Source organism: Perissodus microlepis, chromosome 6 (assembly GCF_051167445.1).
Source record: "Perissodus microlepis isolate ML-2025 ecotype Zambia chromosome 6, ASM5116744v1, whole genome shotgun sequence".
Taxonomy (NCBI): Eukaryota; Metazoa; Chordata; class Actinopteri; order Cichliformes; family Cichlidae; genus Perissodus; species Perissodus microlepis.
This window is the reverse complement of record NC_140466.1, coordinates 41549042-41621130: the sequence shown is the minus strand read 5'-3', so window position 1 is coordinate 41621130 and position 72089 is coordinate 41549042. Positions and strand designations below refer to the sequence as shown.

Below are 72089 nucleotides of genomic sequence, written 5' to 3'. Positions count from 1 at the left end.
AAAAAAATTAGTCTAGGGCCCTGATCTATCTATCTATATATATATATGTACAAATGTGTGTGTGTGTGTGTTTCTTTTACAATGTTTAAGTATGTAATGAGAATAAAATTATAAAATGTATGTTTTTTGCTTGATTGATATGTATGTTTTAGACATCAAATAAAGATTTTTTTTCAGCTGTTACATGTGAATGTGTTTGCTTAGATTGAAATATATTAAGGGTAAAATATATATATATATATTTTTGAATAATTTTAAATAGTTTTAATTTGTATTTTGAAATACAGTGGAACCCCGACTTACGAAATTAATTCGTTCCCTAGGGTCTTTCGTAAATCGAAAATTTTAGTAAGTTGAAGCACCCATCGCGCTTTTTGACTGAGGTGATGCTGAACGATAGGCTATAGGCTAATTGCTAACTAGAACAACAATACGTCGTTCAAGTGGAACAGCGTAGCGCAAGTACGGAAGCCAAGGGGTTGTGACATGATTCGGAAGGCATTGTGGGCATTGTAGGCTCAGCCAATCAGAGCCAGCGGATTTCGTTACTCGGGCATTTTGCTGTAACACGTGCAAAAATATTGCCGTTCAGTGCCTTCGTAACTTGAATTTTTCGTGAAACGGGGTATTCGTAAGTTGGGGTTCCACTGTATATTTTGAAATATATTTCAAAATATATTTCAAAATATACAAAAAAAAGCCAAAAAATACATGTGCTAAAATACATTTCAAAATATATTATAAATATATTTTAAAATGTATATATGGTTTTTCAATTTTGTTGTCCGGTGGAAAATCGGGAGAAATTCGGAAGAATGGATTTTCGGGAGGGCCACTGAAATTCGGGATTCTCCCGGAAAAATCAGGAGAGTTGGCATGTATGGCTTAGCATAGCCTGTAAAGTTATTATAACGGACACATGTTATGAGTGAACTTGACTTTACGTGACTGACAGCTTTGTTTGAAAAATACTTTCTTATATCCAGGTTCTTCCTTTTTTGCTGCCATCCTCCTCTCCTCTTTGCAGGTCCTCGCAGCGCAGGATTGTAAGTATACTTTTATTTATTCACTCCACATAAAATGTAATAAATAAATCATATAATACAAAAACTGTCAGGGTCCTGGGTCTGAGCAACCAAGGATCCCTGAACAGTTATGGACTTGTTATTGTGATATGTATTTGTAAGTCTATGCTTCTGTTCGGTGTTCCACTTATTGTATGTGTAGGCGTGTGTAGGTATGTGTGCGTATATATGTGTGTGTGGATGCCAAGAACCTGCAGGCCTGATGGGCGTGGTCCTGCTAGAGGATTGGCCACGCCTGAAGCCACACACACACCTGCTGCAGATAAGGCTCGTCGGGGGAGCTATTTAGGAGACCGATGGAGCTCCCACTGACGCGAGATCATTGCGTGAGACTTCACGTCAGTCTTAGCTCAGTTAAAGTCTGTGAGTGTATGCCTACTGGAATACAGTGTCTTGACGGCTGGCTCTGTTATTTTCCCCTCAAGAGGAGCGTGAAACATCGGAGAGCAGCAGGCACGGGGTGTGTGTGGACACACGAGACTGGAGAACACAGAGCACGGACTTTTTGAGAAGACACGACACGGGAGTCACGGGAGAGCATGGGGATTTACTGTTATTGTTTCATTCACTATAAATAAATGCACTGCTTAGACACAGAGTACCGCGACTGGGTCCTCCTTTCCCCACATCCCCACGGTTTGCCCTGCCAAAACGGTGACAGAATGATCCCGCCAAGCATGGATCCAGCGGTCTCTGAGGAGAGGCTCAGGAGGGAGGTAATGGACAACATTTATAAACTGTGTGACTTATGGTGGGAGAAGCCCAGGAAAGGGTTTCGTCGCGCAGTAGAAAGTCGGCTGCAGGAGACGTTTTTTAAGTTCCCCTGGCTGGTGGACTCCCTCAACCCAGTTGTTCTGGACTTTCTGCTTTCTATCCTCCGCCTCCACTCTCCTACTCAGGCTGCTCACTGGCCCGGACAGCCGGTGGATTCACAGCCTGACGTGCCGGCCCGACGTCTACACGGAAATGACGTTCGCGCTGCCGGCGCTCCTCACCGCAGCTGGATTCCTGGACATCTCAAGAGTCGGCTGTGGTGAGTAATAAGGACAATTTTTTGTTTTCCTCACCATTTTTGTCTGTGTCCGCAGAGGGTGATGACGTCGCTGACGCTGCTTTTAGCCAGCCGTTAGCGCAGGCAGCGTTACCTCAGTCGGAGGTCTCTACACCCCTCGCTGCTCCAACATCTGCAGCTGTGGCGCCTCTGTCGTCTAATCTGCCTGTAGCCACGGCTCAGCCATCTTTTTCGCCACCCGGACCTGCTCAGCCCGAGCCGCTGCCGGAGGAGCTCGGCGAGCCGGAGCTCAGCGAGCAGGAGGAGCCTGCGCCGCCTCCGGAAGAGGGACCGGCGTCGCCAGCTGGGGAGCTCGGCGAGCCGGGGGAGCCCGCGCCGGAGCTCGACGAACCGGAGGAGCTCAGCGAGCCTGTGGAGCTACGCCACCGCCACTGGACCCGGGGCAAGCCGCTGGAGGAGCAGCGCCGCCGCCACCGGACCTGGGGCGAGCCGCCGGCGGTACAGCGCCGCTGCCACCGGACCCAGGGCAGGTCGCCATGATGATAATTACGGTGAAGTCAGTTACGACGAAGCTGTAGGCGATTGCCACGAAGGTGACGGCGGTGACGATTACCACGAAGATGGTAGCGACAAAGACAACAACGATGACTACGATGGAGAAGAAGAAGAAGAAGAGGACGAGCAATCGTCGTGGTCGACTTATCCCAAACTCCGCGAGGAGGCCCCACCGAAGAGGCTCTAGCTGCGGTCGGAGACGCCTCGTTCATGGCGTACTTTCCACCCAAGACAGAGGACGCCGTGGTCGCGATGACCAACCTGGAAGTGTCCAGGCACTGGACTGCCATCGACGGTTGGAAGCCCATGGACCGCGCCGAGTTCCTAGCCTACGTAGGGCTTCTGATACTCGCCGGTGTGTACAGGTCGCGAAGCGAGGCCTGCGAGAGCCTGTGGGACGCAGAGAGCGGCAGGTCCGTGTTCAGAGCCACGATGGCGCTCAAGACCTTCCGGGCCTACTCGAGCGCCCTGCAGTTCGACGACCGAGAGACCAGAGAAGCCAGGCGTCACGACGACCGCGGTAGATACGACAAGCTCGCCCCGGTCAGAGCGGTGTGGGACGAGTGGTGTGGGCGCTTGCCTCTCATGTACCGACCGGGACCCAAGGTCACCGTGGACGAGAGACTGGTGCCATTTAGAGGTTTGTGTGATGATGATGATGATGGGACGTATAGGATGGATCGGTTTTCCTCAATGTATTTTTTTTGTACTTTTAGTATTTTTGGGGGGCTTTTATTTGGTTTTTCTCCCTGCGTGCTTGTGAAACTGAGTTCTGAACTCTTTCTCTCTCTTGGTGTATGTGTGTCCAACTGTCTGTCTCTGTGTGATGACTGTGATGATAATGGAAACTCGATTTTCCTCAATTCCTCAATGTATTTTTTTGTACTTTTTGTATTTTTGTGGGGGGCGGCTTTTATTTGTTTTTTTGTTCTCCCTGTGTGTTTGTGAAATTCGGACACCTTCTGAACTCTCTCTCGGTTTCTTATCGTCTCACCTACAGGAAGGTGTCCATTCAGGCAATACATGCCAAGCAAACCGGCCAGGTACGGGATCAAGATATGGGTCACGTGCGACACCCGGTCCAGCTATGCATGAAAAATTGAGGTGTACACCGGCAAGCCCAACAAGCTTGGTCCTCCCAAAAAGAACCTGGCCGCTCGAGTGGTCATGGATCCGGACGCAACATCACCTGCGACAACTTCTTCACGTTGCATGAGCTCGTGCTCACCACCTCTCCCTATTACGTCGGGCCCTCCGGGTCGCCACTGGAGCCGAGCCTCAACCCTGACGGCGGTGGCCCCGTGAAACCCTCAATGGTGCTGCATTACAATCACACCAGGGGAGGTGTTGACAACCTAGACAAGGTCGTGGGGACCTACAGCTGCAGAAGAAAGACTTCTAGGTGGTTTTCCACAACATGGTGGACGTGGCGGCCTACAACGTGTTGGTCCTCTGGAGGGAGATCCACCCGGACTGGATGTCGGGCAAACTCAACAAACGAAGGCTGTTTCTCGAGCGTCTGGGCAAAGCGCTCATTCTCCTGACGATGAGGAACGCGAGGAGGAAGGCGAGAAGGAGAAGCTGTCTCCGCTCCCGATTCCCGGCGCAACAAGCTCCTGTTTGCAGCTCCCTTTCTTCATGTGTTCAGTACTGTGTCCCTGTGTCATTTCATCATTTATGGACATCTATGGTTTGATTTCTTTGCATGTGTGGTTGGGATTCTTACAGACATCTGGTGAGAATTTTGTGTCAACAGAAATATATTTAATATATTTAAATAAATAAATATATTTATTTAGAAAATGTGTTATTTTTTATCTTCTGCATATACCATGCAAAATTATTATTGAAGTGTTAGCTAACATTTCATCTTTAAACTTTTGAAATCTCATGCTTTTATTTTGGCACACACACTTCATTGCTTAATAGAATCAAGATACCTTGCACACATTTTCTTTAGCTTAGCAGATGTTTCCACAGGATAATGCTTTATGTAACAAAATAAGATGAATATCTATATATGAACAACTCTGTCATTATGATTACTGATTTGAACAGTAGAAAAGGGTTACATCCAGAAGAAAAACTGAATTATCATCTGTTGTTTAAAATGTTGTGCAGGCTTGGCTGCAGCTGCAGGTGGCGCTGTGACTCCAGGAAGCAGACTCTGAGGAAGCCTCCAGGTTCTGAAGTAACTCTGAGAGGAAGGGGCCTCTAGAATGTAGTCAACAAAAGCAGATGTTTCCATGTGAAAGTTTGTTAAAGCACAGAGTTTAAAATGCAGACACGTGTATTTCAACTTAGGTTTAGAAAAAGATCTGGGTTTGAGTTCAAATGTAACAGCTGCTAAAAAATTTATATGAGTCATATATACATACACACACACACACACACACATATATATATATATATATATGTGTGTGTGTGTGTGTGTGTGTGTGTGTGTGTATGACTCATATAAATCATATAAATCCCCACTCGCCCCTGTGGGCGGTCAATTGAGAAGGGTCTGGCTGCAGCCACTGGGGAGCGCCATATTGGGACCTCCACACTAACCGGAAACACGCGACCTCCACAGTAACCGGAAACACATGACCTCCACAGCAGGCAGAAATACGTTCCTGCATGGATCATCGGCTGTGGAAACCTTGCAAGTGGACCGTAAAGGTTGGGACAGAGTCTTTCATGTCTAAATTTGCCATTAATAATTATATAATTCTAGGAATCATCTAGTTTGCTAACACTTTGTTAGCGTTACAACAACGGTCAGACCCCCGAGGTATCTAAACTTTAGTAAGGTATGGGTGCACTTTTGACACCTCTGGTTAGCATTTAGTGGTCAGTTTCAAACGTATTTGATTTTTGCTTGTTATGAACAAATTCACTTCTCCACTTTTCACAATCTGTAACGTCAATGCACATTGTTCCATTTACTGCATATTGCACTTTGTTCATGTCTCTCATTCCACCTGCAAAAACATTTTAAAGGTCGTCACAGAGTTTTATATATGTATAAATACTAATATTCTCTATCCCATTCTGTTTTATTGCCCAGATGTTAGTTAGCCTTTGTTCAATTGTCTTTTATATGTCAATATATACGTATGTCACAAATAAGTGTCTTGTAAATTATGTTTTTGTAAAGAATTTTCTCCCAAATCTCTTACATGCTAACTGTAACGTGTTATTTCTGCTAAAACCTGAACTTAAATGTGTATATGGTGTTTATCTGTTTATCTCCAAGCCAGAATCGCAGGAATGCACGTGTTGGCTGTTTCACTGCCCTCTGTGCCCCACTTTCAGCCCTACTGTCAGGGCAAAGATTGAGGAGCATATAAATGGACACATTAAAAATGCTTTGCCTTTCAAAGGTATGTTGGTACCTCATAGTTAAAGTTATAAATATGCACTTCTTTTCAGCACCTCTGCAGTCTCTTTGTTGACTTAAATGTTGCTTTTCACATTGTACAGTTCAGTTCATTCATCAGCAAGAGAAAAAAGTGTTTTCATTAAATATTTTTTCCTGTTCACCACATTTCCTGACAGCTCTTGTGATCCACACCATTTTGCTTTCATTATTGAGGATGGCTCGGATATTTTTGTCAATATGTACAATCTGATTGTTAGATAAATTGATTGCATTCTGTGCAACTACATTTAAATTACATGTTGTTGTTTTTTTCTTTTTTTTCTCTCTTACAGACAAAATGATATGCCGGTGCACTTTCACTGCCCTGTCTGCAACATGACAGTCATACAGCGTGGGGATATGGCAAGGCAATTATTGTCATGTCAGCATTCAGGACTGCTCCCCACTGAACTCTCCGTGGAGCCCCATCTCCCTCTCCATGTCTTGTCTCCAGCATCTAAACCATTTTCTGAATCTTGGGTAGAACATTCATGTGCTCTACCCTCTGTGCTAAATGAAACTGTGGCTTGTGGAAAGTCCATGAAAATGAAACGCCCTCACTGTGGTCTTACTCTTCTTACAAAAAAAACCTTCAAGGCTCACATGATGAGGAGGCATTCAAACAGGTCAATAGATGTTTGCCTGGCCTGTCATCTGCAGTGTTTTTGTGTAGAGGGACTTCTTCCTCTTTGTTTTTCAGTTTGCAGAGGACATGGAGCTCTTTTTAAATGTGCTGACGAGCAGAGACTACGGGTCAATGTGATGTTTGACATTTAATGGACAGATGAAGGCACTGGCTGTTTGTTTGTGGTTTTTATGTGTTGTTTGTTTTTCAGTGTACAGAATTCCAGTTAAACTTATTATAAAATGTTGTTCACTTGTTTCCATACTTATAGTAAAAAATTTAAGTGTAAATGTCACATCATTGTTTATACTTCAGAGTAAAAAGCTTATTGTTGATATTAACATTAATGTATTACCCTGTAATCAATAATATTTTTATACATTTTACGCGTTAACCCTCTGATCTGTATCCTGGCCATTTGGGGCCACTTCACTTCTTTTTTTGGGGGGAGGTTTTTTTTTTTGTTTTTTTTTGACTGCTACACTGCAGTGGACCAAAAGAATGACACAGGTTTGATCTTAAGGATCTAATAGTTGTGTGTGTTTGTGCATGACATTGCAACGCAAACATGTATTTGCAAGATAGACTGGAATAAATTATGATGCATCAAATATTACACAGGCTGCAGTGAATTGTTGTTGATACAGGTTATTGAGCTTTGAGTTTCCCAGTCAAACTTAGCTTTGACACACATGCTAACACTCTTACTCTTGTACATAATAAGACACCATAGCCAAAATATTAGCTCTCAAAAAAAATTCAAAGCTGCAGCTGCAGCACACACAGCAACAAACACTGTTAGTAAATGTGTCCTGGAGTTTCTGCAGGTGCAAAAAGTGCTGCTGCTGTAAGTAAGACTAACAGCTTCCAGATCACTTATATTTCTGGAAAGATGGCAAGAAGGGAATTACTGCTCATTTCTACAATCTCCCATGAAAACCACTTCATAGTAGTAGGAGTCCATTAAAACCTACAAATGAAGAGTGATCCTGGAAGAAATAGGGCGCACACTAGTGACCTCAACAATTGCAAGAGCGCCTTGTCCGCGATGCTTATATGAAAAAAGAATATGAAGATAGAAACAGTAATAAAGTCCCCATTAGGACTTTATTACTGTTTTATCTGAAAAGCTACTGGTAATATATAACCTAACTGGGATTTAAAGTGTAAAAAACAGAATGTAGATAAAATTTTGGTTTTGATGAAAAGGACTGGTGCTAATTTAAAGTGTCGGTTTAAAGTCGGTAAAAGTAGATAAATGTTTTAATAAATATACATTTTACAGCATTTTGTGAACATACACAAAAGTCTTCATTTTTGGCAACGGACAAGCTGAGAGAGAGTTTTATATTTTTTGCTGTCCTTGAACAAAAATAATAGTGCATGATAATCAATGTTGATGTTAATCAATTAGATGCCCCAGACTCTACTATTAATAATACAGCGGTCCCTCTAAAATAACGTTCTAAAAATAACGCGCGGTAGGTGAAATCTGCGATGTAGTAAACTTTATTTTTTACAATTATTGTAGCTGTTTTAAGACTGTAAAACCCCTCACTACATGCTTTATACACTTTCCTCAGACAAACACGAACATTTTCACACTTTTTTCTTTTGTTTAAACACTCTTAAAGTTCAAACCTTCGTAGAAACATAAGTCCGTTATGAAATGAAACCGTGCAAAACATTGCCGCAAAACAAACGGCATTGTTGTGTTTGTCGGGGAGAAAACTTACAAACATACAGTGCAGCACTTCAGTTACACTGCTAGCGATTGTAGATTTATATAAATTTGACAAACTAAACTCATTATGTACTGTACAACAGCGGTCTCCAACCTTTTTTGCACCACGGACCAGTTTAATGTCAGAAAATATTTTCACGGACCAGCCTTCAAGATGTCGCGGTTAATACAACAAAATAAAATGATACAGACAAAGACAAAAACTGTGGTATTTTGTAAATATAATAATAAATGTGAATTCACTGTGTGATTGTGTAACTTTATTAGCAGCGTCCTCCTGAAATGCACCAACAACATTGAGAGTAACATCCTCCTCTCTGCTTCTTGATGCTCTCTGGTCGCTATGGTAACGCGTAAATAGTTCTTTCAAAATAAGACACACGGCTACAAAACGGGAAAAGACCCAGGGAACCTGACTTAATGATTAAAAACCCTGAAAACCATATACTTCACACCCGAGCCTCAACTCTCGCGGCCCGGTACCAAACGGGCCCGGGTGTTGGGGACCGCTGCCGTGCAGAATACACGGCACTAGATTGATTGACAATGGTCTACAGCAATCAGAACGCACAAAACAATTTGCTGTTAAAAAAAGAAAAGGGTGTTTGAAGGATTAAAAATGTAAAAAGTAATGATTATTTTATATTTATGAAAAAACGTTATGCAGAAAAAGTAGCAAAGAAACAAAAACATAACACATAGACACTTTTGGCCACGAAAAAGTTGGAGGGATGGGGATTTTTTTTAATAAACCCAGATTGTTAAAAAAACACGTAAAATCAAATTTATTTATCAGCAGCATCAATAGTAACAAAAATACAATTTAGTTTTTGCTGTCAAAGTCGATTTAACTGAAGTTATGTGTTTCCGGTTAGTGTGGAGGTCGCAATATAGTGCTCCCCAGTGGCTGCAGCCAGATGCTCTTGGGTCAATCCTTCAAGCTTGGGTCCTCTACCAGAGGCCTGGGAGCTTGAGGGTCCTGCGCAGTATCTTAGCTGTTCCTAGGACTGCGCTCTTCTGGACAGAGATCTCCGATGTTGTTCCCGGGATCTGCTGGAGCCACTCGCTTAGCTTGGGAATCACCGCACCTAGTGTTCCGATTACCACGGGGACCACCGTCACCTTCACCCTCCACATCCTCTCGAGCTCTTCTCTGAGCCCTTGGTATTTCTCCAGCTTCTCGTGTTCCTTCTTCCTGATATTGCTGTCATTCGGAACCGCTACATCGATCACTACGGCCGTCTTCTTCTGTTTGTCTACCACCACTATGTCCGGTTGGTTAGCCACCACCATTTTGTCCGTCTGTATCTGGAAGTCCCACAGGATCTTAGCTCGGTCATTCTCCACCACCCTTGGGGGCATCTCCCATTTTGACCTCGGGACTTCCAGGTTATACTCGGCACAGATGTTCCTGTACACTATGCCGGCCACTTGGTTATGGCGTTCCATGTATGCCTTGCCTGCTAGCATCTTGCACCCTGCTGTTATGTGCTGGATTGTCTCTGGAGCATCTTTACACAGCCTGCACCTGGGGTCTTGCCTGGTGTGATAGACCCCAGCCTCTATGGATCTTGTACTCAGAGCTTGTTCTTGTGCTACCATGATTAGTGCCTCTGTGCTGTCTTTCAGTCAAGCTTTGTCCAGCCACTGGTAGGATTTCTGGATGTCAGCCACCTCCTCTATCTGCCGGTGGTACATACCGTGCAGGGGCCTGTCCTTCCATGATGGTTCCTTGTCTCCCTCCTCTTTCTTGGGTTTCTGCTGCCTGAGGTATTCACTGAGCACTCGGTCAGTTGGGGCCATCTTCCCAATGTATTCTTGGATGTTCGTTGTCTCATCCTGGACTGTGGTGCTGACACTCACCAGTCCCCGGCCCCCTTCCTTCCGCTTAGCGTACAGCCTCAGGGTGCTGAACTTGGGGTGAAACCCTCCATGCATGGTAAGGCGCTTTCTTGTCTTTATGTCAGTGGCTTCTATCTCCTCCTCCTTTCATCTTAGCCGCTATGATGCCTTACAGGAGCTTCCACGTAGTGCTGAGGCAGGTTATTGGTCGGTAGTTGGAGGGGACCGGTCCCTTCTGGGGGTCCTTGAGGATCAGGACTGTCCGGCCTTTGGTTAGCCATTCTGGGTGTCTCTCGTCAACTAGCAGCTGGTTCATTTGTGCTGCCAGGCGCTCGTGGAGTGCAGTCAGCTTCTTCAGCCAGTAGGCGTGAACCATGTCAGGGCCTGGTGCTGTCCAACTCTTCATACTGGAGACCCTTTCTTGGATATCTGCCACTGCGATGGTTACTGGACCCTGTTCGAGGAGGTCGCTGTGGTCTGCCCTCAGATCCACTAGCCACTGAGCATTGCCGTTATGGGTTGCGTCCTTCTCCCATATGCTCTTCCAGTATTGTTCCGTCTCCAGCCTTGGTGGTGCTGTTCTCTTATTGTTCCCTTGCCACTGAGAGTACACCTTTGCTGGTTCTGTGGAGAACAGCTGGTTTATTCTCCTGCCTTCTATCTCTCTGGTGTACCTCCTCAAGCGGCTGGCCAAGGCTGTGAGTCTTTGCTTGGCAGTTTCCAAGGCCTCAGGTATGGACAGTTTCCTGTACTTCTTAGGCACCTTCCTCATCGCGCCTTTCTGCAACTCCGATAGTTGGCTAACCTCCCTCTGTGCTACCTTGATCTTAGCCTCTAGCCTCCTTCTCCATGGAGGGTACTGCCCCTTGTTGCTGTTCAACTTGTAGCCAAGCATTTCACTGATCACTGCTGCCGTATTGTAGATCAGCTTGTTAGTGTCGGTAATCGTGGCTGTAGGTATCGTCTGTAGTGCTGCATTAACATCATCTAGCAGACCTTCTGAGGGTACTTCACGTAATCTTGGTAACCGACTACGGGGGATCCAGGTTTCGAGCTTGGCCATGATCCTATCTTTCAGGTCAGTTCCTCTCGCACTCAACGATCTATCGCACTTGGGGCTTGGTACCCAATCTCGGGTGGGGGTGATGATATCTACCCCCTGACCTGGCGTCCTGGCTCCCCCTTACCATAGCATTTATGTTGTACCTCGTCAATCTCTAGCTGTGAGAGCAGTCCATTCTTTCGAATGTTGGAACACTGAGCTACTAGTTGTTTCGCCGTCATTGTGGATATTGGGTATCAAAGAATCCATAGGTCCCTCATCCTATTCATGTAACCCCTTCCGCCGGGGTTACTTGCATAGTAGCATTCCAACAACGCCTTGTTTTTGTCTCTTGCCCACCGATGCCTTCTTGTTCCAGTAGCCCACTTCTCGTCAGGGTGCCCTGGTTCCTCAACACCTGACGCGGACCTTGTTGATCCAAGCGACGTCCGAGCCGGCATGCCTTCACATTTATCTGTTTCGCTCATGTCTGCGGTAGGCTCGCTTACCATAGGGGGTCTAGCCTTAGGACCCTTACTGGATACAGACGCCCCAGGTGGGAATCGAACTTGCGATCCTCTGCTCCAAAGGTGTGTAGTCTTATATATATATATCTATATATATATAGATATATATATATGGCAGGTTATTAGTGTCGGTAATCGTGGCTGTATAACCTGCCTCAGTACTACATGGAAGCTCCTGTCAGGCATCATATCGGCTAAGATGAACAGGCACATGGGTCAATACATGAGTGGGGCACAGAAAGGGATTGGCAAGAATACCAGAGGTGCAAAACACCAGCTACTGGTAGACAGAACAGTCAGCTGAGACTGCAAGACCAGACTGACCAACCTGTGCACTGCCTGGATTGATTACAAGAAGGCCTATGACTCAATGCCCCACAGCTGGATCCTGGAATGCTTAGAATTGTACAAAATCAACAGGACCCTAAGAGCCTTCATCAGGAACTCAATGGGGATGTGGCGTACAACACTAGAGGCCAACTCCAAGCCCATAGCACAAGTCACCATCAAGTGCGGGATCTACCAAGGAGATGCTCTGTCCCCACTGCTGTTCTGCATAGGCCTGAACCCCCTCAGTGAGATCATTAACAAGACTGGCTACGGATACCGACTACGGAACAGAGCAGTTGTCAGCCACCTCCTGTACATGGATGACATCAAGCTGTATGCGAAGAGTGAACGAGACATCGATTCACTGATCCACACTACCAGGCTATACAGCAATGACATTGGAATGTCGTTCGGACTGGAGAAGTGTAGTCGAATGGTAACGAAGAGAGGGAAGGTAGTCAGAACTGAGGGGATTGAACTACCAGAAGGCAACATTGCAGACATAGAGGACAGTTACAAGTACCTGGGGATCCCGCAGGCGAATGGGAACCATGAAGAGGCCGCTAGAAAGGCTGCAACCACCAAGTACCTGCAGAGGGTCAGGCAAGTCCTGAGGAGTCAGCTGAACGGTAAGAACAAGATCCGGGCCATCAACACCTACGCCCTGCCCGTGATCAGGTACCCTGCTGGGGTAATAGGCTGGCCAAAGGAGGAGATAGAAGCCACTGACATAAAGACAAGAAAGCTCCTTACCATGCATGGAGGGTTTCACCCCAAGTCCAGCACCCTGAGGCTGTACGCTAAGCGGAAGGAAGGGGGCCGGGGACTGGTGAGTGTCAGCACCACAGTCCAGGATGAGACAACGAACATCCAAGAATACATTGGGAAGATGGCCCCAACTGACCGAGTGCTCAGTGAATACCTCAGGCAGCAGAAACCCAAGAAAGAGGAGGGAGACAAGGAACCATCATGGAAGGACAGGGCCCTGCACGGTATGTACCACCGACAGATAGAGGAGGTGGCTGACATCCAGAAATCCTACCAGTGGCTGGACAAAGCTTGACTGAAAGACAGCACAGAGGCACTAATCATGGCAGCACAAGAACAAGCTCTGAGTACAAGATCCATAGAGGCTGGGGTCTATCACACCAGGCAAGACCCCAGGTGCAGGCTGTGTAAAGATGCTCCAGAGACAATCCAGCACATAACAGCAGGGTGCAAGATGCTAGCAGGCAAGGCATACATGGAACGCCATAACCAAGTGGCCGGCATAGTGTACAGGAACATCTGTGCCGAGTATAACCTGGAAGTCCCGAGGTAAGAATGGGAGATGCCCCCAAGGGTGGTGGAGAATGACCGAGCTAAGATCCTGTGGGACTTCCAGATACAGACGGACAAAATGGTGGTGGCTAACCAACCGGACATAGTGGTGGTAGACAAACAGAAGAAGACGGCCGTAGTGATCGATGTAGCGGTTCCGAATGACAGCAATATCAGGAAGAAGGAACACGAGAAGCTGGAGAAATACCAAGGGCTCAGAGAAGAGCTCGAGAGGATGTGGAGGGTGAAGGTGACGGTGGTCCCCGTGGTAATCGGAGCACTAGGTGCGGTGACTCCCAAGCTAAGCGAGTGGCTCCAGCAGATCCCGGGAACAACATCGGAGATCTCTGTCCAGAAGAGCGCAGTCCTAGGAACAGCTAAGATACTGCGCAGGACCCTCAAGCTCCCAGACCTCTGGTAGAGGACCCGAGCTTGAAGGATAAACCGCCCGCAGGGGCGAGATGGGTGTTTTTTTTTTTTTATGGAGCATATATGTGTGTGGTTGTGTGAGCTGAACTGCCATCCACAGTGCATAGTTTGCTCTGGGAACTATTTCAATTGTACAGTATACTCACAATTCACAACAACTCACAACTGTCCTAACCTAGTCATCTTAAGTAAGCTTTGTTTTGTCTGAGGCAACGAGGATGCAGAATTTTTTTTAAGCTCTGGGAACTAATTACATTTTATAGTGAACTCTCTTATTCTTCATTACCTGAATTAGGGCCGGACGATATGACCCAAAATACATGTCTCGATATTCTTTAGCTGGATGGCGATATACGATATATATCTCGATATTGTTTTTAAACCCATAAAGTAAGAACAAAAAGAATTCCTAGTCAAATCTGTGTCCCAGATGTCACACAGGCACTTTTATTAACATACAGCGCAGATGTACATGAAAAATTACTCAAAAATAAATTATCAGCATTTATTAAATAATAATGCTCCATAAATAAAATAAAACAATGTTGTTTTTGTGCATAACAAAAAGCTCACAACTGTGCAGTCAAAATGTAAACTAACAAACGCTGAGCATAATAACAAAGACAGATTTCACAGCTGCTCTGGTGCCAAGTTCTACTGCATGACTGACAGCCTGGAGTTTGAAATCCTCTTTGTAAAGACACAGTTACATTTGTGCTCCTCATACACACACAGTACAGTAATATTACGTTGAAGCACAGTACGTATTACTCCGCAAGGCTCCTGACTACGGCAGCCGCAATGCTCCAACAATCCATCAAACGGTGCGGCTTCGTAGCTTACCGTACTAAAACATGTTATGACAGATTGCTGAGCGCCGTGTACCACATATATTCATATGTTCATACATACATAAGGTGCACTGTCGATTTGAGAAAATGAAACGATTTTAAGTGCACCTTACAGTCCGAAAAATATGGTACGTGGGGTTTTTTTAAGGTGGGTTGTTTCGGGGCAGGAGCCTGGGAGACTTCACGGTCTGGGATACATCACACAGTTTCACACAGTCTTCATTCTGCGCTGTTGGTGAAAATACTAGTAGTGCTCGAACTTTTAGTCGGGACACTTACCCGACATTCTCTACAGAATACATAATCCTCTGCTCATCTGACACTTTAAATCCAAAACATCTCTAAATAATAGCAATAATAATAATGATAATAGTAATCTCTTTGATAGCTGCTGTGTCCATCTTGTCGTTGCCTGCAGGTGAAGCGATGGGGGAGGGTGAGTTGTGATCAGTGAAGGAGAGAGGCGAGGCAGAGTAACGCAGCGTAGAGACAAAAGTGGACGAAAGAGAGGCAAACTAGCGGCTCCACAATTATAACGTAACATAGACTATATCGATATAAACGATATTGTTACATCTTACATCTTGTATAAAAGTATATTGATATTTTTAAAAACTCGATATCACCCAGTCTTAACCTGAAAACTGATAATTTTAATAATTAACTATTTAAAATTTTTAATGTAATTTCATTTAAATATGTTTTTGTAACCAAAAAACCCAAAACAAATAAAAACAGCAAACCAAAAAACAGTGTATAATGTGTCATCACCAGTGTTGGTCAAGTTACTTGAAAAAAGTAATCCGTTACTCTACTAATTACTTATTTGAAAAAGCAATTAGTTACTTAATTACTTTTAAAAAACATGAAACAACCTGAATACGTAATAAAGCAATAGACCTTTGAGCCCAATTCTATTTTTTCTGCATAATCCATCATATAAAATTGAATCAAATTTATAAGCCTCTTTAATCTATTGTCACCTATTTAGCAGGAGTGGGGTGGGTGGAGGTTTGGCCGGTGCCACAGTGGTGTTTGTGTGAAAGGACCCAAAATGCAGGCACTTGCTGTGATGCGAGAGAGCTTTATTGTAGATGGTAAAAATAACAAAGGCGAGGACAGAACTAAACATAAACCTAAACTGGGAAAACTAGTAACAAACAAAACCCAAAACCATAACTCACAGAACAACACGCAGGAAAAAACATGAGCAAGTTACACAGGGGATGAGCAGCGACGAATGAGGAGCAGAGTGACACAGATATTCAGCAAGTTACACAGACGATGCAACAAGGAACACAGGCAGGCACACACTATAAATACACACAAGGTAACGAGGGAATGACACACCAGAGGGGAACACAGCTGAACCTAATTAGACAAGACATGGAAGTAAAAAAGAATACACTAACATCAGACAGGACCTTCAAAGTAAAACAGGAACACAGGGACCACATAACGAAACCTAAAGCTGGAACTCAAATACTGGTAAGTAGTGGTGCAACGGATCAAGGTTGATCCGAACCGATCCCACTCCACGGTTCGGCACGCACGTGATCCGAAGATTCAAAAAAGAAGGAAAAAAAGTATGTGTATGGTGCGCGTGGTGGGTCTGTCAAGCGATAGTTATGGCCAGCGCTAGCGGTCCAGGTGGAGGAGCAGAGGAGTTTGCGGCATTTAAGCAGCCCTTTGCTGCCCAATCGACCGGGCTAAAGCTATTACAGAAGCTACTGGGGTGTTTAGCTGCAGACGGGATGCCGTATTCTGTTGTGCAAAACAAGGGGTTTAAACTGTGATGAACGTGCTTGAGCCACGCTATGATATCCCGTTGCACGTCCACTTCACGGTACACGATCGTACCATGTATGAGCCTGTATGAGCAGGAAAAGTTTAAAGTTATGGCTGAACTTTCCCACGCATCTTTTGTTGCCATACTACAAACGGGTGGAAGCTACGTGACCACTCATTATATCACAGCGGAGTGGTAGATACAAAGCCCTGTACTGCCCTATATTGCAACTTAATGTGTTTTTATATAATTGCGTGGAATGAGTCTTGAGTTGAATGTTTTTAATTGGTAAAAATACTTAAAAAGTTAATAAGTAAATGTTAAAATTTTGTCTTTTTTTCTTTTTTGCTGATCCGAAAATTTATCCGATCTGTGACTTAAAACCGTGATCCGATCCGAACTGTGAGATTTTTGATCTGTTGCACCACTACTGGTAAGGGTAAGGGGCTAGACACAGTGAGAGAGAAACCAAAACCTGACAACAGCGGTCATGTCAGTGGGAGGATCCAGGGGTTTCTCTGTGAATGTCACATTCCTGTGGCAGTGTGCGCAGTGCTCGCTCAGATTTGAAGTTTAATTTTTCACTCTAGAAAGAAGTTTTCTTCCCACGTAGAGTGTACAGCAGACGCTAATGTTTTTGTCACTTTTTATGGAATCAAACTCAAACTAATGTGAGTACTTCCAAAGTTTAAATGCTGCATGGTCGTACTCTCTCCATCACTCCATGTTATCCATTGTTGATCTACACACGTCTGTTGCTGCCACGGACGTCGCACGCTCATACATCATTGTCGTGAGAAACTCTCACAAACAAAATTACGATTTACTAACACAGCGTGCTTACAGGAAAGTAACAGTAATCTAATGGCTTTTTTGCAATCGTAATCCCTTACTTTACTAGTTACTAGAAAAAAGCAGTCGAATTACGTGTTACTGGCTATCTCTGGTGATCACTGAGATGAGGTGGGTTGTGGGCAACTGTTTTCAGTCTACATGCTAAGCTAACATTTACTTAAACACAAAGAAGCAAGTTTTCCCTTTCGATGCCCTCTTATGACTAGGGATGGGTATCGCTTAGGTTTTATCCGATACCGGTGCCAAACCGGTACTTTTGAAACGGTGCCGGTGCTCAAACCGGTGCTTAAAGAATGGAGAACACAAACTTTGTCCAAAAACCTCTCATGTTCAGCTGTTTTTTTGTAAAAAGATAACAATGTTAGCCTTTTCTGCAGCTATGGGGCATATATGGTATCACTCTTGGCTGGAAGCAGTGCTTAAACAATGGAAAAAAAAAAAAAACTTTGTCCAAAAACGTCTCATGTTTAGCTGTTTTCCACTTTTTCTTTGATCATTTTAGCCTTTTTGGCCAGGGTGAAGGGAGTATCTGCCATCAAACAAGAAGACAGCCGCATGTAGCTATGATGATGTTTGCTAGTTCACCTTACATGCATTAATGTAATAACGTGGTTAGCCTACTCAACGTAAATTACACACGAACAACATTAAGCTACTCACGCAGAGAAGAACGGCTGCTGCTGCCATCATCACCCGTCATCATTTCTGCTACACTGGCAGGGCTAGGGGCCAGGACTCTCCTCTTCGGGTTTTTGGGGGATGTTGCTAACTCCGGGTCTGACCACACCCGCAGTAGATGTGCTCGGTGTGAGGTCTCGCAGCAAGCTATCAAATACGGCGCATTTCTCGGCTTTAAAAAAAAAACGCTATGCGTCGCCAGGTGTTTCATCGGATTTGAGGTGTTACCTCCTTTGCACAGTATCACAGTATCACCTTAAAGCACTTGTTGCAGGCTGCTGAGTTTGCATCTTTTGCTGTGAAGTACAGCCAGACTTTTGACCGCTTTGCCTTGGGCGTTTTTAATCTGTAGCTCTGCTCTAAAAGAACGTACGTACCTGGGCCCGCCTACTACGCTTGCAAAGGTAAAATGATTGGCTAGAATCCAAAGTGTATGACATCTCAGGGGGAAAAAAAGCACCGAAATGTGCACTGCTTTTCGGTCTGGTTACTACCGTTTATGTCAGAACCGGTGCCATCACGGCACCGGATACCGGTACCCATCCCTACTTATGACTGATGTTAGTGACTGGACACATGTTTATTTTCAGTGACCATCGCATCATTAAAGCAGCACGTATAGAATCCCCAGTCAATGTAAAATGTGACTTTGTCCAAAATAAGGATTTTTCTGCCTGACGTTATTGACCTGACTCCACAGTGCATCCCACAGGCTAACATCAGACAGATGCCATAGCGTACATTTCCAATGCTATGGGATCTAATGATACCCAACATTATCTATACATGAAGCCAAATGGCACACTGATTAGGTAAACTGCAGGAATGTCTTAAAGGCAAAGACCTGGATACCCACCTCATTCTGATCAAATTCAGATCAAACTAAGGTTACTGTACTGAGCCTAAAAACTTAGCAGTATGCTTGTCTAACCAGATGCTTACTCTCGATAGCATTACCTTCAGTAACACTGTGAGGAACAGTCATCTTTGACCAGGATATGTCCTTCAGTGCACATATTAAAAAAATATGTAGGACTGCTTTCTTCCATTTGCGCAATATCAAATCAAAAATTTGAAATATCCTGTTTCAGAGTGACGCTGAAAAACTGGTTCATGGATTTATTACTTCTAGGCTGGACTACTGTAATTCATTATTATCAGGATGTCCTAAAAACTCCTTGAAAAATACTGCAGTGAGAGTACTGACAGGGAGAGAGAGCATTACTTGTGCTTCCTAAGGTTGTTTAAACGTAGAATGGTGCTAGCTTTCAGGCCCCCAGTTTGGAGGCACCACCTCCCAGTTTTGGGAGATACAAACACTGTTTTTTTAAGAATAGGCTTCAAACTTTCCTTTTTGACGAAGGACATAGGCAGGGCTGAATCAGCTGAATCCTCCCTTAGCTACAACAGGGTTAGTTGTAGCTAACCCTACTCGCCTTTTTTACTCACTATGTGTTTATACACCACTCTGCATTTTATCATTATTATCATTATTTTATTATTATCAATTATTGTTAATCTCTTCCACACCGTGTCTTTGTTCTGTCTTACTCCAACCAGCTGCTCCTCGTTCTGCAGGAGGTTCCTTGCTTTTAAAAGGGAGGTTTTCCTTCTTACTGTTGCCTAAGCACCTGCTCATCAGTGGACATCTGATCATTGTTATTTGTACAGATATTTGTGTAAAAATGTAGGGAGTAAATATAAAAAGAAGTTGCAAGAAAAAGAAATACTCAAGTAATGTACAGATACCTGAAAATTCTACTTAAAGGAATGAGGTACTTCATTAGTTCCCACCTCTCATGTCAGCATAAATAAGAAATATATGTTTTTAGTAGAAACATGTTCTTTGAATTCTGTGTGTTTTACTGTTGTAAAAATATTAAAATGGCAACATAGTCCCAAACAATACTCACCCAAGCCTTCTATTTGGTAACCTCAAATAAAATGTGCAATTCTGATGTCTGCTTTTATTTTCATACTCATTTTTCTCAACATAAACCCTTTACTGACAGTTGGGTTACTGAGTTAGGGTGAGACATTGTAAATAGCTGTCTATCATTGTGGAGAGGCCACTGTACAGGGAGTGCAGAATTATTAGGCAAATGAGTATTTTGTCCACATCATCCTCTTCATGCATGTTGTCTTACTCCAAGCTGTATAGGCTCGAAAGCCTACTACCAATTAAGCATATTAGGTGATGTGCATCGCTGTAATGAGAAGGGGTGTGGTCTAATGACATCAACACCCTATATCAGGTGTGTATAATTATTAGGCAACGTCCTTTCCTTTGGCAAAATGGGTCAAAAGAAGGACTTGACGGGCTCAGAAAAGTCAAAAATAGCGAGATATCTTGCAGAGGGATGCAGCAGTCTCAAAATTGCAAAGCTTCTGAAGCGTGATCATCGAACAATCAAGCGTTTCATTCAAAATAGTCAACAGGGTCGCAAGAAGCGTGTGGAAAAACCAAGGCGCAAAATAACTGCCCATGAACTGACAAAAGTCAAGCGTGCAGCTGCCAAGATGCCACTTGCCACCAGTTTGGCCATATTTCAGAGCTGCAACATCACTGGAGTGCCCAAAAGCACAAGGTGTGCAATACTCAGAGACATGGCCAAGGTAAGAAAGGCTGAAAGACGACCACCACTGAACAAGACACACAAGCTGAAACGTCAAGACTGGGCCAAGAAATATCTCAAGACTGATTTTTCTAAGGTTGTATGGACTGATGAAATGAGAGTGAGTCTTGATGGGCCAGATGGATGGGCCTGTGGCTGGATTGGTAAAGGGCAGAGAGCTCCAGTCCGACTCAGACGCCAGCAAGGTGGAGGTGGAGTACTGGTTTGGGCTGGTATCATCAAAGATGAGCTTGTGGGGCCTTTTCTGGTTGAGGATGGAGTCAAGCTCAACTCCCAGTCCTACTGCCAGTTTCTGGAAGACACCTTCTTCAAGCAGTGGTACAGGAAGAAGTCTGCATCCTTCAAGAAAAACGTGATTTTCATGCAGGACAATGCTCCATCACACGCGTCCAAGTACTCCACAGCGTGGCTGGCAAGAAAGGGTATAAAAGAAGAAAAACTAATGACATGGCCTCCTTGTTCACCTGATCTGAACCCCATTGAGAACCTGTGGTCCATCATCAAATGTGAGATTTACAGGGAGGGAAAACAGTACACCTCTCTGTACTCTATCATATCAAAAATCCTTGAAAGAGTAGTTGTCAAACAGCTAACAGATCATCTGCAGAGGAATGGTTTATTTGAAGAGTTTCAGTCAGGTTTCAGAGCTCATCACAGCACAGAAACAGCTTTAGTGAAGGTTACAAATGATCTTCTTATGGCCTCTGACAGTGGACTCATCTCTGTGCTTGTCCTGCTAGACCTCAGTGCAACGTTCGATACTGTTGACCATAATATCCTATTAGAGCGATTAGAACATGCTGTAGGTATTACAGGTACTGCACTGCAGTGGTTTGTATCATATCTGTCTAATAGACTCCAGTTTGTACATGTAAATGGAGAGTCCTCTTCACACACTGAGGTTAATTATGGAGTTCCACAGGGTTCAGTGCTAGGACCAATTCTGTTTACATTATACATGCTTCCCTTAGGCAGCATCATTAGAAGACATAGCATACATTTTCACTGCTATGCAGATGACACCCAGCTCTATCTGTCCATGAAGCCAGATAACACACACCAATGAGTTAAACTGCAGGAATGTCTTAAAGACATAAAGACCTGGATGGCTGCTAACTTTCTGCTTCTTAATTCAGATCAAACTGAGGTTATTGTACTCGGCCCTGAAAATCTTAGAAATATGGTATCTAACCAGATTCTTACTCTGGATGGCATTACCTTGGCCTCCAGTAACACTGTGAGGAACCTTGGAGTCATTTTTGACCAGGACATGTCCTTCAGTGCAGATATTAAACAAATATGTAAGACTGCTTTCTTCCATTTGTGCAACATCTCTAAAGTTAGAAATATCCTGTCTCAGAGTGACGCTGAAAAACTAGTTCATGCATTTATTACTTCCAGGCTGGCCAGGATGTCCAAAAAACTCGCTGAAAAGCCTTCAGTTAATCCAAAATGCTGCAGCAAGAGTCCTGACAGGGACTAGAAAGAGAGAGCAGATTTCTCCTGTTTTGGCTTCCCTTCACTGGCTTCCTGTTAAATCCAGAATTCAAAATCCTGCTCCTCACATACAAGGTCTTAAATAATCAGGCCCCATCTTATCTTAATGACCTTGTAGTACCATATCACCCTATTAGAGCACTTCGCTCTCACACTGTAGGCCTACTTGTTGTTCCTAGAGTATTTAAAAGTAGAATGGGAGGCAGGGCCTTCAGTTTTCAGGCCCCTCTTCTGTGGAACCATTTTCCAGTTTGGATTCAGGAGACAGACACTATCTCTACTTTTAAGATTAGGCTTCAAACTTTCCTTTTTGCTAAAGCATATAGTTAGGGCTGGACCAGGTGACCCTGAATCCTCCCTTAGTTATGCTGCAATAGACGTAGGCTGCCGGGGATTCCCATGATGCATTGAGTTTTTCCTTTCCAGTCACCTTTCTCACTCAGTATGTGTTAACAGACCTCTCTGCATTGAATCATATCTGTTATTAATCTCTGTCTCTCTTCCACAGAATGTCTTTATCCTGTCTTCCTTCACTCACCCCAACCAATCACAGCAGATGGCCCCGCCCCTCCCTGAGCCTGGTTCTGCTGGAGGTTTCTTCCTGTTAAAAGGGAGTTTTTCCTTTCCACTGTCACCAAAGTTCTTGCTCATTGGGGGTCATATGATTGTTGGGTTTTTCTCTGTATGTATTATTGTAGGGTCTACCTTACAATATAAAGCGCCTTGAGACGACTGTTGTTGTGATTTGGCGCTGTGTATATAAAATTGAATTGAAATGAATTGAAACCAGCATCTGGTGACATCCACAAGTTCAAGACTTCAGGCTGACATTGCTAGCAAAGGGTTTTCAACCAAGTATTAGAAATGAACATTTTCACTTTAGTTGCTCTTTTTGTCCAACCCACTGAATTAAAGCTGAAAGTCTGTATGTCAGCTGCATCTGAGTGGTTTCATTTAAAATTCTTAGTGGTAATGTTCAGAACCAAAATGAGAAAAAGGTTGTCTCTGTCCAGATATTTGTGGACCTAACTGTACCTGAGATGTCAAAAGATTTCACTAAACAGTAATTCAGTGTCAGAGTACTGCAGAGGACACATCACAGTTCTTTGTGATAAAACCGCCCATATATTGCATGATTAGCTCCTAAGTAATTAGTAAGACGCTGAGGCACAGGAGTAGTCAGGGAGAATGGTTCTGTAGTCATTGGTCCCTGCATTTCAGGTGTGTGCAGCTTGTGTAGGTCATCAGAGAAGTGGCTACACCTGAGAGGAGGGAGTGGCCAAGGCCATAAAGCCTGCTATCAGGTCATTGTGTTGTTCTCTCTTTACAGCATCTACTCCTTCATCAGTAGTCTGGTTTGTTAGGTCGGCGTTTGGTTCTTGCATCCTTTTTTAAAACCTTGCATATAATTACCCTCATCCAGGCCCACCATGCACTAAAGATGTCCAGTTACATCACCTGGAAAATGGGATTCAACTGTCAGTGTAGGGGATAGAAATGACCCACAAAGAGAAGAAAACTTTAGAGCAGCAAAAGCTGCACCTGCACAGGTCAGCTGATCCCTCCTGTACTGGAGCTCACATTAGAAATGATTGTGAATTATTCTTCTCATTACGCTGAGCCTCTACAACAGTTCCTCCAACACCTGAATCCAATTTTAATGGACTGTTCTTATTTTCCTGTTTGGGTGCAGAGCCAACGGCACCATGTCCTACATTCTGAATACATTCAATATAATTAGAAATTAGATTGGAATAACATTTGTGTTCTGATGTTCTAACATCATTTTATAAATATCACAAAAAGTTCAGTTGGCTTTGAACAAAATGGTTTCTTTTGGTCTTTGAAAGACTTTTACTTGTTTTGAGTAGTTTCACTTTTACTTGAGTAAAGAAGTCGAATCAGTACTTAAACTTGATTATTTTTTGTGCTACCTCTGGTCATGTGATAATAATAATGATGGATTGCATTTATATAGCGCTTTTCGGGACCCCTCAAAGCGCTTTACAATACCATTATTCATTCACACACTGGTGGAGGCAGCTACAGTTGTAGCCACAGCTGCCCTGGGGCAGACTGACAGAGGCGAGGCTGCCATATCACGCCATCGGTCTCTCTGGCCATCACCAGTAGGCGGCAGGTGAAGTGTCTTGCCCAAGGACACAACGACCGAGACTGTCTGAGCCGGGGCTCGAACCAGCAACCTTCCGATTACAAGACGAACACCCAACTCTTGAGCCACGATATTGTATCTTGAAACAGTTCGGGTTGATACTCTGACCTGCTCATTGTTGTTCAGCTGTCTGACACAGTGGTCTTATTTTTCTAACTTTTACATCATGAATGGAGAAGCGTCCACAGTGCTGAAAGTTTAATATGAAAATGATTTTCTGCTGACTCTTTGCTTTACAAATGATCTTACTGACACACACATATATTGATCTGGAAGTAATTTTATCACTGGATGTTTTGATTTTATTGTTTGAGAGCAAAACAGCAGAAAAAAGAGTGCTTTACTGTGAACAGGACTCTTTGTGCCTTGAAGCGACAGTTTCTGCAATTTGTAACTATATAAAAACATTTAAGTTTTCTCAGAATGCTCTTTAACATAGATGTTTTCTTTCACATGATTATCTGCATCCTACAGTACTGTTTTCATGTTATTTCAGGTATTTCAGACATAGCAAATATGTCTCTGTAAATGTACTGACAGTTGCATGTAGGGTTTAAGTGCTAGTTGTCACGGCTAATGGAAAGTATGGACTCAAGCGCGGAGCTCTGGATGCAAAGCAGACAGTGCGTTTATTTACAGTGCTCAAATACAAAGAAGTGTGATTGTCCAAAGGTGATTTTCTCCCAATTCCCAAAGGTGGTGCAGGTGATTCTCTTCAGTGAAAATCCGTGTTTGCTTCTTCTGTGTGTGTTTCTCCTCCCGAGTGATAAAACCAGCGAGCCCTTTTCTCCAACCCTCCGCTCCGTACTTCTCCACCTGAAGGACGAGCAACAACAGCTGATGAGAAGGCTAGCCTGGCTATGCTAAGTCACAGAGTCGCGAGCACACTTAACTACCGAGCTTCGAGTACAATCCAGCGTCGACTGCCATCTGGACACACCGTTAAATACCTCAGCCCAAGCGAGGAAAGATTAGCGGCAGCTGGGTGGAAGATAACACGTGTCACTACCTGATCCGTACCGGAAACCCGATCAGTACCCCGCATGCGCAAATCTTACATCACTTCCTCTCTTTGCCAACATTGCGACATTCAATATATTTGAATGATACGGTTAGCTCCCAGTTAGCACCTAGCATTTCTCAACAGCTCTGCCTCCTTTTCGACTACCGGGACATTTAAACAATGGATAATCCATATACAAACAAATTCATGCTTTTCTCCTCAACAGAGAGCGTCCCCCGATTGAACAACAGCGCCGTAAAATAAGAAGAATGGCGCTTAATGACAGAGTTAATAATACAGACTTTGTAATATGTCAGGTAAAGATTCATGAGCCAGATGAAGTGTTTACTGACAACTGACAGTGATAGCGGACATCATCATCACTATTCCAATCAATCCTCTCCACACAGACAAGCATAAACACACTCGACTATCACTAAATCAAATTTAACACACGTTTGTAATGACGCTAATTCAGTTTACAATAGGGTTCATTCGCTCGGTCAGCAGGTGGCAGTATCCTCGTACACTGGGGAGTAAACTGCCATTAAACGAACAGAAGAAGAAGAAAACCCCTGCACATGCGCGGTACGGATCGGGTAGACCCGATTTGTATGGTCCAACTTTGCACATGCGCGGTAAGGATCGGGGAGTCCTGATCCGTAACTATCTTTTTATTTTTCGTTTTTGTCTACATTTTACTGAAATGCTTCATTATTGCAAACATTTTAAGAGATACTTATTATTCTTAACATCTTAACAGATACTCTGACCCGTAACTATCGTAAAATGCTTCGACCGGAAGTGGAAGCCTTTCGCACATGCGTGGTACTGATCGGGTTTCCGGTACGGATCGGGTAGTGACAACACGCAAGGGTGTTGGCAGCCGAGCCGAGACGCTTCTGGGTCAGGGGTCGGCCACTCTTACTCTCCCAGAGGCGCGGCTCCTAGACAGCCGGAGCCGGAGAGTACGGAGAGGTGGGGAAAAGGAGAGGGACACACACACACATGCAAGCAAGCAGGTCGTCCGGGGAGGACTGTCCGACAGTGACACTGGTATTTAAATTTAAATCCGCATAGATCATCATTATTTCTTGCTTACAATCTAAGTGCTTTTACTGACTCAGCTGTATAAAAGATGTATAATGTGTTTATCTCAAAGCATCAACTGATGCAAACATTTCTTGATTGACCTTTGATCTTTGGCTGACCTTTTATCTGACTTCAGAAGAAGACTTTAGTAGAAGGCTCTCCATGATGACCTCATGATTTACTGTGAGCAAACTGGATTGTCTTCAAGTTCAGAGTGAGTCTACAATGACTCACTGCTGGTTCAGCCACATTCGCTGTTGCCAAACAAACAGCAGAACCTCTTCGAGCTGATGTTGCAACACTAGAGCGCTTCCTCTGCAAAATTGAGCAGTGTTTCTGTGGCTGTGCGGTTACACTCATGTACATCATGTGTACCAATACCGTTCAGTGACGTTCACTTCTCCATAGTAGAGCTGCAGAGACTGAGGTCAAAGACAAAGAACCCTGCAGTGGAACTTTTCATTATCCTGTTAGTAGCTGAAAAAACAACCCCCTGCCCTCAGAGTCATAAAGATTTAGTTTCTTAGGCTGTGTAACTGTGAGCTTCACATTTACTCTTGGCTGTACTCAGCTCTTATGGTCCTATAGATTTTGTTACTTTGTGACAGATTCATTAAGACTTTGATAATACACTTTGAAAACACACAGGCTTAAAATTAACTCCCATAATTCCAGATATAACAATTGTTCCTTGGATGAAAATCCAGTAAATTACTGAAGACTAGAACCCGTGGACATCACCACATGCTGTGTTTCCTCCTCTGACGTTCTCTGCCTTTACAGCAGCCATCTTCTGTTGCTACTCGCGTGTGGGTCTTTCTGTGTTGAGTTTGGTATTTAATGACTGAAAAATGTACTCTAATTACCTGAGATCAATTCTTTGCCTTGTCAAACTCTTGATTTGAGTTTTTCAATATGCTGTAGGTCATTTTGTCTAATCAGTCCTTCCTGCTTTCGAGTGTAACCAGAGGTTTGCACGTTGTTGTAAACCAGTATTCGATTTCTATTCATGATGGCATCTACTGATTTTAAACTATGAATAAAAATGTCTGTAATTCCTATACAGGGAATATTAAACCCCTTGAATTAAAGCTAAAAGTTTGCAAAGATTTAAATCAAAAAACAAAACACTTTATTAATATCAGAGTGCTAATGTAAGTACCTGTCTATTTACCAACATATCAGGAAAATGCTGATCTAATCTTTTTAAATTAAGATTAATTTAAATTATTATAATTAACCTGAAATTGCATCTTTCTTTAAACATTAAAATGTTGCCTTCAGTGACAACTTTCTTACTCAAACATTAACTGCAGGATGTGTTGTGCGTGAGAATAGCACTCACTGCTGAACCCACATTTCACACTGAGATCTGAATTTGCATTAAAGCTGACCTGTCAAACCAAAAGGCTCACACATGCATACCTGTATATTTCCTCCACCTGCCGTGTCACTGATTCACATGCTCCTGTTCGACTGACACACACACACACACACACACACACACACACACACACACACACACACACACAATGTGGTCATTGTGCAGCTTGCTTGCCTGGCTGCTTTAAGAATAGCACTGATCCAATTCCAGTCACGTCAGCCTGTGTGGCAGCTGAATGCTCAGCCTTGTTGGAGAGAGCTGCAGGAGAAGGATAATGGGGAGCAGTTTGATCTGTTTGTGAGGACGTGTGTGTGAATATGAGAGCTTTGGTGTTTTCAAGTGAGTAACGACACACCAGGAGAGACCATGGAGGCTGCATAACCTCACTGTCACCCCCACAGAGTGCCAGTCATGTGTAATACAGTGCATTGGTTGTTCATGATTAAATAGCATCTCTGGGTGGATGTGTTTGTAACTTGCATGTAATTACAGCTTTGTGTGTGCGTTTTTTTTTTTGTTTGTTTTTTTTTTTGCTCTTATTTTTGTATCTCTGAGAGAACATGCTTTCTCAGCCAACAGTCTTCACTGGGAAAAAACTAATTTCTGCACAAACCTGCTCCTCTGATCTGTTTGTTCAGGATGGTTTTTGGTGATAAGTCATTAGAAGGGCAGGGGGGATGCTTAATTGTCTTGTCAGTGATTCCCCTCAGTGTCCTTTGTGTCCTCCCTTCATCATCATCCATTAACACCTGGTTAGTGCTGCAGTAGCTGTGAGCCTCATCCTCTGGGGTGGCTGTAGCTCAGGCGGTAGAGCAGGTCATCTACTGATTGGAAGGTTGGTGGTTTGATTCCTAGCTTCACTTAGTCTGCATGCCAAATATCCTTGGGCGAGATACTAACCCCAAATTGCTCTCCGATGCATCCATCGGAGTATGAGTGTGTGTGAATGTTACTTAGAAAGCACCTAGAAAAATGTGCTGTGAATGAATGAATGCACAAGTTGTGTAAAGCGCTTTGTGTGCTCAGAAGAGTAGAAAAGCGCTAAATAAGAACCAGTCCATTTATCGTCTCACAAAACAGTCCACATGAGAATTTATACAGTGTTAAAAAATGTTCATTTCTAGACACACTGCCAGAAAATAACTCTCCCTACCTACACACACATGTCGGTGGTTCACTGTGTCCATGGCAGGTTACAAGCATTTGAAAGCATAGAATAAATTAGTCTACTTCGATCCTGTGTGTGTGATCTTAGTACTGAACATGCTTTGAGTCCTCAGAATAGAAAAGCACTACATAAGATGTGCTGCTCTCTTTACGTCGTCATCTTGGACCCGAGTGCCTTTTGAGGACATGAACCAAGCAGCATTATTACATATTATGGTTCGGTGTTTATAGGGAAACAAAGTGTCTCTAGAATAGGTAAAATCAGGCCTGTGTGGAAAAGACAGCTACTTGGCTTGCAGAGCCACGCTCTCATTAGACTGCAAGTGCATGACTTGCTCTGCAGCTGAACACAGCTTGCATTAAATACACCCCCTCCTTCCTCTACTGACACAAACACACATTTATACACGTCCACACTCCACTGGGAGTCATGACAGAAATAACTCTGTCTCTGCACGTTGTTCTCAGCCTCTGAGCCTCTTGCTCTCTTCCTGTGTGTGATGACCGTGATGATGTAATGTCCTTGCTGTCAATTCAGTAATTTGTTGTTTGTTATTGCAGAGCAGGAACTGCAGAGCTGGAGGACTACAAACTGCCTCCTTGACACGTATCCCTGCTCACATTCTTAACCCTTTAAGACCTACCATAGAACCAAGTCCGCCAGAGCTTATATTATAATTTTACATGCTGTAGTGCCATTTTTGGGAGCATTTCAAGTTCCTATACATCAATACAACCATTATAGCCCAAATTTTAATAATATGTATGCATTAAGTGCATAGTAATTACATAAATTGCAAAAAAGTACAATAAACTACAAAAAAATTGAAAATCGTTTTTGTTTTTTTAACATATATTTCTAGTTAGAGACATTTAAGAGGCTTATCCCTCGAAACTGTAATTACAAAAAAGTTTCACAAAATAGTTTCCCACCACAGGAAATTTATTTTAAGTGTCTTCATAGTTTTATTTTTGAAATACACCAATTTTTATATACCGCAGGAAAAACGAAAATAAATATTATAGTGCAAATTTGCAAAAAAACAGCATATGCATCAAAATAAACTATTTCCAGCAGTGCAATATGAGTCCTAAGCATCCCAGAAACGACACAGAAAGTCATAAAGTCAAAGACAACTTTTAAAAACACCAGTATAGGCTCATGAGGCCCTGATGGTAAAAAACTACATTTCCGCGAAAATGACGTCACTTCCGGTTTCGGGCAGGTAATGGCGGACATGTGAAAGTTCGCTCTGACGTCTATTCCAACGTAGGAAGTGTTATGAACAGCTGATCGGATCGGCAAAGCGTGTTTCTGGAATATTATGTTTTTGTTGCTGCAAGTGCTTTTTATGCAGTTTTTGCAAAGCTATATATGGAAGGAAACTGTGACCTAGGACAAGCTGATGGCATAAGATATAAGTACAACTCCTCTGGTTTCATATGCAAAAAAAATTATTGCACTAGCTTACGCGGTTGCAGTGCTACCGGGATTTAAAAATAGTTACACAAAACAGAGCGTGCCCGCTCCAACCGGTTTTAAAGGGTTAAACGTTGGACAAAAAGGGAAGTTTTTGTCCAACGTCTTGGATAAGGCTGTTTTATAATCAACTTCATTGTTTCTTAGAAGATTTCAGCATTGATGAGAAGTTTCAGTCAGGCTTTAAGCCCCACCATAGTACACTTAGGAGTTTTTAACTTTTTCTTCTTCCTCCTAACATTATTCCCACTCTGCGGGGTCTGCTTTTCTGCAAAGCCACCTCCATTCGGCTTCTTCACATTGTTTTTATTTTGGTCCATCCATCGCCTTTTTTAGTCTGCCCCTTGGTTGCTGGCATTGGGGACTGAGTCGCAGTGCTGTTCTTTCCACCAAGTTTTTGCCACTTCTGACCACGTGCCCACGGGAGCTTGGAGGTCAGCAGTCACGGTGTCCATGCAGAAGATGAAGAGAAGCAGGGACAGCACGGAGCCTTGGTGCACGCCCACGGTGATGTTGACAGGTGGTGATGTTCCCACTGGGCTTCTGACTGTGCTGGTCATGTTTCTGTACAAGAGCTTGATCCAATCGATGTAGGCCTCTGGTACCCCGTGTGATCGCAGAGAGTTCCAGATCAGGTCATGAGGGACTCGGTCGAAAGCCTTTTCCAGGTCAAGGAAGGCCATATGGATCGTCTTGGTCTTCTCTCTGTGCTTCTCCAACAGCAGGCGGGCGGCATGGATGGCATCTATTGTGACGCATCCTTTGATGAAGCCACACTGGTTGGGCGTTATTGTGACGATTTCTCGCAGCCTGGCATTAATGATCCGCTCGAATATTTTCATGGTGTGGCACAGGAGTCGGATTGGGCGGTAATTGGTAGCCCCATCTCTGATGATGTTGTTGAACAGGTCGGTGAGGACTGAGGCACCCTGGCGGCCGTGTAGCTTCCAAACTTCGGCTGGGATGTCGTTTGGTCCAGTTGCTTTGCCATTTTTCATTTTCTTGGCGGCGGCTTCTACTTTCTTGGTGGTAATTGGTGGGACGGGTCCTGGGATGGGGTTGGTGCTGTGGATTGGCTGGTGGGGGAACTCCACGTTGCAGATATCCGAAAAGTACTTGCTCCAGCGTTTGAGGATGGTGGGTGGGTCATGGAGGACCTGGTGGTTGGCATCCTTGATATGTTTGACCTGGCCGATGTCCTGCGTTGCTTGATGGCGATTTCTGGTGAGGCGGTAGACTTTGTTCGCTCCTCTGGGCATGTCCAGTCCTTCATAGAGTTGGTCATAGTGTGATGCCTTTGCCGCTGCTCCTACCTTCTTCGTGGCCTATTGAAGGGCCCTGTAATGTTGATAGTCGCCATCGCTGCGAGACTGAAGCCACATCTTGAATGCTGTTTTTTTCCCCCTGATTGTTTGCTGTACACTGTCGTTCCACCACCACACTTGCTTGTCGGTCAAGTGCCTCCTTCATCTTCCCAAGTGTCGCGTCGTGTATCTGACTGGCGATGTTATCCCAGATGGTGTCTACTGGTCCATTGGGGTCCATGCCCAAGTGCCCAAGTGCACCCACTAGCTGGCTTTTGGACTTGTGAAGGCGCCACCATTTAATCTTCTCTATTGAAGTGATCGGTGGTTGTCTTTGCTGGCCAAGGTTGAGTCGTAGGTCCATCATGAGTAGCCGATGCTGAGGGCCGAGGCCGCTGGTTGATGGGATGACCTTCACGTTGGTGACCAGGTTTAGGTGGGGTCTTCGGATTAACCAGTAGTCAATTTGGGTGTCCCTGCCGCCTCTAGAATACATAATGAGATGCGCTGGCCTCATTCTGAAGAAAGTGTTGGCCACTGCGAGATCCTGTGCCTCTGCGCAGTCCAGAATACGGCATCCGTCGTCGTTTCGGGTCCCGAATCCTTGGCTGCCATGTAATTGCACATATCTGTATCTCTCCTGACCGACGTGTCCATTTAGGTCACTGCCTATTACCAGGTGTTCTTCGGGGCCAAATGACTACGTGGTCATTGAGGTTGAGCCAAAATGCTTCCTTCTCGCCATCCTTCTCGTTGGTCTGCGGTGCATAGCAGGAGACCATCCATATGATGACGGAGCCAGTGTTGATCTTGAGTGACATAAGACAATCCGATATGCGGGTCACTTCAACCACACTGTCCTGGAGCTTCTGGCTCAGCGCTATACCCACTCCGTTCTGAGCCTGATTGACGTTGTAGAAGAGCTTGAATCCTTCTCTAATGTCCCTTGCCTTCACGCCTTTCCATTTAGTTTCTTAAATACATGCGATGTTGATGCGGCGGTTCTTGAGAGTGTCAGCTAGTTCGCGGCTTCGTCCGGTTAATGTACCAATGTTCAGGGTACTGAGGCATAGTAACGTTGGAGTCTAATCTAATTTAACAAGCTATCGACTCAAGTCAGTATGCTGTGTTGGCGCGTCTATCCTCTGCTTTTGATACATTCAGCCTATTCTATTGGCCCGTTCTATTGGTCCTATCTGTCTGGATCAGGGGTGTCCAACTTCAGGCTTCGAGAGCCGGTGTCCTGCAGGTTGTAGATGTGTCCTTGATCCAACACCGCTGATTTAAACGGCTAAATGACTTCCTCAACATGTCTTGAAGTTCTCCAGAGGCCCGGTAATGAACTAATCATGTGATTCAGGTGTGTTGACCCAGGGTGAGATCTAAAACCTGCGGGACACCGACCCTCGAGCCCTGGAGTTGCCCACCCCTGGTCTGGATGGGGGTTTTCTGTCCACATGGCTGATTTTTCTTCCTCTGTGACTTTTCTGTCGAGTCCTGTTCCCCAAGGGTCAGTTTGGGCCTTATCTGGTTTTCTTTATATATGTTGCTCTTGAACCTGATTTTTGAGTGGTATTATCTCCCCATAAAAGCAAGATTAACTGCTCAAGGAGCCTAAAAACTTGGTTCGCATTGAACTTTCTATGTCTTAATGAGAATAGGACAGAGGTGGTTGTTTTTGGTCAGCCCAAGGACTCCGCTCTCACCCTTCACACTTAACATGAGACCTTTGACCAAGAATTTGAGTTTTATTTTTGACATTGGTTTTAAATTCAACAGACAGATTAGCTCTGTGGTCTAAACACGTTTTTATCAACTTCAGAAGTTGGGACCTTGAGTTTACCATTTTAACATCTTACATGCAGGCCTGGACCCCTCTGCTATCCAGAGATGACAGTTAACCCAAAATAAAGCTGCTCAGGTTCTTACAAAATAATAACAGCATGTTACCCCAGTTTTATCCTCTCTTCACTGGTTTCCTATACCTCCAGCTAGTGCTAAGGTCTTCTAAGCTGATGACTCTGGATAATCCCAGGACATGGCTAAAATACAGACTAGGCCTTTCGGACTGTCGGCCCTGTACTGTGGAACTGCCTACTTCAGAACATCAGATCTGTTCAGAATTTAGAGGCTTTCAAGTCCTTACTCAAAATCCAACAGTTTTCCCAAGCCTTCAGTTTGAGCCGAGCCCAGGGAGCTCAGTGTATACCTGTTTTACTGTAATATATATATATATATATATATATATATATATATATATATATATATATATATATATTGGGGACGGTGAAACAGATGGAATCTGAAAGATCTGGAGATCCAGAGCTACGAAAGCAGGAGGGCAGGCAGGTGGTGAAGAGTGAGTCCATGCACGAGAGACGGAGAGTAGAGTCCATGTCTTAAATACTGACTGTAGATTAGCCTGGATCTCCAACAGGTGAGTATAGCAAGTGTACTGATGAGCGCTCCACCCAGGGAAGGAAACACAGGGACACCATGTAAAGTCCAGATGACTCACCCAGACCATGACATCAAGATTGCTTATTTGGAAGAATAGGCCAAAATCCCACCTGAGCCACAAACCTTGCATATGTAGTTGAATTTGTAGACTTCATCCACTTCCTCAATTGATTTTTCCTCAGATCAGCATTCCGCATCATTCAACCTTCCAATTTAGAACTACAATTTAAAAAAAAGAACTAACACAAATGAAACACACTTCAATTAAATACTTAGAATTTATTTTCCCAAGGATAAAAGAGCCGCATGCAGCTTCGGAGCCGCAGGTTGCCGACCCCTGCAATAGACAGTAAATTTACTATTTATAGGTACATTTTATTGTGCAACAGCTTTTGGCATATGCATTTGTGATCTTTCATGAAGTTTAGAATGAGAGGCATAAAAATGAACTACTTAGAAACCAACGGGCTAAACTGACAACTAACCTTTAATTAGGATGTTTGCAGAATATCCATAGTGGGGAAAATCAAACAGCACACTGTAGATGTTAAAGAACAAAGGAAATGATGCAAAGGAAGCAAAACTAAATGCAATATATAGAAGACAAATCACTGCTAAAAAAAACCCAAAACAAAACAAGGCAAAACAGGAAGTGAGAATAAATTGAAACTGTAAAATGCAGAGATGATAACAGTAAAGTAACAACAATAATAGTAATTAACAGTAAAGGAGCACATGGAAACTGAGGGCTTGATGCATTCTTGATCACTTAGTCGCTTTGTCTGAGCACATTCTACCAAAGGAGCTCCCCTTTAAGGTCTCCAGTGACATATTAAGGTCTGTTTTCATGACCTCTGACCTCTGCCTTGGATGCTGTTAATCATCAGATTATTCTCTGTAGACTGAAATACTGGGTGGGTATATCAGGGTGCATTTCTAAATAAGTATAGCTTTTAAGTACAAATCCTCTTCCGCGTTTCTTGCTTACAGTGTGCCACAAGGTTCTGTCTCAGGGCCTTTACTGTTGTCTGTGCCCCTGACAGATCTGTGCCTAAGGTAATAGAGACTCTAGGTCCCATTCTGTTTTCACTTTGGATGCTACACATTAAATTTCTGGTTCACACTTGCTTTCATTATTTAAGAAATATTGCCAAGTTGCGGTCCGTTGTGTCACTTAATTTCATCATGTCTGATTAATGTGACTTATTGTTCACTTGTCTTATGGAAACCTCCCTGAAATGTCTGGTATTTAAACCAGAGAAAAATGTTGAATTCTGCAGTTATTAAACCAGAGTGTTGGTGACTGTTATGCACTACACACTTCAGCGTTCAGTGAGCCCACACTGTAACTTCATGTTCCACTTCATGGCTGACTTGCTGTGGCTGTTTTTTAAACACTTTGATTTTACAAAAACTTGTACCACTTAGAGTTGGTCATCTAGAAAGGAATATATTTTGAGTTGTTCCAAAGAACTCTGATATTTTAGTAAGATACCACTATTGCAACAACTCATTTTTAACAGATGTTTGTAAAGGCACACCGCATGGCCATGTGCTTTGGTTGGTTGCAGGCTTGGATTATTTCTGCAAAAAATGCCTACTTCCTTACTACTTTTATTATAGTAAAAATTTTAGTAAATATTTTTAACTTCAGTGATGAAAACTTACAACAAACTGTCATCTACTAAAATGATGTAGACCTGAATGATGTGGCATAAGCATTGGCTGGTTGGTGATTTAGCGGTATGAGGTTTTATAGAGTTTGAAAATGTTTCACAAAACCTCAGTAAAAAAACATGTTGGATGGTCTGCAGCCCTTTCATTACTTTGCATGGTGTTCTATGGCTCCCCTTCAGCCCTGCTCTTGGAAACTAAGCTACACCTGAGCACTGTTTGTTTTTCTTCTTCTTCTTCTTCTCTTTTCTTTCAGCAATAAGATCTGTCTGAGAGAAGCTGAGCTGCTGCTTCACATGGTGTCGGGTCACGGCCATACTGGATCTGAATGGGAACAGCAGTGTTGGTTTATGTTCTTTCCTCCAATAGTGTTGGGACAATGGAAGCAGGACAGGCGAGAGGCCTGGCCTGCCCTGGATGCACAGAGGCAAGACAGACGGGGTATTGAAGGGTATGAGGCTCAATCAGAAAACCAGCTTCAGATAATGTGAAAGTCTCAGGTTCGGTGTCTGGAGACAAGGTTTCTGGCTGGTAACAGTAGATAGGAAGCTTTGTGGAGCATGCAGTGTCTTTAGGCAGCAGAACAAACTGCTGCAGTGTAAAGCTGCAAATGGGAAATAAAGAAAGTTGTCACAGAGTCAAATGGATTAATTACTGACCTGATTCTAACAAGTTTGTATCCTATAAATAAAATCTACACAAATTAAAAAAAACTACAAAAGCAAACACATGTTAGTGGAACTAATGTAGGAAAACTGCAATTAGTTTATAATCATGTCAGTATAAAGTCAAGGAAAAGATTATTTAAACCCCAGCTGATTTTGTAAGTTTGCCCACTAACGACAAAATGATCAGTGGGTTTATGTGAACAGTGAGAGCAAGCTAGCAATTTATTTATGCAGCACTTCCAGACAACTCCCAGCTGAAAACAAAGTGCTGTACACTTATTGCAGAAGTTAGGAACAGCGATAGAGAAGGCCCAGTTCCCTGAGAGACCTTTGTTTGAATTACATTTTAAAAAAGTTTAGGGACATCCAAGTTTTTATGTCTTTTAGACATGCGGGAAGTGGTTTAATGTGGTTTAGGGCGATCGTGGCTGAAGAGTTGGCAGTTTGGCTTGTAATCGGAAGGTTGCCGGTTCCGACAGTCTCGGTCGTTGTGTCCTTGGGCAAGACACTTCACCAGTTGCCTGCTGGTGGTGGTCAGAGAGCCCGGTGGCGCCAGTGTCCAGCAGCCTCTCCTCTGTCAGTGCGCCCCAGGGCAGCTGTGGCTACAATGTAGCTGCCATCACCAGTGTGCGTGTGAATGGGTGAATGACTGAATGTAGTGTAAAGCGCTTTGGGGTCCTTAGGGACTAGTAAAGCGCTATACAAATACAGGCCATTTACCATTTAATAGAGAAAGGCTCTTTCTGCTTCAGCGGCAGATAAATGCGAGTAAGCTGGGGTAAGAGGGTGTAAACGAGACAGAAAATGTTGTGTCCTGATGATTACCAGAACCACAGGTAATGAAGATGTCATTAAAAACCTTTAAGAGTGCTGACTCAGTGCTATTGAGGTTTTTAAAACCTGATTGGAAGATGACTGTTGCAGGAAATGATCTTGGACAAGTATTCCCTTTTAGCTTCTTTGACCGTATCCTGATAGAGGCGCTAGCAGTCCTTTAAGATTTGAAGAGACACCTGCAGCTTGTCCCTCTTTACATTGGGGCCAAGTCCAAAGACATTTCCGGAGGGAAACCTGGAGGTCGCCGGCACAAAAGTCCATGAAGCAGTTTTGGGGGTCGACCCAGAGGCCAGCAGCAGAGACCAAGCAGATTCGGGGGCTGACCACGCAGAAGGCAATGGTGATGACAGAGCAGGGCTGGAGGCCGGCCGCATGGAAGGCAGCGGCGGCAATGCAGGCGAAACGGTTCCGGAGGCTGGCCGCGCGGAAGGCAGCGGCAGCGACGACCTTCTTCAGGGGGCTGCCCTCGACGGAGATGACGTCCAGCTTGAGGCCTGGAAAGTGGCCGGCAAAGGCGAGGTGGTTCAGGCCGGACAGCGGTGTAGAGGCGGCAGAGGCTGGACCAGGCGATCTGTAGGTTGGACCAGGCGAGGGGGAGGCTGGACCAGGCGAGACGGAGGCTGGACCAGGTGAGGATGATGCTGGACCAGACGGCAGCGTGGCGGCTGGGGCACCAGACGGCAGCGTGGCGGCTGCGGTACCAGACGGCAGCGTGGCGGCTGCGGTACCAGACGGCAGCGTGGCGGCTGCGGTACCAGACGGCAGCGTGGCAGCTGCGGATGATGGTGTGAAAGCTGCAGGCAATGAAGCAGGTGGTGGCACTGCTGGCAATGGTGTGGACGCCGCAGGCGGTGGAGCAGGTGGTGGCACTGCTGGCAGCGGTGTGGAAGCCGCAGTCGATGGAGCAGGTGGTGATACTGCTGGCAGTGGAGTTGTAGCAGTTGCTGGAAGCACTGCAGGCGACGGCGAGAAAACTGTAGGTGATGGAGCTGCAGGGGACGGTGACGGCTGGACTGGCTCCTTGGACCCCCCAAAAGGAAGCAGGCTGCTGAATGGGCCCTTCGGACCCTCCAACGAAGACAGACACAGGACCAGTAGGCTCGGAGACCTCTGGTGGGGACGGATCAGAACTAGCAGGCACGGAGACCCCTAGCAGAGACGGATCAGAGCCAGCAGGCGCGAGGACCTCTGGCGGGGACACTGGTAACTGAAGCTGCGCAGGGCAGTGGCTCTGCCCAGGCAGCGCTGGCACGGTGCAGTTCGTAGGGCGCTGCTTAACCTTCAGGGGTCCAGAGTCTGCTTGGGACTGAGACCTAGCCTCTGGTGAGGCCGTGGAGTTTATAACTGCCCCTAAAACAACTAAATTACGAAAAACACCCTGGGTGGGAATGAGGTTTTCTCCCTGCATTGAGATGATGGATGGCTGAGTGGCTGACAGAACTGAAAACTGAGCTACAGGTAGCAGGGACACTGGAGACTGAGCTACAGGTAGCGGGGACAGCTGAGCAGCTAACTGAGCTGAGCTATGAAGTTCTTATTGTATTTAGGCGGGGGGGGAAATAACAGCAAAGAGCTCTGAGTTGGAGTGATTATCTTCAAAACACATCAGCTCAAAGCCTGAAGATGAAGGCTGTAAAAAGCACAGTTTAAACTTAAAATCCTTTTTAAAAACAACCGCCGTACCTCCTCCTCTCCCTGATGTCCTTGGTGTTTTAAAATAGGAGCAGGTAAAAGTTTTACCCGCTGGTAAAAGTTCTGATAAAATACTGGACTAACCGGTGTTCAGCCAAGTCTCAGTGGCAGACATGAAGTCCAGGTTCCAGGAGTATCCAGAGAGGTGGAAGTGTAGAAGGTTGTGGTCTCCCAAGAATTACCAGGCGTTGTTAACTCTAAAAGTTCTTGTGAGTAACAATATAGCAAAAATGTTTTAGGATTAGGAGGTTGATGTGGAGACAGACACAGACCCTGGTGTTGTGCTAACTTGGACTCAATGAGGTTCTGTTTAAAACCAGAATCCACAAAAACACAGGGGGGCAGGGAGATCTGTTTATAACAAAGCACGACAGATAGCAATAAACTCGAGGAGGAAGAGCCGCCCACAGTACCCCTAAAGCAGGCTGAGCCTTTTGGCTGCACCAGGCGAGCAGCAAGGAAGCGTCTCTCTGCCAGGGGCAGAGACGCCTCTCTCTGTCCTCTCTCTCATGCAATTGTCTATGCGAAGCACGAGGGACACAAATTCTTCAAATGACAGAGGCTTATCTTGAGAAGCTGAAGTTGATCTTTCATTTTATTGTTTAATGCCTGTAGAAACACTCTCTTTAGTGCATATTCTGGCCAGCCTGTCACAGCTGCTACTGTCTTAATATCTACCACACTGTGGTGGTCCTGGTGAAGATTCAATACCCACTTCATCGCACTGCCCTCGGACACAGGATGAGCAAAAGTCTTTTTCAGCTCTGCTAAAAACATCATACGGGGAGGCCACGATAGGTCAAAACATAAAGAACGCCTCAGTCCACAAGCTTAGAAGGGTCATTGGGGAAGGAGTGAAGTGAGCCGCCGAAAGCCTCACTGTGACCCAGCTCACTGTGGAAAGGATCCGGCAAATGGGAAACCGCATCCCGAAACACAGCTGGTGAGACGGCCGGTGGTGGGAGGGAAACCGGTGAGTCGGGATTCACCGAGACACCGAGACCGATCATGACAACATCATGCTTCGATCCAAGGAAATTCTGGAACACATGAGAAACAAAGTTCCTGAGAGCCCTCAATCTGGAAAAGGTCATAACTCCATTGAACCACAGTGAGAACAATTATGCACAAATAGCAAAAACATGAAACAGTGGTAAACGTTCCCAGGAGTGGCCAGCCAATGAAAATTAACCCAAGAGCGCAACAATGATTCATTCAAGTGGTCACAATAGACCCCAGAACAACATTCAAAAAACTGCAGGCCTCACTTGCCTCAGGTTACGGTCTGTGTTCATGGCTCCATTATTTGAAAGAGACTTGGCCAAGACGTTCCAAACCGTTCCTACAGTTTATCATACATGTGTACTTATACATGTATGATCAATTGTAACACAATGTAACACAATGCAGACTGTTTTCTCCAGAACTGCAATTCCTTGAATGATGCATTTCACCTTCTTATGGCATTTACATGATTCATGGTCCTTGATGGACTCTAATTTCAAATTTTTTGTGCCTACAATAAAGCTATTAGTCTTGCTGCTTAAAGTTGCGTGCTACCAACAGTTGGAACACGTCGTTTGACGTTGGGTTCTTCCCTTGACACCTCTTAAAAAGTAATTTTTTTCTTTTTTTTCTGCCATCCGCTTAAGTCCAGAAATGTAACGTCACATTACCAAAGTTACTGTTTGAATGTCCTCCTTCTAAAGCTACTTTTTCATTGGTACCTACTCGTATCGACTCGCCTTGGATCGCCATGACTCGACTCCGATCGACTGGTCTTCCATTACAATCCAGTACTACCTAACCTGTGTGGTTGTCGTCATAGCAACGCATCCGAGTGTCCCCTGACATAATTAATATGTGACATGAACCCTACAAAAAAGGTGGACATTGAGGCAAGAATATACCTGCTGCTCAATCTGTGGCTTTTCATCAGACTCTGGGACAACAGCTTTGTTTTTTTGTAGCCATTTCCCCCGTTGCTCCAGTTTTAAAAATAGCAGCTTTAATTACTTTAATTAATTAATTATTTCATCGTTAATGAAATGGTCTCATGACTCATCGAGTGACTCTACTGACCAGCCAGTCGGTGGTATGCAGTCTGATGACGTCACATTTTAGTACCTGCTCATTTCGTACAATGACATTTAAAGCAGAATAGCAGCAACCCAGGCAAATTGCTGCCCCCAACAGGTCAGGAGTGTGAATTTTTCTGTTCAAATTTAAACCTACCACAGTGTCTTATGCCTTGTTCAAATTTTCATGCCACTTCATAAATTTACCCGAATTTGGCCAGTGGTGGGTGCTACTACCCCTGTCCTGACCTTAAATCCTTGAGATGCTGTGGCATGACCCTCAAAAGGCGCTTCAGGCTCGATAACCCTTCAGTGTGGCTGAATTACAGCAATTCTGCAAAGATTAGTGGGCCAAAATTCCTCCATAACACCGTAAAAGACTCATTGCCATTTATCACAAATGCTTCATTGCAGTTGTTGCTGCTAAGGTTGGCCCAAACAATTATTAGCTTTAGTGGGCAATCACTTTTTCACACAGGGCCATGTAGGTTTGAATTGGGTTTTTTTCCACGTTAATAATAAACACCTTCATTTAGAAACTGCATTTTGTGTTTACTTGTGTTATCTTTGTCTAATATTTACATTTTTTTAAAGATCTGAAACATTTAAATATGACAACCATGCAAAACACAGGAAATCAAGAAGAAGGGGCCAAACACTTTTTTATACCACTGTACACAGGACGCCATAACCATGTGCCTGGCATAGTATACAGGAACATCTGTGCTGAGTATGGCCTGGAGGTCCTGAAGTCAAAATGAGATATGGTCCTTCGGGTGGTTGAGAATGACCACTGTTATGGCCTGTCTAGGCGTGGCCAGACCATAACATAATGTTAGGGGAATTTAAATGGGTGGATATAGTGGCAGAAACACACACGGGCACAGGATCACGGTGAAGCAGATTTATTTACAGTGATAGGGGAATATTTACAAGGGAAGGGGCTATATACAGTGGCCGGGTAAATGTGCGAGGAGACAGAGCCGAGGGGATGAAACGGAGCTGAGGTATGCGGGAGGATAGATGGCGCACCGGAGCTACCTGAGGACGAGGGACAAAACAGAGTTAGGGGATAACGTCGAGAGTCGAGAGTAAAACTGAGGCGGACGGGGAGAGTTGGAGAGCTTACTTGAAACACCAAAATACATGTATGGCAGTCGTCACAGGCCGGCGCGAGGTAAGTCTCTGTCACAGATCCAAAGAGGGCCAGCACACAAAGAAACAGGCAGGCGAGCAGGCGGCGAGACAGGCTGGTGCAGAGGGAAAGCAGGCAGGAGACGGATCTTAAAACATGCAGCTCAGTAGCGCGGAACCAACAGATTAATCTTGCAAAAGCACGTCACCACTTGTGGAAGCGACAATACTCCGACACCAGACGTCTGTCACTCAGCTCCATAAATGCTCCCACTGATGACGTCCGATGCGCCGCAGGTGTGCCGGAATACCATCAAGCACCGCCCCGCCTACCTGTGTCTCAAAAAGGGAAACAAAACCCAGGAACAACAACACGCATGCCCACCAACTCCTAAGGGTGATCCATCCCCGTCTGACCCCAAGCAGCACATCACATAATTAATACTTTTTCACAGTGATTTTTTTACATTGAGTGAACTTAGAAACAAAGGAAGGGAGCGAATTATAATTTCGGGGTGAACCTAAGGCCAAAATAACAAACAAAAGGGAGCCTATCTCAGGGATAAATCAAACTTACCTATTCAAAAGAATTAAACCAAACGACAACCACTTACTTCCCTAACTAACAAAAACAGGAGAAAACTGTAATCAAACAAAAAGGCAGTCCACCCCTACATGCTCCTGCATTAACAAACATTACTAGACAGTGAACACACAGTCTGCCGGTTGGGATGGGCCGAGGATGAATGACTGGCCGTCCATGGCGGTGTCTTCTTATATGCTGCCTCCTGGTCATTAGCCAATCGGTACGATCCGTCCCTCTGGATGTACCAATCATGGAGAGGCACCTGCACACTCAGATTTGCATATTAAAATTACAACAACAGTCGTAACACTACACTAAGATTTCTGGGACTTCTGATACACATGGAAAAACTGGTGATGGCTAACCGACTGAACATCATCGTAGTGGACAAGCAGAGGAAGATGGCCATACTTGGTACTGTACCAGCTTGATTAAAAAGGAAAAATGTTTCAGTATCAATAATGAAACTAAATGAAATACATACATAATATATGTATGCATGATGTTGTATAACTCTCTGTCGCTCTCTCTCTCTGTTTTTCTGCTTGTGCAGTGAGTGCAGACAGAGATCAGTGTCAGGAAAATGAAAATGAGAAGACCTCTTCTTCTGCTATATTTTCCTGAAATTGTCTTCTAGTGTTTATAGAAAGAAGCGTGTTTTTAAGCAGGAAGAGGAACTGCTGGTCAGCTACTTAATGTTTCAGACTAACTAAAAAAATAGTTTTTGTTTCCAGATGCTATTTGGTTCAACAAACCATTCATCCTCACAACAATGAGGTCACTCATTATTTTGGCAGTCAAAAACAGGAATCCCTTAACAGCGTTAGTTTAAAACAGTTGGCCTATGTTTGGCTGCAGTGTTGTGTGTGTTCACTGCTCTGTGAACTATTATGGAAGGACTGAATGGAAGTTTGAAATTGGACGGTGACAGAATTTAACATCAGCTGACAGCAGAGGGCCTCTGAAGCAGGCTGGCAAGTCGGTCAATCTTTGAAGTATTTAGAGGACTTTGTACTGTTTCTGGTTCAGAAAATGTTGCACTACAGTCGGGCTGTTTTCCCTTTTATGAGACAATCACAAAAACATTCAGCCAGTTTTTTAAATAGAAAATACAAAGAACATTATTTTATTTAGCACTTTTTCTACATGTATTGGAAATTTGATGTTTGTTTTTATTCTTATATATTCTAAAATCATTCATATTACTGTTATTCATTAGTACTGTATAAAAAGACTAGTTAAGGCGCTACTGATATTGAAAATATGGTCCAAGTCATTAGGAGTCATATGCAATACACACAAAAACTTTAGATTGGGAGGCTGTGATTTGAGCCTTGTGCGAGACATTCTGATGGTGTGCCCTGGCACCCTGGTTGTGCCTGCTTATGTCCTTCCTGGCCTTTGAGTCTGTTCTCTATGGGCGTCTCTTTCTGGGTGTTATGGAAAATAAAATCACTCAGTCACTAAACAAAGTTTCTGTAGGAGAACAGAATTTACTGAATGAGTCAGAAAGTTTTCAGAAAAAGCAAACAAAAACATTTACAACTTTAACATAAGACCGTGCAGCTGCTAAACCAGCTGGATGATGTATATATATATATATATGTCAAGGGCGTAGATTTGGCATGGACGGAAGGGACATGTCCCCACCAATATCCAGCGATTACTGAATTGTCCCCACCAATAATTTGATCTCTTCGAGTAAAGAAAAACAAACCTGATAGAAAGAAATAACGATCTGTCAACGTCTCATTCACCCAGCGGTGCAGAAAGAGTTAAATTACGTTCTCTACTGGAGTCCTACGTCATGTGACAAATATGGCCAATGTGATTGGCTGAGCCTTTCAGTAAGCTCTGTTTTGTAGTGATGTGCAATACCACTGATTTCCTTTCCGATCTGATACCAAGTAATATTCAGGGTGGTATCGACGATACTGATCCGATACCAATGCTTTGTACAAAACCTTATTTTATTTATTGTATCTCAAATTATAGCGTCATAATGATTACAGGACATCAGATTACTTGTTCTGATCACTTAATAATGCAGAATTCATCATAGAGAAATAAAAAAGCTGAAGTTGTGCACTATTTGAACACCTTGCCTGCCTGCAGCCCTAAAGGACTCCGTGAGAGACGTCTGTCTCGCCCCAGCAGCACCTGTCCCTGTCCTCCTCTTCAGTTCGCCTCAACATACGCTCGTCATATTCTGTGATATGATTTACTCTGAGGTGTTTGACAAGGTTAGTGGTGTTGCCACAACCGTACATGCCAACCCTCCCGATTTTTCCAGGAGAATCCCGAATTTCAGTGCCCCTCCCAAAAATCTCCCGGAGCCACCATTCTCCCGAATTTCTCCCGATTTTCCCTCCGGACAACAAAATTGAAAAACCATATCGCAGAATTCATAGCGCGGCCCAGCCAATTCCAGTTTCCAACAATGGCGGCAGCGACTTAGTTTTAATATTACTCTTATTTCTCTTTCTGGGTCGCAAAAAAACTTTTAACATATTTTGAGGTGAGAATGTAGCTGTGTAAACTTCAAATATCTGAGCCGACCGACACATCGTCTTCAAACCCCCGCGGTCTTTCGCTACTCGGGTTAAACATGATATATAAGTCACTTTGATAACTTAAAAATGTTCTTGTTTGGCTTTTTCAGTGTTTTATTTGTTCGTGAGTAAATCGGTTTGGCTGAGATTAAAGTTATTAGATTAGATTAAATTAAATTAAACTTTATTAATCCCTCGGGAGGGTTCCTCCGGGTTTTCACACAGCTGAATAAAACTAATTAAACAAAGTGTGAGACGGTTGAGAGTTTACGTCAGCGCCCGGTTATATTTTAGAGAGCAAGGAGCAGACGGCAGAGGGAGGGAGCTCGGGACGTACTACCCGGCTTTCTTTAGACCGCGAAGGCCGGGTCCTCAGGTGGAAGCAGCCTCTGAATTTGGACACCACCGCTGTTTCCAGGCCGGCCAATAATAACGGTGATATTTAACGTGTTTTATCCGATAAATAAACACTGTAAAATGTATTTATCCCCCCCAACAGCCCTTTTGAATGTCTCCCTAATTCTGAGGTCTCAAGGTTGGTAAGTATGGCCACAACACCTCACTTTTTTGCCACATGTATCGCAAACCACGTCTCAGCTATTTGTGGAGGTAAAATACGTCCACACAATTACGCTCAGCCATTGTTGTGAGTGCGTGCGCCAAGGGGCGGCGAGACATTTATACAGCCGTATTTCGCATATGACTATGAAAGGCGGAAGAGGAAGTAGTTCCTTTGAATGTAGACAATCCGAATGTTATAGTTTCTTTCCACTGTGTTCCTGTTAATGATAAACTACAAATTTACTCTAAATTACTAAAATATCGATATTTTAATGTGAGAATCGATTCTAGAACATAAATGACTGGTATCGGAGGAATCGATATTTCAGGATCGATCCGCACATCACTACTGTTTAGTTTTAGCAGCGGCAAGCCTGCGCTGCGAAGACCTGCAAGGAGGAGAGGAGGACGGCAGCAAAGAGAAAGAACCTGGATGTAAGAAAGTATTTTTCAAAGAAACCTGTAAGTCACTTAAAGCCAAGTTAACTCATAAAATGTGTCCGTCATAATAACGTTACAGGCTATGTTAGGCTTTGGCCCACATCAGGCTAAAATTGTATATAACCATAAATAACGTGTTTTGTAAACTAACTGCACAACAGGCAGCACTATTAGTTCTCTCAGTCTCCCAGAGTAACATTTCTAATTTTGATTGAAGCTGTCAGAGAAAACGGCAGCCTCGAGCAGCCAGGATATTAGTTTACAGAGGCTGTTAAAGTTATATGTCTAACGTTAAAATGTTGGTGACACAATAATTTTATCCTAATGGCACTGACATATTCATAGGGTTCATTTTTGAGACAATATATCATGAGGTAGTCATGATTTTGCAAATATTCCACCTTGTAGTGCAGTTTGCACAAATTGTTTTAAAAATGCACTCACCCTACAAACATTACTGATGAGTCAAGATCTGCACAAACTGACAGAAACACTGAAGCAGCTGCACATTTTATTCTTATTGTCATGTATGTCCTGTTTGTCAGGTGACAGAAGAACCAACACAAAGCTCAGAGAGCAATGGTGACACAAGATCACAGGTGGAATTGGATGATGACTTGTTGGTTCATGACTGTATTTGAAGCACATGTGTGACTGCATGTATTTGAATGTCTCACTGTTATTCATCAGGTGACAGAGGCAGCTCTGCCATGTTGTAGCTCAGACAGAGGTGAAGAGGCGAGGTCACAGGTGACTGACTGATGATTTGCTGCTGTAGATTAACTAGTATTTATTATCATGACAGTTGTTAGGCTGCTGATGTAAATTGATTCATTAGTGTATGTTTGACAAAGAATCTGAATTGACACGTCTCACTTTTATCTGGCACAAATCCATGTGTTATTTCATCAGGTGACAGTATGTCCTAGTGCAGTCAGAGTGGAAGAGCCAGGGCCAAACATGAGGCACATCAAGCACAGAATAATAATTGTAATCTGAGGATAAAATGCAGGTACTGAGGCTGAAAGAAGCTTCAGTGCTCTCAGAAGACTAAAAACATGGCTAAGGTCAACAATGACTCAAATGAGATTAAACAATGCTGCTGTATGTCCACCAGGAGAGACTGGACAGTATAGATGTAAAACCAATATGCCAGCAGTTTATCTTTGTTAACGAGAGGAGAAGACATGTGTTTGGCTGCTTCACATAGTGGACATTGAGTTGTTGTGTGGGACACCAGTAGTCCATGTCTGTTGCTGTAACAGTAGTTCATGTTTAGAATAAAAGATCGCAGCTCACTGAGTTAATCGGGGCAATGGTGCCTCAAATGTTGCAGAATTTTGCTGAGAGATCTTTTACTTTGTGGTAATCTTAGACGAGTAGTTTTATGGACAGAAACCACCAGGTCATTCAGTGTTCCCTTAGTGCTAATGTATAACAGATGTTGATGTACTATAACTGAACTAATGTTAAGTCCTTAAAGTCATATTCTTTTATTGTCATGACTGTATTTGAAGCTATTTTTATTTTTGTATGATACCTGAGTTATATGGAATATGGCTGAAGTAATAGTAATTTAACATTATATAATTCACACATAAAACTATGAATTGTAATTTTAAATGGTTTAAAAGCATGTAGAATAGCATAAGTAGGCAAGTATATTTATTTTTTGTTAATCAAGAAGGAAAAACAAAAAACAAAAACAGGGCAAGGTTCGGTGGTTGAATCATCCGTCCCCACCAATGCCCAAACCAAATCTACGCCCTTGATATATGTATATTTTTAAACCTGGACCCTCAGTAGCCGGTTACTAAGATTAAATGAAGTACCCTTTGAAGTAACCTCTGCTGATGATGTGAATGTGACCATCACCTAGAAGGCTAGAAGAACAGCCACAAGGAGCAGTACCCTCCATGGAGAAGTATGTTAGAACGGAGGGAAGTTAGCCAATTGTTGGAGCTGTAGAAAGATGTGATGAAGAAGGTACCCAAGAAGTACAGCAAGCTGTCCATACCTGAGGCCTTGGAAACTGCCAAGCAAAGACTCACGGCCTTGGCCAGCCACTTGAAGAGGTACACCCAAGAAATGGAAGGCAGAAATAGAAATCTTCTAGGGTTTACACGTTTTGTCATGTACTGTAAGTGGGCAGTCTGGAGGCTATAGATCATTGCCCTCTTAGTGATTTTGGTTTAAAGCAATTCATAAAATCTAAAAGCTGGTCTGCCAGATTAAAACACTGTTGTATGGTGATACTGAAAACTTATTTGTTATGACTGTGTTATGCTGAAATGGTTTTTACTCATATTTCGTCCTCAGTTTCCTTATTGTCTCATTAATAATTCACTGAGGAGTCAGCTTCAGTAGCCAAAGATTAACTCCTCCAGGAAAACAATGACTAGCATCCAGCAGCCTGCCAAGCTTTCTGCAATCTGGTGACACACTTCAAGGATTCCTGGGGTAGGCATTTACCCATAACCCCATGCTCTCAGCTAGGACATTGCTGTGACACCGTTTACTGCTGATGTTATGCAATGGGTAGATGACACACTATTAAACTTATTTACTCAAGTAAAAGTGAAAAAGTACAGGCTCTGAAATTTACTCCAAGTAAGAAGGTAAAAAATCTGTCTTCGCAGGACGTTTTATGCAAACTGAACCCTGTGCTATGTTAACATAATAACATAATGTACATGAGAACGCAAATGTTATTCCAGTCTCATTCAAAATTAGAATACATGTAATCAGATTAAATCTGTTATGTAGGACAAAAGCACTGAAAGGGAATTTTTAAGACTAACTATCCTGTTATTGTGGAGGGTGTCTTTGGCTCCACACCTAAACAGTCAGAGCTTAAAGGAGGAATCAGCAGGTGGGAGAACCCTACGATCTGTCATCGTGGCTCCACATGGGGACAAGAATCACAGATTCACAGATAATCGTTTCTGTTGTGAGCTCCGGTTATTTGTTTCTTTGTGTGCAGGTTTTGATCAGCTGACCTGTACAGCTGCTGCTCTGAGGTTCACTTCTCTGATTGATAGATTTACAGATGTAAGCAGATGTTTCATGAGCTATCTTGGCTGATGTACGTCCCCTACACCGATGGTATACTGTTTATACTGTCTTTATACTGGAGGGCATACAGTTGATATAATACAGTTGGTATAAAGGTGGAATTCAGTGAATCGATCTTTATATAACCAGTCTGACCATGAAGACCACAGCCACTGTCCAACACAGTACTTTACTGTGAATCCATCACAGTACTGCAAGCTAACCTGTTTATCCTGCACTATACCACAGAGTACTATTATGCAACATTTGAATAACACAAACTTAGCATACTTAGCTTGTTCTGTAGGATGTTTTGCAATATAAAAATCACTAAATTATCAAAACAGATCACATACAAATCTAATATGTGACTGAAAATGATGACATTAAATGTAAGCTTTAAATCTATCAGCTGTCACTGAGCAGTTAAATATTTGTCCTTGCTCTCCTGTCCTGTCTTTCTTATCTTTCTCCATCTCAGAGTGAATCTAGCTCATTCTTTTCTCTCTCTCAGCATCTGTACCCTTAGCTAGCAACACACTTTGTTTTGTTGTGTTATTGTGTGTTTGCTGATGTTTGTTGAGCTGATTGCATATGAAATTATGTGCTACTTAAAAACCACTGCAAGTAAAAACCATTACTACCTTTATGCTCGCTCCCTTTCTGTAGCAATAGCTAGATGCTGAAGTACCACAACCACAATTTATGGACAGGTGCACTCCTTCAACAGTTTTAGCTTTTCTGGAATTCTCTGCAGTTGGTTAAAAATATAAAGAATCAGTCACACAGATCCTGAATAAACATGGCATTGTACTAACACATACTCAGAACACAGTTTTTTAAGGGCCGAGGCTGACTCGAAAGAAAAAGGACTCAAATGCAGGATGCAGAGCAGCACAGAGAATGTTTTAGTGACAACGTTTATTCTTTCACAACAAGTGTAAGTGAACAAAACCAGAAAACTGAGTCGTGTGTTTAACTAGAACAAACACCAAAACTAAGGGGCACTTATGCGACCTGAGCTATGTAAACAATCAGTGATTTCTCAACGGTGGAAACTGCAGTTCTGTGGTTTGGGCCAAAGGGAGAGTCAAACTGGATGGCTGGGTCCTGGGAAAGGGGTCAGAGTCACTGAAACAAGAGGACATGTGTCAGGAATACTGGCAAGTTGCTTGTTCTGAATATTCCTTTGCAGTGCTTACTTGCCGTGGGTGGATCAGTAGCATAGAGGGGAGAGTGGTCCGGGTGAGTGGTACGTAAACCGAAATTCCTGATGTTGAGGCAGGGAGGCAGGCAGGTGTGTGGAGTGAGTAAAACCGTGAGACTGTCAGGTCGTCGAGCGTCTGAATGGGGGTTCTATGGCAGAAAGTTGCAACTGGTAATCTGGTGTGTAGCTATGAAAGACAGATACAAGATGAGACCAGGTAGTTTGCTAAGATGTGTACAAAACAAAGCAGTGGCCTGCACTAACTGTGGTTAGCTGAGAATCTCGCAAAGAGAGGTTGAGCGCGCTGGCCTTATAAGTCCACGGCTTAATTACCCACAGGTGTGAGCAATGAGCAGGAACACAGTGGCTCCTCCCAGAGGTGGAACTGCCGGCTCGGAGGAAAAATACTGGCACTCACCCAAACCATGACAAGTTTTTTAAGAGTTGAGTTTTACTCAACCAAAACTTTACAGGTTTATTGAGACACCAAGTATGTCACAGCGAATGGTCAATGAGAACAAATTCTTAAAGATGAAAGAAAAAACACCAGGTTCATCTGCATTGTGTATGCCACGGATAAATATGTGCACAGAATTGTGCTTACAGAAACAGAAGATAGGTAGCACTGAGTGGACGACCACAGAACTGTGTTCAGAGAGCCTCTGTGCCATCTCTCTTCATAAAGGAGATCAAGTGATGCTTCCATTATGTAACCTCTCTTCACTACACTATGTGCCACAGTGAATCACAATCAGCCACCTCATTGCTGACCCGGCCAGCAAGCGTCACAAAGACATAAAGAGTTAGTCTCCAAAACTAATGCTGACAGTGAAAAATCTTCAGAAGAATTAGACTATAGTGACTCAAGGCTGACGAAAAAGGTAAAGTATGTTAGATGTTTGGCTGCAGCTAGCATACCTATCTTTTACCTTATTCTAAAATCTATGAACATACAACATAGCTCTTGTTAATAATGACATTTAAACTGGAAATAAAAACGAATAAAAATTGTAGAACTTACATCCTGATGATTAAGCTTTTCAGAAAATCTCCTCGTGGATGAGAAAGAAAAGCTTTTTATTTATGAACTTTCATCAGGCAGCTTTTCAGGTGATACCCCTGAGTAATTAATCTATACTTCAACTTTTACTGGAATATTTTTTCAACAATTTAATTCATTTTTATTTATATAGCACCAAATGACAACAAGCGTTGCCCCGAGGTGCTAACACGAGTATCTGCACTTCAGTACAGGATGTCTGTAGCACCCTCAAGGATTGACGTACGCACGATGTTATAGAACAGGGTTTATTCTGGTCTTGGCAACCCGTGAGAACTGCTCATGGACAAACAAGAAACAAAACATCACATTAAAATGCGCTCTTGTACTTAATGCCAATCAATCAAAAGTCCTTAATTACAGAAAATAAAACATTTAAAACACACAAACCTCGTGAGCTGACATCCAGGAGGTGCTAAATAGTCCTTTATGGCCTTATTGCCTTATCCTCTATCTTCTTTCTCAATTATTTCCACTCTTTGAATGATATTTTCTCCATGTGTGGAGCTAACTGTGAACTGCAGCATGCAGACACCATGTGCGCTAGCAAAAGAAAAAGTGTCTGGGTGGAGACCCAAACAGCAAAACTGTACCCTACACAGTTCACCACCAGAGGGCGCAAAAGAACAAAATCCAGACATACAGCTTAACAAACATCAAATGCAAAAGACTGTTACAATGTCTGTACTTTTCCGTCTCTGCCCAGCACACACTTAATTTTTTTTTAGCTTAAGTAACAAGGCAATGTTTTCGGCAAGTGCAGGTGACATTATTCAACCTGTTGAGAGATCAACTGCGTTATTGTCTTGGAAGAAGAAACCAGTGAAATGTGAAATGAAAAACACTGATCTTCTTGTTAGAAGGGTTTCAGCATTTATTTAGACATCATTTTCACATACACCAGTCAACCACATATCTATGCAGACCAAGCACACCCGTTAGGGAGGCAATGGCTTTTCCCTGTATCTGTGAACTCGGGAACTGAACAGCAACACCATGAGAAATATGAAAACTTCCAAGGTGACTTCCAAGCTTCCAGGATCCCGGCAAGCTCCAGCATCTGCAGCATGCACTGGAACCAGCCTGGTGTCCAGTAGCCTCACTCATAACCCACAGAAAATCTGACGCCAATGCCATGGTTCCGACATAATGGGACATCCCACGTCATGCATTCCTGCCACAAGATCAGGGCTGTTATGGCAATGGACTCCTGCTATATGGCTGCATGACTGCATGGTGATAGCCATGAAACATGAGGACTAAATACATTTCAAGATCTCAAAACTTTGCATCTGTCTGTCTCACTCTCATTTCAGCCTTCTGCAATTAGAACACTGAGTCATGGGCTTGCACAATAATCAAGATGCATAATAACATAACACCAGCTTATCAGTCCTGCCAAGGGCACCCAGTGTACTCTGACCCAGTGTGTGTGTGTGTGCGTGTATGCATGTGTGTGTGAATCCAGAGATAAGGGGTCTGACTGCAGATCCATTAGCAGATAGTGGAATGGAATGAAAACCGGGTTGTAGAGGAGCAGCAGAGCAGGTGACCAATCAGTTCACATCTACACAACCAACTAATTTTCCACAACTCTAACAAAGCATGCTCAGCATTTACAGCCTGAGCTCACTGCTGCTTCACTCACTCTGCTGCAGTGTGTGAAGAGGCTGATCTCACAACTCTTCACTTTGGGACATTTAGGACTGAGACACACATTAACAGATCAGATCAAAGCATTTTTGGAGAAACTAGATTCACCATCAATTGGACAAAAACAGAACAAAGTTTACATGCAAAAATAACTATAGAAGACACACAAAAGGCAACTGGCATGCTTAAGGCAAATAAGGCATCTAGAAGCAATGGATATCCCTCTGGATGCAATAAGAAATTTGAGGAAGAATTGACTTCTTTTTGGCCTTTTTGTTAGATAGCTCAGTGAACAAAGCGGGAAGACATGCTGCAAAGGGCCACGGGTCAGACTCGAACCCAGGCCGGCTGCTCTCAGCCATATGGCATGTGGGCACCTGCTCAACACGCTGAGCTAAACCGGTGGCCCCCAGTCTACTTTTAAATACTCTAGGAACAACAAGTAGGCCTGCAGTGTGAGAGCGAAGTGCTCTGATAGGGTGATATGGTACTACAAGGTCATTAAGATAAGATGGGGCCTGATTATTTAAGACCTTGTATGTGAGGACAAGAATTTTAAATTTCATTTACAATTTGACAATGCGGTTTTCATCCTGGTTGTTGAACACTGGACCAGCTCTTCATCATCTCAAGGATCCTTGAGGGTGCATGGGAGTTTGCCCAACCAGTGTACATGTGTTTTGTAGACTTGGAGAAGGCATTCGACCGTGTCCTGTGTCCTGTGCTCCGGGAGTATGGGGTGTCTGGCCCATTGCTACAGGCCATTCAATCCTTATACAACCATTGCAACAGCTTGGTCCGCTTAGCCGACAATAAGTCGGACTCGTTCCTGGTGGGTGATGGGCTCCGCCAGGACTGCCCTTTGTCACCAATTCTGTTCATAATTTTTATGGACAGACCTAGGCGTAGCCAAGTGGCAGAAGGCTTTCACTTGGGTGGTCTCAGGGTCTAATCTCTGCTTTTCGCGGATAATGCTGTGGTTGATTGGATCACAAACAATGATGAGACCGGCTACAGGAAGGAGGTGGAACACTTGGAGGACTGGTGCAGGCAAAACAATCTCTGCTTAAATGAGAAGAAGATGAAGGAGATGATTGTGGACTTCAGGAGGGGAAGACACACACACACACCCCTGCACGTCGGAGGATCTGCAGTCAAAGTAGTACCCAGCTACAATATGTCTGTGAAGGTTCTCAGTCATCCAGGTCATCGTAGTCAAAGGAGCTTGCAAAGAAAAGCGTCTGGACTTCTTTAAGTTACTTGAAGACGTTTCACCTCTCATCCGAGAAGCTTCTTCAGTTCTAAGGTCAAATGGTGGAGAGTCCCAGATATAAACCTAGTGGGAGTATCCCCCCACAGAGGGACAAAAGGACCCCCTGATGATCCTCTAATCGCCTGAGCCAAGGTGTGAAACTGGGTGTGGGTCCCAATCAGCCAGAGTTTCGGGTGTGTTCATTGTGAAACCTGGCCCCACCAGGGGCATACACACAGCATACACCACATTGTTAAGTCTGTGTTTTGGCGTTTTGTCTTTCGGGTGAACCAGTTTTTGTCTGAGCGTGTTGCTGCGTCTGAAATGCACCGGGATGTCATGCTTGGAGAAAACTCTCCTAAGTTTTTCTGATACACCGGCTACATAGGGGATGACAATGTTGTTGCGTCTGTCCTTCTTATCCTCCCTCGCTGGTGTCTGGTCTTCTTTTCTGTGCCTCTTTGCTGACTTTAAGAACGCCCATTTAGGATAGCCGCACGTTTTGAGTGCTTCCTTTACATGTGTGTGTTCCAATCATCCTAAAGGTCGCAACAACATTGTCATCCCCTATGTAGCCGGTGTATCAGAAAAACTTAGGAGAGTTTTCTCCAAGCATGACATCCCGGTGCATTTCAGACGCAGCAACACGCTCAGACAAAAACTGGTTCACCCGAAAGACAAAACGCCAAAACACAGACTTAACAATGTGGTGTATGCTGTACAGTGCAGCGAGGAATGCCCAGACCTCTACATTGGAGAGACCAAACAGCCACTTCACAAGCGCATGGCACAACACAGAAGAGCCACCTCCACAGGACAAGACTCAGCAGTCCATCTGCATCTTAAGGATAAAGGACACTCTTTCGAGGATGCCAATGTTCACATTTTGGACAGAGAGGACAGATGGTTTGAAAGAGGAGTGAAAGAAGCCATCTATGTCCACTGTGAGCGACCATCTTTGAACAGAGGCGGGGGTTTACGACACCAACTCTCTGCCATCTATAATCCAGTTTTGAGATCCCTTCCCAGACGCCTTAACGCCCACTCACATCCTGGGCCATCTGACCTCAGGAATTCGCATGATAAGGTGGGGCCAGGTTTCACAATGAACACACCCGAAACTCTGGCTGATTGGGACCCACACCCAGTTTCACACCTTGGCTCAGGCGATTAGAGGATCATCAGGGGGTCCTTTTGTCCCTCTGTGGGGGGATACTCCCACTAGGTTTATATCTGGGACTCTCCACCATTTGACCTTAGAACTGAAGAAGCTTCTCGGATGAGAGGTGAAACGTCTTCAAGTAACTTAAAGAAGTCCAGACGCTTTTCTTTGCAAGCTCCTTTGACTACCCAGCTACAAGTACCTGGGTACATACCTGTATAGCAACCTCACCTGGAAAAACAACACTTCCAGCCTGATCAGGAAGGCTCACCAGAGCCTCTACTTCCTGAGGAGGTTGAAGCGTGCGGAGCTCAGTCCTCATCTCCTTCTACAGATGTGCGGTGGAGAATGTTCTGTGCTCTGGCATCAATGTGTGGCACGGAAACTGCACTGTGGCAGAGAGGAAAGCTCCACAGAGAGTGGTCGGAGGCAGCCTCCCAACCGTCACAGACATATACACCTCCAGATGCAGGAAGAGTGCCACCTGTATCATGAAGGACCCCACTCACCCAGCACACTCACTCTTTGTCCCAGTCCCCTCAGGCAGGAGGCTGAGGAGCATTAAATGCAAAACCACGAGGCTAAGAAACAGCTTCACTCCAGAAGCTGTGAGACTTCTTAGTGCATAATGGACAAGAACTCTTATTGTAGCACCTTAATCACTACTGACACTTACTGACACCGTCACTTTATCAATGCTGGTCATCATGCCCTTTGCTGCTAAAGTATTTATTTACAGCTACATTTATACCCACACTCTATACTGGTACTCAGGTTGTTGCACTCTAGTTATAGTATTATTTATTGTATTGTCTTATTACTTGTCATTTCTGTTTGTTAAAAAAACCCCAACACAACAACAACAAAAAACCCAATCATTTATTTATTACTTAAAAAAATTCTGTTTCTTCATTATTTTTTTTCTTTTCACTCCGGACCGTGTGTACATAATTTTGTTCCACCTCATGTTAACATGTGATATGAATGACAAATAAAGCTCCTTGAATCCTTGAATGATGTGGTTCTGATGGCTTAATCAGCTGATGGCCTCCAGCTGGCACTGGAATGGTTCGCAGCCGACTGTGAAGCAGTGTGAATGAGAATCAGCACCTCCAAATCTGAGGCCATGGGCCTCAGCCAGAAAAGGGCGGAGTGCCCACTCAGGGCGAGGAACTCGTTCCTCGCCCTGAGTGGAGGAGTATAAATATCCTGAGTGACGGGAGATCGACAGACTGATTGCAGTGATGTGGACGCCATCGTGGTGAAGAGAGAGCTGAGTGTAAAAGCAAAGTTCTCAATTTACCGGTCAATCTATGTCCCTACCCTCACCTATGGCCACGAGCTGTGGGTAGTGACTGAAAGAACGAGATCGCGAATACAAGCAGCAGAAATTAGCTTCCTCTGAAGGGTGGCTGGCCTCTCCCTTAGAGATTGGGTGAGAAGTTCAGCCATTTGGGAGGGGCTCAGCGTAGAGCCGCTGCTCCTCCACATCGAAAGGAGCCAGCTGAGGTGGTTCAGGCATCTGACAAGGATGCCTCCTGGGCGCCTCCTGGGTGAGGTGTTCCGGGCATGTCCCACCTGGAGGAGGCACCCGAGCTGGTCCAGTCCAAAAAGGCTAGGCAGCGCCTGTACCACCTCCGACAACTGAGGAAGTTCAGGGTCTCTCCAGTGATCCTTAGGATTTTCTATACAGGAGCTGTGGAGAGCATCCTCGCACTGAACATCACATCCTGGTATGGAAACAGCTGTGTCAAGGACAAAAAAGCTCTTCAGAGAGTGATCTGTACAGTAGAACACAGCTACAGGCTGCTCTCCACTCCCTTCAGGACATTTACACCAGGAGATGCTGGACTAGAGCAGCTTAGATATTGAAAGACTCGTCCCATCCCAGCAATAAACTGTTCCAACTTCTGCAATCAGGCAGAAGGTCCCCCGTCCTCCCAATCAACCATAACTGACTGAGACAGGACTCATTGTTATCACATTCTCATATCATGCCTGATCCTCTGGCTTCACTGCGGCCCAAGACACTTTGACACCCCACTCACACAATGTGCATTCTCAGATTTCAAACTGCAAATTTCCAGATTGCTTTATTTGATTTTACATATTTTTCTTAATGTATATAATTCACTCACTTGCTGCACATAATGTCATCTTTGTATATATTTACTTACTTACCGTGTATAATGTTTTTTCTCTCTTTTGCAACCTCGAGGGGTATATCAGGTCACCTTTCACTGCATGTTGTAATTGTATAACTATGCACGTGACAAATAAAAGATCTTGACTCTTGAATCTTGCTTGAGAGATTATATCTCTCGGCTGGCCTGGGAATGCAGGAGGAGGAGGTGGCTGGGGAGAGGGAGGTTCGGGCTTCTCTGTTTGGGCTGCTGACCCCACAACCCGGCTCCAGATAAGTGGAAGAAGGTGGATGGATGGATGGATGGAACTTCACTGCAATGGTGTGAATCATATCTGTCTAACAGAGTTTTCTTCACACTGGGACCATACTTTTACTTTATACATGCTTCCCTCGGGCAGTATTATTGCATACATTTCATTACTACCCAGCTTTAGTTATCCACCCTACAAGATGATACAAATCAACTAGACCAGGGGTGTCAAACTTATGGCCCAATTATATCAGACATAACAATTATATTGTTACATAACTGTCAATGGCCTGCGGCTATGTGGAAGCCAAATCTCCAGCCGTGATGAAAATGCAGGCAGGGCCAAACACATACAGAGACAGACTAGGACTGTACCATTATGTGACAGAAAGAAAGGGGGGGCAGACGTCGAAAAGACACAAGTGTAGTGGTACAGGTGAGCTACACAGAGAGATGGGAGAGACAGATCTGAACAAAAGCCTGTTGGAAACATGAAGAAATGAGTGAAAAACTTCAATGAGCAGGATCTGCCTGCATTTCAGTGATAGTTAAGACTCACAACATAAACTGTATGTGCACACGCAAATGTGTGACAAATGACTTCAAGCACATAAACATCTGAACTGCACTGGTATTGTTTCTGCCACATGAGGACATTTGGGAACTAAGCAGCAGTTCCTTAGCAGTGGACCAAATGACAAAAACAGAGCTGAGGGTTGTGAGAGTGGAAAAAGCCTGAAATCTGAAAAAGTGAAGGTCTGGGGCTTTGTGTGCTAGACATCATAAAACTGTTTCCTGTAGGATTGTTGTTTTTTCACGAGCTTGTCTTTCCAAAATGAAACAGACAAGTGTTTGTAATAACATATCCAGACACAGACTAAGTTTCATTGTCTTTTCAAATGTGTAGGTAGAGCAGGCAGGCTACTGCACAGCCTACATGAGCAATCTAAACTACTGTATGTGTATGGGTAGTAATGAACACATCCAGAGAGTATTTAAAGAGAGATGAAAGAAAATGCTTTTGTTTCAGTGCAGTTTGTTCACATACAAATTATATTTGGATGTTAAGTTAAAAAATCCACAGTAGTCGTGACACAGCCCTAACTAGAATCTAAAAGAAGTCAACAGAAGAATGAAGGTTAATTTCCTTGCAAAGCCTGGCAAACTACTGTAGCCTTTAGGTCAACAGGTTGGCATGCTATCTCGCCACCGGCAGGTAGGAGCAGCTCAGCACAATATTCTAGCAAGTCAATGGCTCAGTCACACTAGAGGAAAAACAGGATGGGACCCTTTAGGTAACCAGAAAAATAAAATTGGTTTTCCAGTGATTACACTGACAACCAACCACTTTCAATCTCAAAGCAGATGCACAGTTGTTATATTCCAACAGAAAAGAAAAGTTCCTGAGCTGCTGTGTTACTTAGAAGGTAAATCACAACTATGTCACTATTTGTGGAGGACTTGTGTTGCAGATCTATGAGGTTCTGGCTGGACTGTGAATCTAAGAAGGTAGTGTTAATTTAATGTGTATGCAGTCAGCAATACAAAACAAATTTCACCAAGTTATCACTGTATTACCATAAACAGGTCTGAAGTAATTCTCAATTTGATCCTATTCAATCACACAGTGAAAACAGAAGGACTCTGTCTGACTGTGAGTGGATGCAGACGTAAAACTTGCTGCATAATGAATGTTTGGTAATAAAGCTTTCCAGATCATTTTTAATAGCATGTTAAAGCTAATGTATTTTAATTTAAAATATGTCTGGTGTCTGCATTACATTTTACATCATAAAGAAGTCACTTGGATGAGTAACAAAACGTTTCTCCCACTGAAAACGTCCAGATGAACAGAATTAACCTTTGGGATTTACTTACCTGGATGACTGAGCATGCATCAAGACATTTATCATAGTCCTGTGTCTCTGACCCAGTGTTTTCTGAGTTAGTTGTGGACTCATGTTCCTTTCTGTTTATTTAGGAGATGGCTTGAGTGTTACTTCTTTATAGTTTACCTTTCTGTAGTGCATCTGAGTTGGTTTCTAGCTTCTGGCTTTTGTTGTTTGTTCAGTTTATCCCCTGTGTCACGTCTGAGTCTCCGTGTGTTAGTCTCCTGTTTCATGTGTATTAGTTTTGCCTCCCCTGTCTCGTCAGTCAGGTTAGTGTCAGCTGTGTTCCCATCTGTGGCCTGTTCCTTTGTTATCCTCTGTGTGTATATGCTTGTTTTGTCCAAATTCAGGGGTAGCATGCTTCAAAGGACCCAACCTACCCGGTGCTCAGCCTCCTGTGTATCCTGAGCTCCCACTAGCAGATTCCACGGTGCCTGGATCAGGGAGCGAGCCAAAGGGTTCCTGTCGGCCTGAACTTGAGGAGCAACCATAACCTCCTGTGTGCCCTGCACAGCCCCAGCCTGGCCTTTCCCACGCAGAGGAAAAACTGCAGTCTGCTCTGGTCCTCTTGGTGGCACTGAGAAGAGTCCATTGTTGGGATGGGAGAGGTCCATCATAATCTTCCTGGCTTTGGCCTTGCACCGCTTGGTGTAGATGGACAGCAGGTCAGGAAGCTCTGATCATTTGAAAGTCTGATGCTTAGTCTTATCCACCCCAGCTGTGAAACTTTAACAGTGTTTCCTGAAAACCCTCTCCTGTCTGATCATTTCCTGATAACATTTACATTTACAATAATTGATTACACAGCAGTGGAGAGTAGACTTTATCACAGTAGATGTCTTTCTGAAAGCGCTGTAACTAATTTTAAGAATATAATCCACCCACTGTTATCATCTTCAATGCCCTGTACCAACACAGAGCAGAGCAGCTATCTGAACACTACTCCAACAGAGGTCGATCGTCTTGTTAATAATTTTACCTCCTCACTACATACGACTCTGGATACTGTAGCTCCTGTGAAAACTAAGGCCTCAAATCAGAAGTACCTGACTCCGTGGTATAATTCTCAAACATGTAGCCTAAAGCAGATGACTCGTAATCTGGAGAGGAAATGGCGTGTCACAATTTTAGAAGATCATCATTTAGCCTTGAGAAATAGTTTGCTGCTTTATAAGAAAGCCCTCCGCAAAGCCAGAACATCTTACTATTCATCACTGATTGAAGAAAATAAGAACAACCCCAGGTTTCTCTTCAGCACTGTAGCCAGGCTGACAAACAGTCAGAGCTCTGTTGAGCCAACCATCCCTTTAACGTTAACTAGTAATGACTTCATGAACTTCTTCACAAATAAAATTTTAACCGTTAGAGAAAAAATGACCAATAATCATCCCACAGATGTAATATTATCTACAGCTACTTTCAGTACCATTGCTATTCATTTAGACTCTTTTTCTCCAATTGATCTTTCTGAGTTAACTTCACGTGTCTTGTAGACCCCATTCCTACAAAACTGCTCAAAGAAGTCCTGCCATTAATTAATTCTTCGATCTTAAATATGATCAACCTATCTCTAATAATCAGCTATGTACCACAGGTCTTCAAGCTGGCTGTAGTTAAACCTTAACTCAAAAAGCATCTCTAGACCCAGCAGTCTTAGCTAATTATAGGCCAATCTCCAACCTTCCTTTCATATCAAACATCCTTGAAAGAGTAGTTGTCAAACAGCTAACAGATCATCTGCAGAGGAATGGCTTATTTGAAGAGTTTCAGTCAGGTTTCAGAGCTCATCACAGCACAGAAACAGCTTTAGTGAAGGTTACAAATGATCTTCTTATGGCCTCTGACAGTGGACTCATCTCTGTGCTTGTCCTGCTAGACCTCAGTGCAGCGTTCGATACTGTCGACCATAATATCCTATTAGAGCGATTAGAACATGCTGTAGGTATTACAGGTACTGTGCTGCAGTGGTTTGTATCATATCTATCTAATAGACTCCAGTTTGTGCATGTAAATGGAGAGTCCTCTTCACACAGTGAGGTTAATTATGGAGTTCCACAGGGTTCAGTGCTAGGACCAATTCTGTTTACATTATACATGCTTCCCTTAGGCAGCATGTATAAACAGCCATACAAACAGCCAAGACGCAAACCGCGTCTTGGCTGTTTGTGGAGATAAAATACGTCCACACATGACTCTGTTTACGCTCAGCCATTGTTGTGAGTGCGCACGCCAAGGGGCTGCGACACATTTATACAGCCGTGTTTCGCATATGAGTATGAAAGCCGTAAGAGGAAGTATTTTCTTCAAATTTAGAAGATCTGAATGATATAGTTTCTTTCTTAACTGTGTTCCTGTTAATGATAAACTACAAATTTAGCCCAAAGTACTAAAATATCGATATTTTAATATGAGAATCGATTCTAGAACATAAATTACTGGTATCAGAAGAATCGATATTTCAGTATCGATCCGCACACCACTACTGTGAGGAACCTTGGAGTCATTTTTGACCAGGACATGTCCTTCAACGCACATATTAAACAAATATGTAAGACTGCTTTCTTCCATTTGTGCAACATCTCTAAAGTTAGAAATATCCTCTCTCAGAGTGACGCTGAAAAACTAGTTCATGCATTTATTACTTCCAGGCTGGACTACTGTAATTCTTTACTGGAGGACTCCCATGATGTACTGGGTGTTTCCTTCTCAGTCACCTTTCTCAATCACTATGTGTTAATAGACCTCTCTGCATTGAATCATATCTGTTATTAATCTCTGTCTCTCTTCCACAACATGTCTTTATCCTGTCTTCCTTCTCTCACCCCAACCAATCACAGCAGATGGCCCCGCCCCACCCTGAGCCTGGTTCTGCTGGTACGCCTCATCTGTACTGGATTACATCTCCAAAACCACAGACAGTGTCACCACCCAGAAATGGATCACCGTGTACCCCAACCAGAAGCCTTGGATGAACCGGGATGTTCGTCTCCTCCTGAAGGCCCGCAACACCGCCTTTAGGTCAGGAGATGCACACGCCTACAGTACAGCCAGGGCTAATCTAAAGAAGGGTATCAAAAAAGCCAAACACCATTACAAAAAGAAGGTAGAAGAACACTTCTCCAACTCCAACCCCCGACGCATGTGGCAGGGACTCCAGACCATTACAGACTACAGGACCACCAAACCCTCCCCCGCATCCTCTGATGTCTCCTTCCTCAACAAGCGCAACAACTTTTATGCTCGTTTTGAGCGAGGGAACCCCACAACCAAAGCAGACATGACGCCAGACCACCAACCTCTGACTCTCTCCCCCACCGATGTAGGAGCGGTGCTGAGGAGGATCAATGTCCACAAGGCTGCAGGCCCTGATGGCATCCCCGGGCGTGTTCTCAGAGCGTGTTCTGGGGAGCTTGCAGGAGTGCTCACAGACATATTCAACCTGTCCTTGGCCCACGCTGTGGTACCGGCCTGCTTCAAATCCACCTCCATCATCCCGATACCCAAAAACTCCAACCCATCTAGCCTCAATGACTACCGCCCAGTAGCACTCACCCCCATCATCACTAAGTGCTTAGAGCAGCTGGTCCTAGCACACTTCAAATCCTGTCTCCCCCCCACCCTGGACCCCCACCAATTCGCATACTGCCAGAACAGGAGCACAGAGGATGCAGTCTCCATCGCACTGCACTCTGTCCTCTCACACCTGGACAACAACAACACCTACGCCAGAATGCTGTTTATAGACTTCAGTTCAGCATTCAATACAACCCTCCCCTCACAACTCATCAGGAAACTGACAGACCTGGGCATCAGTTCCCTCATCTGCAAATGGTTACTGGACTTCCTGACCAACCGCCCCCAACATGTCCGGCTGGATAACCGCTGCTCATCTACAATCACAATGAACACCGGTGTACCACAAGGCTGTGTGATGAGCCCTTTCCTCTACTCCCTCTTCACCCACGACTGCAGACCTGCTGATGGTTCCAACACCATCATTAAGTTTGCAGATGACACCACGGTGATTGGCCTCATCAGTGACAACGATGAGGCCGCCTACAGGGAGGAGGTGGATCGTCTGGCTGAGTGGTGCGACACAAACAACCTGCTGCTTAACACCGAGAAGACCAAGGAGCTCATCGTGGACTACAGGAGGAATGCTGACCCACATCCACCCATCCACATTAAGGGGACGGCTGTGGAGCGTGTGAGCAGCTTCAAGTTCCTGGGAGTCCACATCTCCGAGGATCTCATCTGGATGACCAACTGCTCCAAGCTGGTCAAGAAGGCTCACCAGCGCCTCTTCTTCTTGAGGACTCTGAGGAAGAACCACCTGTCCTCAGACATCCTGGTGAACTTCTATCGCTGCACCATCGAGAGCATCCTGATCAACTGTATAACAGTCTGGTACGGGAACTGCTCTGCCTCGGACCGGAAGGTGTTGCAGAGGGTCATGAAAACTGCCCAGCGCATCGCCGGAGCACCACTTCCTGTAGATGTCCTTTATGGCAGGAAGTGGTGTCTGAAAAGGGCTGGGAAAATCATCAAAGACCCCAGTCACCCATCACATGGACTCTTCACCCTCCTGCCCTCTGGGAGGCGCTACAGGAGCCTCCGGACTAAGACCACCAGGTACTGGAACAGCTTCTTCCCCACAGCTGTCAGACTCCTGAACTCTGCCTCCTGACATCTGACCCACGTTAACACATGGACTGGACATAGACACACCCACAACCATCTACACACACACACAATGGACAACTGTACCCTCAAACACACAATAATAACATGGACTGAACCACCACTCACAACCACTAGCACTTTATACAGCCTCTGTAGAAATTATCCACATATCTCACTTATCTTAACTGCACTACTGTATAGTTCTGTGTAAATAATCATTCTGTACATACGATAATTTTTAATTCTACAACTGTTTACAACTTGCATAGTTCCCATTTCTATATAGCTGTATATCTCAGATTTCTGTATAGTTTTTTATTTCATATTTTGTATAGTTTTTTTCATATTTATAGCCTGTTCATAGCCTGTACATAGCTTGTACTCACTACAGCCTGTACATACTTATAGTTATAGCATATTCGTAACATACTTCATACCGTGTACATATTACATACCATAATAGACCCATTTCTGTAATATACTTACATATCTATATTATTGCTAATATATATTGTAATATATCTATATCATGGCTAAAGCACTTCTGGATGGATGCAAACTGCATTTCGTTGCCCTGTACCTGTGCATGTGCAATGACAATAAAGTTGAATTCTCTTCTATTCTATTCTATATAAAACGCCTTGAGGCGACTGTTGTTGTGATTTGGCGCTATATAAATAAAATTGAATAAAAAAAAAAAAAATAGAGGTCTGCGCGTCATCTGGTCCCGTGGTTTCTGCACACCGCCGTATGCCCCCATGTTGCCTCTACCGGAGCCAGAGGTCCTGCTCCATCCAAACAAGAGGTTCCCACACCATCTGGTTCAGTTGCACCAGAGCCTATACCCAAACCAGGGCTATCTGAGCTAGAACCTGTGTGCCTCCTCAGCTTTTGCCTGCCTCCTGTTGCACCACCTGAAATGTCCCATCACCTTCAGCCCCAGCCCCAGCCCCTGACTAGCCTCCAGAGGTCTTCCGTCACCTCTTCTGCCAATGTGGCTCTCTGGTTTGCCCCATTGTCATTGACGCCAGCCTCCAGTCCTGTCGGCATCCCAATCGGCCTCCAGTCCTGCCCAGCCTTTGTTATCAGCATCCTGGTCAGCCTCCAGATCTGCTTAGTCTCCAACTATGACTTCCCGGTCAACCTACGGAGCTTCGTTGTCTACTTTGCTGGGCACACAGCTATGTTCCCACCTGTTCCCTCATTATTCTCCTCGTGCATATATTCTCTGCATTTCCCTCTGTTCTCTGTTGACAACATTAATCTTTCAGACTGTTGAGGGGTATGTCAATCTGGCAACCAAGAAACATATTTTATGATACCTATTACCGGTGTTATAACCTAGTCCTTATTTTTATTCCTTTACTTCTTTTAACCAGTGAGTGTGGTTTTGCACCTCTGGCTGCACCTCGGTTTTGGTCCGATTAGGTTTTAAGCTCATTTCACTGCTGAATTAAATGAACAAATTAAATATCAGTAAATCAAGCTTTACAATAGTAATGAACATTTTTGTTGCACTTTTGAATTTTTAGATGAGTCCACTAAAGCAAAAACAGGCCCCTTAATCTGCTACTTTAAATAATGTTTAGTTTCTTACAAAAACCCAAGAGAACTCTTTTTAGTCTTCTAACATCTGCCATTCAGCTAACACTTGGCGCATTTGAACTTGTGGCGAGCCTAGTGTTTGATGTCAGCAGCCTGGCATAAGCCTAAACCTTTGGTTTGGTAGTGGTTTGTCGGGACATTACGTAACCCATCATTATTTGCAGTCTCTTGCTTTGGGGGGTTTCGGTTACATCAGGGTTGAACTTTGCCGTGTGGTGCTGATGTTATTTTTGGCAAAGCAGCATTCTACACCTGAATAAAAAAGCCTTGGCGCTGCAATCAGGAAGTTTAAAAAGAATAGTGGGGGAGAGTGAGCTGAGGTTGTTAAAGAAGTTAAACTCTTGTTGGGTTTAGCAGTGTGCCCCTGTGGATGTTGTTGGAAAGAGTGAGAGTAAAAGTAAAGACTTCCCAGCATGGAGAGAATCTCCCTCAGTGCTGTTATGGCTGCTTTACAGATTATGATATTATTTGGGACTGAAAAAAATACAGACTTGATCTTCTGCTTGTTAAATTGTTTGTGGTCTGAAAATACTTTCCTGACAGCAGACTTTGGCAAGACTCAGAGCTGCTGGCTGCTTGGCGACTCGATTCTGCCATCATCATCATCATGTCATCTTTGGCTGATTCTAGGCACAAATCTCTTCCCATCTGCTTTTCAAGCTTCCTTTCTTATTTGTTTTTTTAAAAAAATATTTCCTTTTTTTCCAGAGAAATTCCGATCATTTCCCCTGTGGAGAAATGGGCTGTTTCACATTTACTTGGAAAGGTTATAGTCAAAGGCTGCATTGAACCCCTATTGCCATTCAAAAACTGGCACCCCCCCAGTAATACACACACACACATAAATATTACCATCGTAGCTGCAGATGTGGCACATCTGGCTCCAGAAATTAGTCATTATTCCTGGCAGGCTCTGATGCTCCGCTACTCCTTCGCTCTCTGTCACTATGGCAACTGATGACTGGTTGGCAGGAGGCCGCTGGCATGAGCTGGGGCGAACAAGTACGAGTTATGGAGCCTGGGGGATGGGGGTTTGGGGCAAAAGTCTGTATGGCTGTGTGACAGAACAAGAAACCAAGAGTTAAAGTGTAAAAACAAAAGAGGCGGAGGGTGAGATGGAGGCTGGGGAGATGACATGTGGGCAGGACTTCAGGCTGGCAATGGTCCAGCCTGACCATGAAGATCTGAGTCTGAATCAAAGCTTCTGGCAGCACAAAGCTGTGTGTGACACCACCGCTCCCACTTGGCAGGCATCGTATTTTCCCAGCAATCCTTGCCTTGGCAGCTGGCCGACCTTTCCCTGCAGGCCTGCAAAGAGGATTAGGACTGAAGGGGGGCTGGAGAGGGGGAGAGACTTGGGAGACGAAGAGAAAAAGAGAGCCTTGTTGTTTTTCTCTTGTCTGCTTACTTGCCCCCAGTGACATCATTGCTGCACTCATTCCAGATGCAAGGCGTCCAAAAGTGTTTTTCCCAATTTTTATTTGACTTGGCTGTCCATTTTATAATCACTGCCATCCGTGCTGTATCCTGGGGGGATGGGGCAAGTGCCCAAAATGGCGCCTCCTGCAATCTGCAGTGTCAACAAAGACGTCTAAGTCTTCCCCTAATGAAAAGTACAGATGAGGCCGTTTGTGCTTTAAATTGTGGTACAGGTGTCAGGTAGAAGTCTGCATCGGAGCCGTCAGCCTGTGTTTTACAGATATGAAAAAAGTGCTTTCTTGATGTGACTTAGAGTGTGCATTTTATTTATCACCTTACTTCAAAGAATTTATATTCAGAGAAGTCATTACTTGACCCCAGTGTCTCTGTCTGATCTCACCACCCTCAGTATTTATTTTGTTTGTTTCTAGGTGGGCTCACAGACGTTTTTAGGAGATTGTATAATGTGACATAATGCATGCTTACACTTGCACTTGTACCGTTCAAGTTGTAATTACACTGATTACATACCGGTTTCAGTGGAGACAACTGTTTGTACTCTTTACAACTGTACAGGGTGGAGAACGTGGACCCGTCCTGCTGTCATGTTTAGTCATTTTCATGAAATCCCAAAACCAGCAATTGAGCAGTTAAATAACACAAGAATAAAAAAAGAACATCTTTGAAAAGCTACGAGCTAGCTATTTCTTTTCACAAGGAATTAGTCCACATAAGAGCTGTTGGTTTAAAAACGATCCTGAACTTGATGGGAACTGACTTTGAAATGTTTTGTATTTTTGCTCTGGTTGCTGATTGGAAGTTTACTTCCCTGCATTTTCCATTCTAAATGCTGACATGTCCTCAGGAAGATAGTAATCTCTTTAATCGTCCTCTAATTTGTGTATGACCATGAGCCCAGTGGCTGATTTGAATCCTAAGAAGTAACCTGTATAAGTAGACAGCCGCATTGGAAGCATTCTCTTAGTCTTTATATTGTGGTTATGACTGTTATTTGGTATATTGAGGCAAAGGTTATTACCTTTCACTGATCCACTGACATAAAAAAGTAGAAATGCATGTGAAAAATCAATGTACTGAACAGGCTAGTTGGGCTCTTGTGGCAGGCTGCATCATTGCAATGTGTGGTTACATTTCTAGAAAGGTGCATATCAGGTAAGAGAACAGGTTACAGTCCGGGGTTTCAAAAGATTTTGTGGTAACAGCATTTTTAACACATAAGTATATGTGCTTTGTAAAACCTTCTCCATACTGGGAGGGATTAACTCATTAGCTGGTGACTTGTGGATATTATTGTCTCAGTTGGCTAACCTTTGCTAAATAACCCTCTGATGTGTTTACTAGCAGATCATATGTAAATCAGGGCCTAGTAGCCGCTGGCAATGTTAGGAAAATACAGCCACTTACTTCACTACATCAGTCTACGCATGTCTCTGTTTTTCTGTTGTCATTGCTCATGCAGATAGTAAACATAAAAAAATATCCTTTTTGAATCTTACATAAAGGTCAGATTCCCCAGCTGGTTTCCTACTAACAGAAATGACAATAATAAGGAAAAAGCATGATCTGACCTGAATTACTGAAAAAAGTCTGGTGGTAATCCAGACATCTTAAACCAGACTTGACTCACACTGATCGTGGCTCAAGAGTTGGGAGTTCGCCTTGTAATCGGAAGGTTGCTGGTTCGAGCTTGGACAGTCTCGGTCGTTGTGTCCTTGGGCAAGACACTTCACCCGTTGCCTACTGGTGGTGGTCAGAGGGCCCGGTGGCGCCAGTGTCGGGCAGCCTCGCCTCTGTCAGTGTGCCCCAGAGTGGCTGTGGCTACATGTAGCTTGCCATCACCAGTGTGTGAATGTGTGTGTGAATGGGTGGATGACTGAATGTGTAAAGCGCTTTGGGGTCCTTAGGGACTAGGGCTATACAAATACAGGCCATTTACCATTTTACCATTTAACCTTGGTTTCCTGTGCTTCAGATTTCCTGGACCTCCTTTGCCATCACCTTCAACCCCAGCTCACCTCGGATTATCTTCGCATTCGGGAAGAATACAAGGGCCCTCACTTGCCTGCCCTCCTGCCCTCGGACACAGCGGAACTCAGGTCTGCCAGCCTTTTCCACTACTCCCCTGGATTATCACCGCCTCTCCCTCAAAGCAAGGTTCACGCCGATCACCAGTACCATATTCCGGAGCCATATTCCGATGAGCCGGGTCGTTATGGAACATTCTTGTTAAAGTGTGATCTTGCTTTCACTCACTCACCTTACACGTTCACCTCAGACTCGGTCAGGTTAGCATACCTGGTAGCTAAGCTTCAGGGCAAAGCATTATCATGGGCCGAGGCGTACCTGTCCATCCATCCTCTTTCAACCTGCTGATACGATGAATTTCTGGGTGAGTTTAAAAAGACCTTTGCTCACCCGGTAGCCGAAGGCAGCACAAAGGAGAGGTTGTTAAGACTCCAACAGGGAAACCGAAGCGTTGCTGAATTTATCATTGATTTTTGCACGCCAGCAGCCGAGGTTAACTGGCCGGATTGTAGGGCGCTGCAAAGCATTTTTCGTCGTGCGTTAAGTGAGCAATTAAAGGATCAGTTAGCCTCCCGCGATGACCCAAGAACATTTGAGGATTTGATTTCCCTCTCCTTAAGGACTGATAATCGTTTAAGGGAGAGGGAAGCGGAGAAAACACCCTCTGTGCGCAAGCCGGCATTTAGCCCACAGTCGCTTCCGTCTCCGCCACTTCCGGCAACAACATCCGCCGCCGGCTGCGCAAGCATGGATGCCACAGCAGAGCCCATGCAAATCGGCTGCTCGCGTCTCACTGCTGAGGAAAGAGAGCGACACCGCCGCTCCGGGGCGTGCTTTTCCTGCGGTGCGCTTGATCACATGTTAGCTCAATGTACGGTGCGGCCAAATGGTTCCGCCCACCGGTAGATTCGGGGATACAGGTGGGCGGATCCCTGTGCAGTGCGAAGCCCCGTTTATTGTTGCCAGTCACGTTATGTTTTGGCCACGTTTCTCACCCCCTTCAGGTAGAGTTGGATGTCTCGAGACCGGTCTTGGTCTCGACACTTTTACGTGGTCTTGGTCTCATCTTGGTCTCGATGGACTTTGGTCTTGGTCTTGTCTTGGTCTCGCTGTCTCGGTCTTGCTTTCTCAGATCAACATAGTGTTCGGGAGATTTGGAGTCAACCATTGGCGGAGCGGGGGGTGGCTTACTGGGCTTAAGCCCGGGTCATTTTATCAGAAGCCCGGGGTCTTTTGGAGTGTAATTTGTTTCATAGTTGCCTGACTGATAACTGTATAAAACAAAAACTACACACAATATTCGAAGCACATAGCGCAGTCGTAAATTCCCCCTAATTTTGGTATGATCCGAGCTCAGGCACTAGGCGACTTACACATGTGAGCGAGGGGGGAGAAGCTGCTGCCTGCGAGTTTGCTGCAGACAGAGGAGAGCTTAAGTTTGAGCAGGTACCAAAGCAAATCATTCGTACTGTACAAATAATGTAAATATGACGGTGTATCACAAAAGATTGATATCAAACTGATCACTTGACCCATATTACGTTACTTGCTCTTCGAGTGAATCAACAAATGGGGAAATGAAAAGCCGAACAACAACAATGCTGTTTCTTTAGAGAGTCTTAGCTTACATGTGTGTTTATTTCATATTTTCAGTTGTTACCCTCCACAGCTAAACAAAGCACTCTAAACCGGTTTCAGTTATGTACTGATGAACACAACAATGGACATAAGTGGCTTCTTTCAAAGAAAAAACTCAGGTAGATGTTATTTTATATATTATGCTTTAAGAGATTTACATACACTTTAGTGAGAAACTTTACTGTTAAACATCAATTTAGAGTAAACTTGTTTTGTTTTAGATAAATAAATATTGAAATATCTTTTGAATTAGTTAAATGTCAGAATAAAGAGAGAGAGAGCTGTCTATTTTTATCACTTTCATCAAATTTAGGAGTACATGTACACTAAGTTTATTGTTAATTAATAAGAAAACTCCAGACGATTCCATTCTGAGCTTAAGAAGCTTCTGATAGGTTAGTAGAGTCCATGTGAGTAAATTGGTGGCACACCTGTGGATGCATATAATTCAATTCAATTCAATTCAATTCACTTTTATTTATATAGCGCCAAATCACAACAAAAGTCGCCTCA

The 72089-nt window shown here is 44.0% G+C and overlaps 1 protein-coding gene and 2 long non-coding RNA genes across 3 annotated transcripts; 1 reads left to right on the top strand and 2 right to left on the bottom strand.

Annotated features, from left to right (window-relative positions):
• Positions 1–4069: 4069 nt before the first annotated feature.
• Positions 4070–7302, top strand: LOC146386280 (uncharacterized). The gene is made up of 3 exons (XM_084930107.1): positions 4070–4219; positions 5708–6027; positions 6355–7302. Exons 1-3 carry the CDS (start codon positions 4070–4072, stop codon positions 6836–6838), a joined length of 954 nt encoding a protein of 317 aa, XP_084786233.1. The 3' UTR covers positions 6839–7302.
• Positions 7303–42127: 34825 nt separating this feature from the next.
• LOC146386279 (uncharacterized) lies at positions 42128–48060 on the bottom strand. Its single transcript, XR_014800569.1, has 2 exons — positions 42368–48060; positions 42128–42279 (listed from the first exon to the last, which is right to left on the bottom strand). It is a non-coding gene; the product is annotated as an uncharacterized LOC146386279 (long non-coding RNA).
• A 2408-nt stretch (positions 48061–50468) lies between these two features.
• Positions 50469–54956, bottom strand: LOC146386278 (uncharacterized). The gene is made up of 2 exons (XR_014800570.1): positions 50769–54956; positions 50469–50697 (listed from the first exon to the last, which is right to left on the bottom strand). It is a non-coding gene; the product is annotated as an uncharacterized LOC146386278 (long non-coding RNA).
• Positions 54957–72089: the final 17133 nt, after the last annotated feature.

Bases quoted from the DNA above. Each gene is read 5' to 3' on its own strand.
- LOC146386280 (XM_084930107.1), top strand. From the start codon at position 4,070: ATGGTGGACGTGGCGGCCTACAACGTGTTGGTCCTCTGGAGGGAGATC. The intron at 4,220-5,707 runs GCGAGAAGGAGA...TTTATTGCCCAG, and splicing joins TGAGGAACGCGAGGAGGAAG to ATGTTAGTTAGCCTTTGTTC. The intron at 6,028-6,354 runs GTTGGTACCTCA...TCTCTCTTACAG, and splicing joins GCTTTGCCTTTCAAAGGTAT to ACAAAATGATATGCCGGTGC.